The 61,399-nt window shown below is 40.7% G+C and overlaps 6 protein-coding genes across 8 annotated transcripts; 2 read left to right on the top strand and 4 right to left on the bottom strand.

Moving 5' to 3' along the window:
* Window positions 1-3,106: 3,106 nt before the first annotated feature.
* tp53 (tumor protein p53) lies at window positions 3,107-9,270 on the bottom strand. The gene is made up of 10 exons (XM_058068177.2): window positions 9,106-9,270; window positions 8,421-8,523; window positions 7,741-8,032; window positions 5,998-6,172; window positions 5,814-5,926; window positions 5,087-5,196; window positions 4,884-5,008; window positions 4,336-4,448; window positions 4,186-4,256; window positions 3,107-3,487 (listed from the first exon to the last, which is right to left on the bottom strand). The coding sequence occupies exons 2-10, from the start codon at window positions 8,501-8,503 to the stop codon at window positions 3,391-3,393; spliced, it is 1,179 nt and encodes a 392-aa protein (XP_057924160.2). The 5' UTR covers window positions 8,504-8,523; window positions 9,106-9,270; the 3' UTR covers window positions 3,107-3,390.
* A 1,477-nt stretch (window positions 9,271-10,747) lies between these two features.
* On the top strand, window positions 10,748-27,871 carry LOC131126037 (solute carrier family 2, facilitated glucose transporter member 4-like). The gene is made up of 11 exons (XM_058068176.2): window positions 10,748-10,972; window positions 15,629-15,724; window positions 16,174-16,334; window positions 18,246-18,370; window positions 19,692-19,807; window positions 21,076-21,238; window positions 21,801-21,988; window positions 22,052-22,156; window positions 25,239-25,340; window positions 25,415-25,618; window positions 26,735-27,871. The coding sequence occupies exons 1-11, from the start codon at window positions 10,940-10,942 to the stop codon at window positions 26,957-26,959; spliced, it is 1,518 nt and encodes a 505-aa protein (XP_057924159.1). The 5' UTR covers window positions 10,748-10,939; the 3' UTR covers window positions 26,960-27,871.
* Window positions 27,872-29,071: 1,200 nt separating this feature from the next.
* LOC131126040 (Y-box-binding protein 2-A-like) lies at window positions 29,072-35,671 on the bottom strand. The gene is made up of 10 exons (XM_058068180.2): window positions 35,504-35,671; window positions 34,783-34,846; window positions 34,671-34,704; window positions 34,515-34,604; window positions 33,028-33,276; window positions 31,109-31,188; window positions 30,875-31,046; window positions 30,704-30,817; window positions 30,556-30,633; window positions 29,072-29,517 (listed from the first exon to the last, which is right to left on the bottom strand). Exons 1-9 carry the CDS (start codon window positions 35,604-35,606, stop codon window positions 30,592-30,594), a joined length of 948 nt encoding a protein of 315 aa, XP_057924163.2. The 5' UTR covers window positions 35,607-35,671; the 3' UTR covers window positions 29,072-29,517; window positions 30,556-30,591.
* A 1,487-nt stretch (window positions 35,672-37,158) lies between these two features.
* On the top strand, window positions 37,159-49,029 carry LOC131126047 (eukaryotic translation initiation factor 5A-1). 2 transcript variants are annotated; one of them, XM_058068187.2, is made up of 6 exons: window positions 37,159-37,465; window positions 44,308-44,477; window positions 44,549-44,653; window positions 47,098-47,229; window positions 48,313-48,389; window positions 48,670-49,029. In XM_058068187.2, exons 2-5 carry the CDS (start codon window positions 44,310-44,312, stop codon window positions 48,373-48,375), a joined length of 468 nt encoding a protein of 155 aa, XP_057924170.1. In that variant the 5' UTR covers window positions 37,159-37,465; window positions 44,308-44,309; the 3' UTR covers window positions 48,376-48,389; window positions 48,670-49,029. The 2 variants fall into 2 exon arrangements, with proteins under 2 accessions (XP_057924170.1, XP_057924171.1); XM_058068188.2 differs by having other exon boundaries at window positions 44,305-44,477.
* Window positions 49,030-49,917: 888 nt separating this feature from the next.
* gps2 (G protein pathway suppressor 2) lies at window positions 49,918-56,148 on the bottom strand. Of its 2 annotated transcripts, XM_058068178.2 has the most exons (11): window positions 55,992-56,148; window positions 55,161-55,278; window positions 54,969-55,078; window positions 52,147-52,259; window positions 51,987-52,066; window positions 51,827-51,906; window positions 51,580-51,751; window positions 50,982-51,065; window positions 50,758-50,834; window positions 50,577-50,672; window positions 49,921-50,500 (listed from the first exon to the last, which is right to left on the bottom strand). In XM_058068178.2, the coding sequence occupies exons 2-11, from the start codon at window positions 55,252-55,254 to the stop codon at window positions 50,408-50,410; spliced, it is 999 nt and encodes a 332-aa protein (XP_057924161.2). In that variant the 5' UTR covers window positions 55,255-55,278; window positions 55,992-56,148; the 3' UTR covers window positions 49,921-50,407. The 2 variants fall into 2 exon arrangements, with proteins under 2 accessions (XP_078653473.1, XP_057924161.2); XM_078797347.1 differs by lacking the exon at window positions 55,992-56,148 and having other exon boundaries at window positions 49,918-50,500; window positions 55,161-55,272.
* A 561-nt stretch (window positions 56,149-56,709) lies between these two features.
* On the bottom strand, window positions 56,710-61,163 carry gabarapb (GABA(A) receptor-associated protein b). The gene is made up of 4 exons (XM_058068189.2): window positions 60,924-61,163; window positions 60,372-60,450; window positions 57,352-57,470; window positions 56,710-57,277 (listed from the first exon to the last, which is right to left on the bottom strand). The coding sequence occupies exons 1-4, from the start codon at window positions 61,011-61,013 to the stop codon at window positions 57,191-57,193; spliced, it is 375 nt and encodes a 124-aa protein (XP_057924172.1). The 5' UTR covers window positions 61,014-61,163; the 3' UTR covers window positions 56,710-57,190.
* Window positions 61,164-61,399: the final 236 nt, after the last annotated feature.

The raw sequence follows: 61,399 nt of genomic DNA, 5'->3' as shown, positions 1-61,399 counted from the left end.
ATCTTCTACGTCTTATTTAAAGGGAATTTTTATTTCATAGAAATGATACATCCATTACACTTTTTCAAAATGTTATTTAATAATATGGAGAAGGAAGGGTCCTGAACTAACCCGCAGAGCATGGGGAGAGTTCAGACATTTGCAGTTTGTAGGCAACTTAATCCCCCCGCCCCCTAACAGCAGTGTAAAACACACAGCAACATATATTTAGAACACTATTTTAAATGCACATTCACACTCACACACTTGAGTCAGCTCTTTTCAGTCATTCAGTCCGTATCCAGCTTGGATAAGAGCGTATAATAACTAACTGGCATCTGAGATAACAGGGATAGCAGGGGGAGGGCAAAAGCTGTCAGTATGTGGTGTGCCCACCAAAAACACCGTATACGCTGATCCAGTGAGTATGCTGCCCGTGCAGGCACTGGGATGTTTTCACCTTCCAGGAATTGTGTACAAATTAGTGATACCGTATGTCAGGAGTCTCAAACTCAATTTACCTGGGGGCCAACCGGAGCTAGGTTCTGGGTGAAGCCGGCCGCATCAGGTTTTCAAAAAAACAACCAAAACGCATTTATTAAAAACTGGAAAAAAAATCTATAAAAAAAACTTCAATGCTTTAGCTTCTGCTATACCCGACACTTTTTCAGTACTTTGGTTCCGGTTTTCCACACCAAAATATCTGATAAAAAATTCCACTGTTCTCAAATATCTTAATTTTTATTTTTATATACACAAAATAAGATTAAAAAAATAAACAAATTAAGAATAAAGACAATAAATCAATCAATCAATCAGTAATAAATAAGTATAATAATAATAATAATAAAACAGCAAATAAGAAAAACGTAAGAAACCACATACAGTTGGTAGAGAAATTATTTTTTCCAGATTCAAATGTACAATATTAACAGTTATTTAACCTTTAACATGAACATGAATTAAACTTAATAATTTGACCCAATTAGCAAGTTAGCATCGTACTCAGTTCCATCTGGGAGCAGCGTCGTAACTTTAACAACATGTTTGATGAGATGCTTTATCTTGACGTGTATTTTCCGTTTGATTCCAAATCATTTCCTGCATTTATTTGTACCCAGCGTCATAAGCCTTTAGCTTCATTGCTAATCCAAAGCAAAACAGGGCGGGGTAACAGGGTAGGGTAACAGTATGGGCAGGGGGCAAAATCATGTTAATTGTGTCCGGTGTGCACACAGCTTTAAGCTGTCATTTCAACATTAAACTTTGGTATCAAGGTGGGGGCCTCAAACTAGCGTCTCGTGGCCGTGAGTTTGAGACCCCCGCCGTATGTAGTCAGGTGCATGATGAAGCGCTCACTCCTTTTTTGTTAAAACAGGTGGCTCATTACCATCAAGTAAGAAAATACAGTGGAACCTTGGTTAGCATCCGACTCTAACCAAACGGACGCCAACCAAATAATGTGATGTGCATAATTAGGCGATGTGCCATTATGTTTATCTAGATATTAGGATGCCGTCATTACACAATCCGTGCCAGAAACACGATCGGTTGCACGTCATACATTTACGTGAAAAGAGGCGGTCTAGTGGTTAGCGCGCAGACCTCACAGCTAGGAGACCAGGGTTCAGTTCCACCCTCGGCCATCTCTATGTGGAGTTTGCATGTTCTCCCCGTGTATGCATGGGTTTTCTCCGGGTACTCCGGTTTCCTCCCACATTCCAAAAACATGCTAGGTTAATTGGCCACTCCAAATTGTCCATAGGTATGAATGTGAGTGTGAATGGTTGTTTGTCTATATGTGCCCTGTGATTGGCTGGCCACCAGTCCAGGGTGTACCCCACCTCTCGCCTGAAGACAGCTGGGATAGGCTCCAGCACCGCGACCCTTGTGAGGATAAGCGGTAGAAAATGGATGGATGTTCATACTTGGCTGCACGGCGATCTAGTGGTTAGCCCGCCAATGCGATGTGCCATTTTGTTTATCTAGATATTAGGATGCCGTCATTACACAATCCGTGCCAGAAACACAATCGGTTGCACGTCATACATTTACGTGAAAAGAGTTGTAAATAGGCGGCACGGCGGTCTAGTGGTTAGCGCGCAGACCTCACAGCTAGGAGACCCGAGTTCAATCCCACACTCTGCCATCTTGGTGTGGGGTTTGCATGTTCTCCCCGTGCATGCATGGGTTTTCTCCGGGTATTCTGGTTTCCTCCCACATTCCAAAAACATGCTAGGTTAATTGGTGACTCCAAATTGTCCATAGGTATGAATGTAGTGTGAATGGTTGTTTGTCTATATGTGCCCTGTGATTGGCTGGCCACCAGTCCAGGGTGTACCCCGCCTCTCGCCCAAAGACAGCTGGGATAGGCTCCCGCGACCCTCGTGAGGAAAAAGCGGTAGAAAATGAATCAATGAGCTGTAAATAAAGCAGTACCTTTGCTCAAGGCCAACGGTCACTGAAGTCCCCCCTTTTCGAAGCTGTCTTGGGCAATGCCTGTTACGATGGTGCATTCAAATGAGATTGAGAAAGTCGTAAATTAACAAGAAAAAAAAACTTGTAATATTACAAGAATAAAGTCATAGATTTACACACAGTAACCATCAAATGAAAAGCAGTTCATGAATAAAGAGCCACCATCCACCAGTACCAGCCTGGACTTTCTTTTTCAGAGAACAAATACACACATTAGCACTCAAAGTCACCCAATCTTACCTTAATGCATTCCCACATTGCAGCAGCATTTGGGAGCAAATATGAGGTGAAAGAACAAGGCTACAAATACAGCGTAGTAGTAAGGCTGGGACAATGGTGCATTCAAGGACTGTCCGAGTGTTTACCAGAGATTACCAGTTACTGAAAAAAGTAACTGCAATTTTAAATGCCATCATCATCACAGTAACATTCTATCATGTTGTGCATAAAGTATTTGCAGAGATGTGAATACTGTACTCGCGTTCTTTCTACATTTTAGGCCAAATAAATGATTAGAAAATATAAGCATGTAAAAATAAGTATGTTTAGCAGTTGCCATTTTACGAAGCCACACATGTGGAAGCGTTAACCGTCTTACTTAGCTTGACTTGTCCCTTCACTTCTCATTGGCATTCAACAACATCAACACTTGAATAACAAAGACCCTTTTTATTGGGGGATGTCACGATACAAAAACATGTCAAGTGGTTAAAAAAAAAAAAAAGCATGTACTGTAATACTACATGCAGTACAACACTTTCGCAGGAGGGCAATGGTGTGTTAACAGGAAATCATAAAGTAAAGCAAAAAATGTAATTGGTTAAAAAAAGGAATGTACATTTGACTTAACACATGATTTGGTCAACAAAAATATATCAAAAATAACATCTCGACTTTTTGTGTGTGCTGAATTTAGCCCAACGGTTATTTTTGCTAGTCTGTGTCGCTACGTGGTTCTTTCAGCAAGAGGCGTTTCCCGACGGAAGGCAGCGGAACTTCACTTTTCACTGCCACAGGTGACTTGGTTTTGCTGCAGGTGTAAAAAAAACAAAAAGGTAAAATACATAAAATAACAGCTAAACTATTATTTTGTGTTTTCCCCCCAGAAACAATACAAGCAGTTGATGTTTGCTAAATACAAGTATGAAGAGTCTTCAACCAGTCATGATGTGCTATATATATCACTACATTGACATTATGGTTACTATGGTACCCATTATGTCATTGTATGATCATATCACCTCGTACTTCGGTATGTGACAAAAAATGTAAACATAAAAATTAATAAATAAATAAAAACTTTAATTAGATTAGGAAAGCAGGAAGTGAACAAATGTAACAGTTACTGATTGTAAAAGTACCAGATGGAGGGGTAGGATTTAATAAGCTTTGCTTCTTCCTACTCCTTTTGGACATGTGGAACTGTGAACTGATTATGTGATGCACTCAATTGTAATCTGATGCATGTTCAAATGAAAAAAAAAACATTACAATAAATAAATATATTGTCACTCCCACTTCTTCTGGTAAAAATGTGTATTGAATGTGAGTGAGTGTGAGGTATTCCCAACTGTCATCATCTCCTGATGACAAAGGCAACAAAGCTTTCTCTCTTTGAACATGGTGGGATGGTTGAGCTCCATAAGCGAGGCCTCCAGCAGCACCGTTGCTGCTGAGCTTGGACGCAGTAGGACCATCATTTCTAAATGATGTACATTGTAAGCTTACCTTTGCTTGTCCAACAGCTCCAGGCCGTCGTTGACTTTCTTCAAAAATTCGTAACGCTCACGTCCACGAATCTGCGTGACAAATGCAACATCAACGGTGATTAGTGGCATTCCAATGAGGTCCCCCACCCACTCGCTTCTACCAACTTACTTCGAGATGATATATTTCTCTGTCCTCCTCATCAGCACTGGAGGCAGCCCTGGGCTTCTTCAGGGGGGCGGCAGTGGTAGCAGCTGCGGGGGCAGCAGGGCCTGAGGCGCTCTCTGTGCACACAGACAGGGACAAGCATGGGTAACCCGTGGACCGCCATTCTAGCTTCAATGCCGAGACCCCCTTTGGGCAGCACCGACACACACACACAATCCATATTGCCACTTCACCGTCCCTTTCCTTAGACCCGCTTCACATCCTCATTCAGGTATCCGCCCACACAAGGGGTTGTGAACCCCCCCAACCCCCATCCATGTGCCACCGCTGAGTGGCATGTCCTGACATGGGATGCAGCCCAAGCCTCCCTGTGCAGTCATCTTCTACTTTGTCCAATCCTCCCAACTTTTCCTGTACATTCCTATAAATCAGTGACTTCCACCAATGGTAGTGTAACTTACGCTAGCTATGTTCCACAAGCGTCCCACTTTCATTCATGTCTGCGTTCCCAAGACTCCATGGGTGTTCATGTTTTGGTTAGTGAAACCTACTTCGTTTTTTGGTTTCTTTGGTCCCGTTCTCCATCTTGGCAGCATTCTCCTCTTCAGTTTTGCGGTCACGGCCGGGACACGCACAAACGCGCACCTCAAAGCACCTCCGGCCCAAAACAAGCCCACTGGGGACATGACGAAAACCGGTTAGTCGGGGAGGTCCCAAGACAATGACATTCAAAGCTGAGAAATGAGGCACCCACTCTGGGGTCTCCAGGGTCAGGATGGTAAGGATGGGTCTGCGGTTCATGCCCCCCATGCAGGAGCTGTTGCACATGAAGCTCAGCAGGATGGTGGTCATCTCGGACCCCAGCTAAAGGGGTGGGGGGCGGGGGCAACCAAAATAAACAACAGATACTCGATTAATCTCCAAGAGAAATTCACTTTTCCAGGAGCTCTGCAAAAATATCAATGAACTTAATGACAAAAAAATAATAGCCAATGGAAGACATGAGCCATGGGAAAATAGTATTTGTATCTATATATCACATCAAATTTGTAGAGCAGTATTATGTAATAATAATACATAAAGGTAATAAGTTGGAGTGGGACGGCGATAGTAATCTGCCAGTCTTTCAGTGGAGCGGGGCGGCGATAGTAATCTGCCAGTCTTTCAGTGGAGCGGGACGGCGATAGTAATCTGCCAGTCTTTCAGTGGAGCGGGACGGCGATAGTAATCTGCCAGTCTTTCAGTGGAGCGGGACGGCGATAGTAATCTGCCAGTCTTTCAGTGGAGCGGGACGGCGATAGTAATCTGCCAGCCTTTCAGTGGAGCGGGACGGCGATAGTAATCTGCCAGTCTTTCAGCGAACTGAGATGGTGCGTGATAAACCAAGGTCTGGCATATCACATGCGATGGTAGCCCTACACATAGTATACGTATATGCTTTACATTTATTTAAAAAAAGAACTGAAGGAGCAACGTCTTACCTGGGGCTGTTCATACGGGACGGTGACGCTGTGTCTCTTGGTGTGGGGGTCCTCGAAATACAGCGCCCTCTGGCTGCCTTCCACTCTAATCAAATGGCTGCGATGCTCTGTGGCTACATGAAAAACAAACCCTGTGATGATACAAGTATGTATAGTTGTACCTCTTAAGTCCTAGCATATTTACCATCCTGGTTCTGGTGGTGCGGACATCTGCGTACCACGTCAGCCACGTGCTCCGTCTTCTTGTAGACAGCCGTGGCCCTGAGGACGGCCCCCGCTGGCGGCGCCTTGGTCACCAGCACCTCCACGGGGGTGGTCTTGGCCAGCTGGCAGTACAGCTTGTTCAGCACCTCGGAAAACTGCACGGCAACAGAAGAATTTCATAAACACCTTGAATTGATTTGTAATGACATTCCCTGAGTTCATGTTGACTTTTAACCCTTTGGGGGCTGCGGGAACATGTCCCGTCATGTTAAGCAGCAGTCGGGGAGAAGGTGGAGGGACCTCAGCGGAAGGCGGCCAATCAGAGCGAGCAGAAGGGCGGGTCATTGCACACCATTGGCTATACGTGACGCACTCTGAGGCCAAAAAGAATGAATGAGTCTACAAGCACGGCCGCAAGTCAACGGAAAACTAAGGGGACGTCTATGAACCAGGTAAGATTTGACGGTTTTTGCGTGTTTTGGTTTGAATGTTGATGTTAGAAAGTAACAATAACAAAGCAAAGCCACTTTATTCTCACAGCATATATTTTAACTCCAGTTTTGGACAGCAGAGAGAAACTTCCCCATCATTTCATTTTCAATATCAAATATTCTTTAAAATAATGTCTGAATACAAAAAGGTACAGTAGCATTTTAATATGGACAGCTTTGCAGCATTTATCCTCTCATCCCATTAATAAATGTACTTTGGTATGACTATACATATACAAAAACTAACAACAGAACGAGCAATTTTCCCCCAAAAGGAATAGTAATTATTATGCTATAATGCCGTGGTCCCTGGCCAGTGATGTGGCAACTGGAATATGGCTCACTCAATCTATGGAGGCTTTTCAAAACCGTGACATGGTTGACCAACAGAGGGAGGTCATACTGTACGTAGTATGCTGTATATAGTATGCTGTATATAGTATGATGATGGTCATTGATGTTACATTTAGTCAGCCATGACCTGCAACTTTTGTTTGTTTCTTTTGGCTTTTTCCTGATTACAGAGTCGCCACAGCGGATCTTTTCAATCCGCATACAGATTTTTGGCTTGAGCCCTTTAAACACGATAAGAGAAAAAAAGTTATCCTCCCATTCTGTGTGGAAGTGGTGCGTTTTCTTCCTTTGTCTTACTTCTCCACTCTGAAAGACTTTTAGAAAGTTTAGAATCTTTGAGATGAAGGCTAATAGCATGCCGTGTTTAACGCAATAGTGTCTCCTGTGCTGCGCAAGGTGGTGTAAACAAAGAATGAAATATGGTGTCATTTCATGTCTTTAGGGCTTGAATAATAATAATAATAATTCCGTTCTAAATGTATTTTCCCCCCAAAATATAACAATTTAAGTTTGACTCTAGAACAGACTTCGACTATACTGAAAAACTATGTGACTGGGTGGGAAAAAAATTGCAACCATATACTGTAGAAAAAAAAAAATGAAAAAAACTTAAATGTAAAAAGCATACCGTAATGCATTTTTTTAAATAAATGATAAATTTTGTAATAAAAAAATTTAAAAAGTTAAAGAAAAACTATTTCATGTTGACTCTAGAAGAGAAAATAAACTAGATAAAAATGTGACTGAGGGCGCAGGGGGCACCTTGCATATACTATAGGAAAAAATCTATTAAAATCCTTCAAAAATGTATTAAAAAGTAATTACAAAAATACCAAATTTGTATTCATAAAAAAATTCAAAAGAAAAAAAAAACTTACTGTGGAGGTGACCGACTTGGCAGTGCCTGATTTCTGGAAACGAAGCTGGAAGTCGTAATCACCGGGACAGTCGGTGGTGACTGGGACGGTGGGGCCGGTGGAGGGTGCCGCCGCTGCCGCCGGAGTTGGTGGTGGGAGTAGGGGCAGCGGTATCTCAAAGATCTTTTCATCAAAATTGTCAGAGAGGGCTCCGTCATCGAGGAGTTGGGTCAACGGGATGTCCGTTTCGGTCTTCCACATGAAGCCAGGGGGGTTGTCCACATTGTGAATGCTGGAAATGGACGGCGCTTTCCTGGGGAGATACACCGCATATGTAAATTAGAGTTCTACATGGAGCGGCTGGCCCCACGGCTGGCCGGACTCCTCAGCTAACAGGGCGGGCTGAAGAAATCTCAAGAACATGGCCGTTCAGCACCATGGTCGATAGTTCTTCACAAATGTCTTAGTTGGTGTCAACACTAATGTCTCCTTATATCATCTTTTTCACACAATTTATACTATCTTGAGCTGAAAAGAGGTAATTTAATTTTTGCGCTTGTTTGGCCGGCTGACGGCTGGCCGCTCAAATCTCACCATGGCTGTGGACGGCCACGGCTGTGGGGCGGCCAAGGAAAAACAGCTGTGTAGACCTCTAATGTAAATCCATATTTATATAAATCCATATTTTAAGTGTGACTTACACACTGTCCCACAACTGCTGGAAGGACTCCTGGCTCATCTGGATCGTGGGGCTCAGAGAAGGGTCCAAAGATGAGTCCTCCATCTTGATGAGGCGGAGGAACGCTGAAAAAAACAAAAAAAAACAGGAAGTGAGTGCTAACACTACAAAAAGTAAATATAAAATATATAAAACATAAAGCATCTCTTAAGTACAACAGCTAAATCGCAAAAATAAAATAGACCTTATGGAAGTGTAAAATAGTCGACATTTAAATAGGTAAGGACTAATGAAAATTCGTTCAAACATAAATGAGTTAATTATTGATTACAAATAGGATGAAAAAGATGAAAATGAGTCCATAAAATGACATGACCGAAATGAATCGTTGTAGCATTGAGAGCAAGTTGTGTTTACTGCCGCAACCTAAATACAACCATGGGCCTTCAAACTAGGCAGACGCTGTGTAAACGTGAAATACATATAAATCACGGCCAATACTGTAAATATGAATACTAACTAAACGTGTTCAAGTGTTAAGCTGAGTTGAGTTAAGTTAAGTAGTTGTTGCCACAATAAACTAGCAGACGTAAATTAGCAAACTAGCATTAGCATTGAACTAGCGCTGCTAGCTTTCAAGCGCGTTTAGCATAGGCGAAAAACGTCATTATTGCAAAATCGATTGCAGGAATTCCGCTGCGCTTTACCTACTGCTCCACGCAGAGTGCGTTAATGATGTGAAGGTGTGGCTTTTAGTCGATACAAATGGCAAAAAACGCCAAAATATTTGGAGAGAAAAAGTTGCACGCGATGTTATTAATGGGGGAATCCCACAATAGTCAAAACATGGAAGACAGGCGCTCACTTCCGGTACGGACTATTTATCCAATCACATGTGACTTTACTGGCACACAGCTGCTGAGTGTGAAATCATCGTGATGCATTCATCAAGCATCGGGATTTCCGCAACTAAACAGGAATAAATAACTTTGGACACTTTTAATGATAATGAATGACTGTAGTCTGACTTCTTTTGTACTTCTTTTGTACCCTTTCTCCCCTTTACGGCACCCATGTATGTAAGTATAAACAGTTCTGGTGTGTTCAAGGACTTTCATAAGTATATAGTAGTTCATTTTAGCTGACATGAAATCAGATAAAGGTGTCCAAAGTGTAGGCCGGGGTGGGGGGGGGGGGGTATTTTTTTAAAAATTCAAATTCATTAAAAATCTAATTTCACATTTTTTTTTACAAAAACAGTAGCAAAAAGTGAGAAAATCTGAAGCAGTTTTACAATAATAAAGTGAAACTATTGAGAAAAAAAAGTTACAACTTAAGTCAACAGAATAACATGGTAATATGATGAGGAAAAAAATGTGATTTAAAATGTTACTAAAATCTGATTTTATAACATAAAGTTTAAATATTAAAAAAAAACTATTATCTAAAAAAAATAGTAATACTGTATTTTTAGGGGAAAGTGCTATGAGAATAAAGTAAATATATAATGACACTAAAATCTTAGTTACAAAATGAAAAAGAAAACAAAACATTGGTTAGCGTGCAGGCCACACAGCTAGAAGACCCAAGTTCGATTCCACCCTTGGCCATTTCTGTGTGGAGTTTGCATGTTCACCCCATGCATGCGTGGGTTTTCTCCGGGTACTCTGGTTTCCTCCCACATTCCAAAAACATGCTAGGTTAATTGGTGACTCCAAATAGTCCATAGGTATGAATGTGAGTGTGAATGGTTGTTTGTCTATATGTGCCCTGTGATTGGCTGGTGACCAGTCCGGGGTGTACCCCGCCTCTCGCCCGAAGACAGCTGGGATAGGCTCCAGCACCCCCGCGACCCTCGTGAGGAAAAAGAGGTAGAAAATGAATAATAATAATAATAATAATAATAATAATAACAATAATAATAATAATAATAATAATAATAATAATAATAATAATAATAATAATAATAATAATAATAATAATAATAATAATAATAATAATAATAATATGTACATGTATGGTGGCCCCCGGTTGGTGGCGGGCTTGTCCAAGTTGATGAACTAAGAGATCTGATGCCATAATAGATCCCAAATAAAGGTACCACCTGTTTCCCGGCTCTTAAGTGCACTGTTGTGTGCAATGGCAGGGGGGGGCCCCAAGGGGGCTGGGCAGGGGGTGTGGGGTGAGACCATTTGGCATGTCCCCTCAAAAATAGAAACAATGGCACGTGGTTGGTTAAGGTCAAGAGAGTCTTCCACAACTGCTTGACGTCCTCTGTCGCAGGACATCAAGATCAGGGATCATGGGAAATCCGCCCACCCAGCCCTCCACCCCCCACCCCGCCTCCCAGTCTGTTGAATAGTGTTTGGTCTCTCCGCCAACTGGACAGATCTTCAAAATCAGACATACACGCTGTTGGAATTCCTCCTTTTTTGTTGAAGTTTTTGGGTTCTTTTTTTTTGTCCGGCGTAAGAGTTTTCAGAGGGGTGGGGGTCTCACGTGTCTCCGCTTGTGTCACCAAGTGGGGGGGCAGCCAAAGTCATGCCGGCCGGGTTTCAGCAACTGGGAGGAGAGGTTAGTGTTTGTTGTTTATTTTAATGTGGACGTGTAATAGAAGAAGTAGCCAAAAGGTACCGCAGAAAGGTTTGTTTTTATGTCCTTTAAGGTTTGACCTTGACTGTTAAGTCAGCGACTGCTTTGACTGCTTCACCCTTCTAAGCTAGCGCCCGCATAAACAATTGCTGTTTTTAATATAAAATGCTTGTCAAGGATCCTCAGTATGACAGAAGTTCTCTGCCAAAGGGTGTTTGCTGTTCTTAAGGACCTACTGCAAAAAATATTTTTGAAAAACTCCTGTCAAAGATCCTTTATATGCCAGAAGTGCTGCTTTTACTGAATGCACCAAAGATCTGCTTTATAACAAGAGCTCTCAGTTAAAACTAAAAGGGTGGTCAAAGATCCTCAACACAAGAAGAACTGAACTCGCTACTGTTTTTAAGGACTGTACCGCAAAAGAAGGCTTGTCAAAGATCCTCTAAATGACAGACGCACTCTGCTGTTTTTACTGAAAAAAAAAAACACCACAGGAGCACTCTGCTGTTTTTAAGGACCTAGTGTAAAAATGCAAGTCGGAGATCCTTTCGGAAAGGAGAAGTTTGCTGTCTTTAAGGACCTACTGCAAAACCATGCGTCAAAAACCCTTCAAAAGGCTTCATTGTTTTTAAGGATCTCAAAGATCTTCTATACGACAGAAACACTGCTGTGTTTATAGAAAAAATGATGATAGGCACACACTGTTGTTTTTAAGGACCTACTGCAAAACATACGTCAAAGATATGCCCTATAACAGTAGTGGTCTGTTGTTTTTAAACAAAAATAATGGTTAAAGATCCTCAACATGTGAGGAAGGCTCTACTGTTTTTAAGGACTACTGCAATAGAAGGCTTGTCAAAGAGTCTCTACGTATATGACAGGAGCACGCTGCTGTTTTTAAGGACCTACTGCAAAACCACTAGTCAAAGATCCTCTATATAACTGGCACACTCTGGTGTTTTTAAGGACCTACTGCCAAAAAAAACCCAAAACACGTCAAAGATCCTTTATATGTCGGAAGTGCTCTGCTGTTTAGGGTCTCTGCTGCAAAGGAATATGGCTTGTCAAAGATTATGTATATGACAGAAACAGTTTGCTGTTTTTAAGGACGTACTGTAAAAATGCTAGTCAGAGATCCTCTATGTGACCGGAAGACTCTGTTGTTTTTTTAACTAAAGTGGTGGTCAAAGATCCTCAACATGAGAGGAACTTTCTACTGTTTTTAAAAACCTGCTCCAAAAGAATGGGAGTGAAAGATCCTGTATATGACGGGAGTGCTTTGCTGTTTTTAAGGACGTACTGCAAAACCACTAGTCAAAGATCCTCTATATAACTGCCACACTCTGCTGTTTTTAAGGACCTACTGCCAAAAAAAAAACCCCAAACCTGTCAAAGATCCTTTATATGCCGGAAGTGCTCTGCTGTTTAGGGTTTCTGCTGCAAAGGAATATGGCTTGTCAAAGATTCTGTATATGACAGAAACAGTTTGCTGTTTTTAAGGACCTACTGTTAAAATGCTTGTCATAGATCCTCTATATGACCGGAAGGCTCTGTTGTTTTTTAACTAAAGTGGTGGTCAAAGATCCTCAACATGAGAGGAACTTTCTACTGTTTTTAAAAACCTGCTGCAAAAAGAATGGGAGTCAAAGATCTTGTATATGACGGGAGTGCTTTGCTGTTTTTAAAGGACCTACTGCAAAACCACTAGTCAAAGATCCTCTATATAACTGGCACACGCTGCTGTTTTTAAGGACCTACTGCAAAACATACGTCAAAGATATGCCCTATAACAGTAGTGGTCTGTTGTTTTTAAATAAAAATAATGGTTAAAGATCCTCAACATGTGAGGAAGGCTCTACTGTTTTTAAGGACTCTACTGCAACAGAAGGCTTGTCAAAGAGTCTCTACGTATATGAGAGGAGCACGCTGCTGTTTTTAAGGACCTACTGCAAAACCACTAGTCAAAGATCCTCTATATAACTGGCACACTCTGGTGTTTTTAAAGACCTACTGCCAAAAAAAACCCCAAACACGTCAAAGATCCTTTATATGTCGGAAGTGCTCTGCTGTTTAGGGTCTCTGCTGCAAAGGAATATGGCTTGTCAAAGATTATGTATATGACAGAAACAGTTTGCTGTTTTTAAGGACGTACTGTAAAAATGCTAGTCAGAGATCCTCTATGTGACCGGAAGACTCTGTTGTTTTTTTAACTAAAGTGGTGGTCAAAGATCCTCAACATGAGAGGAACTTTCTACTGTTTTTAAAAACCTGCTCCAAAAGAATGGGAGTGAAAGATCCTGTATATGACAGGAGTGCTTTGCTGTTTTTAAGGACGTACTGCAGAACCACTAGTCAAAGATCCTCTATATAACTGCCACACTCTGCTGTTTTTAAGGACCTACTGCCAAAAAACCCCCCAAACCTGTCAAAGATCCTTTATATGCCGGAAGTGCTCTGCTGTTTAGGGTTTCTGCTGCAAAGGAATATGGCTTGTCAAAGATTCTGTATATGACAGAAACAGTTTGCTGTTTTTAAGGACCTACTGTTAAAATGCTTGTCATAAATCCTCTATATGACTGGAAGGCTCTGTTGTTTTTTAACTAAAGTGGCGGTCAAAGATCCTCAACATGAGAGGAACTTTCTACTGTTTTTAAAAACCTGCTGCAAAAGAATGGGAGTCAAAGATCTTGTATATGACAGGGGTGCTTTGCTGTTTTTCGGGATGTACTGCAAAACCACTAGTCTGCTGACACTTTGTTGATTTAATCTTATTTACCCTTATTAGTCTTGATTCTGGTTTTCGTGACTTTATTTTGTAGTACTTCCTGTTGCGCAGTTCTGTTTTCCATGCACCTCCTGCTAATTTGTGTTGTGATTATTTGGTTCAGCCTTTGGCATGTGTCCTTTGTTGGAGCATTGCTTTGTCGTCATGATCGATGGTTGTTCATTTTTGTTTGCCACATGTCTGTTGCCTGCCTGCATCCCTTCTGCAAGTTTCCCTGCTTTTGTTTCGCTGTTGGGGATTCAATGAAAGACTTTTTAGCTGCACTTGGGCCTCGTCTCTACATGCTGAGGTCGTCGCCAGTCCACCACCACGCCAGGCTGTGCCAGAAGGATGCCCAAATGTTGACCTTGCAGAGTTAGATGATTGGACCCAGCTGTTCCTCAGGGCAGTGGAGGAGGAATGGACAAGGTTCATGCCAGAGGAATTGGAGACAATGGTTTGGGGGCCAGACTGCAGGTGGGTCCACATGGAGTCGGTGTATCCGGGGCGCACAGGTGCAGCCTTCCCTCCCTCCTTCCTCTTCACGGCATGCTGAGGTGCAGAAGCCACACTTTGTTCTTGAGTGCCAGCCCACGGCTCAGCCTACGACGCCCTCCAGTTGCCATCCGCACCAGTTTTATCTCCAGTACAACATCAACAGGAGGTTATTTAACCCCCCACTCCTGCACCCCGGCTCACAGAGATCCCAACACTCCCGGAATCTGCACCACATCAGCTCCTAAACGCTCCTGGAGCCGACACCATATCAGTACCAGCACCACGCTGTCTCAAACTTCAGACTCCCCCAGTCCCTGTTGTCTCAAACCAGTACCGGCACCACGTCTGAAGTCCCCATTAGTTTTGGCCGAGGGAGCATCTCTCCGTCCATACCTGGTTTTGGCAGAGGAGCCCTGGAAGTCCCTTTGGAGCTAGGGGGGCTAATGTACACCTCGCTCCCATTGCTCCTGCTTTGCCGTCACATCAGGCGGATGAGAAGTTCTCTGCTTTGCCGTCACATCAGGCAAACGAGACGCTTCCTGCTTTGCCTTCCAGCTCTGTGGACCTGCTGCTTCTTTCTGCACTTTACTTTGTCTTCAGTTCCTGTCCTGTTCCTCAGCCTATGCGTCAGCCGCAGTCTTCGGTTCTTGTCCCTATGCCGTCCATGCGGCAGCTGCCTTCAGTTCCAGGATCCAGGGCCCCCTCTTGGTCAGTCGCCACGGGGTCTCTCAACGATATGCCCGTATCCTGGAGTGGTCCTGTCGGTTTCTCTGGGCTTGCATGCTCTCCTGGCCATCATCGGGATACTTTTTTTTCCGGTCCCAGTCGGGACTCAACAACGGTCCTACCGCCACTCACCAATTTTGACTCTGGATGTATGGGACCCGTCCTCAAGGGGGGTACTATCACGCCCTGTGTGTTATATAGTTTGTTTATTTTGTAGTACTTCCTGTTTTGCTCTGTTCTGTTTCCAGCTGCATTTACGTTCCTGATTATACGCACCTGCTGCTAATTTGTGTTGTGATGATTTAATTCAGCCTTTGGCATCTGTCCTTTGTTGAAGCGTTGCTTTGTGTTTGGTGTCGTCATGATCGATGGTTGTTCATTTTCGTTTGCCTGCCTGCATCTCGTTACATATCTTCTACAAGCTTCCTTACTTTCTGTTTTGCGGTTGTGGATTCAATTTAAGACTTTTTAGATGCACTTGGGCCCCGTCTCCACGCAACGTTGGGACATTCACAGCATCCCGATATGACGCTGTAAGGATGCAATCACATGACATCAAACCAGGAAGTGTGGAGTCTCATTGAAAACAATTAGTTTGGCCCTTGTTGACTTTATTCACAATTCAACCAACAAAAACGTGTGCCTTGCAGACGGTGACTGGAACCCTCGCGCTGTCCGTCTTCACTGCTGTACTGGGATCACTGGAGTTTGGATACAACATCGGTGTCATTAATGCACCCCAGAAGGTAGTACCAACTTTAAAAATGTCGCAAATGCTGTACAGTAGAGCAACATGCTAGCTAGGTTGATGCTAACACTGTAAAAGTTGCATTGATGAAATCAATATATATCAGCATATATTGCATAATATATGTCAATTATAAATGATTGTACTAAAATATATTTTTTAATTGTAAAACTGGAATTATGCACATCAATAATATATATTATATAATATAATTCTACCAAATCTAAATAAAAATAGGAATATGTAAAATATTGAAAGATTATTTAGAGTCAGGTGACTTTTTCCAGGGACGTCTCACCTTGACCCTCGTGCAAACGTCAGCTGATGCTAACACCAAAATAGAGGCTGACATGTTTATGCCAGACACACACACACACACGCAACCTTTAGCGTTGACGTCATCAGATGAGTTAGAACACGTGTCTTTTGTGCTGGTTTGTCTTTTAGATCATTGAAAAGGACTACAACGCGACGTGGGTGCATCGCTATGGACAGTCCATCCCAACCGGGACGCTTACGTCCTTGTGGTCTCTGTCTGTGGCCATCTTCTCTATTGGGGGCATGCTGTCCTCTTCCTGTGTCGGTTTTGTTTCTGAGTGGTTGGGAAGGTAAGAGCGTGTCACTTTAAGCACAAATGAGACCCAAACAAAAGTGTTTTCTGACTAAATTCAACATGTCTTCGACACTGATGATCAAACTTCGATCAAACTTGCATTCATTCATCTTGACGGGAATTGACAGGAAGCAATATGTTAAGCTAGGAAAACACACATCTGTAAGTTTATATATTGAGTGCGGAATACCCCAGGGGTCAATACCGGGACCAAAACTGTTCAGCTTGTACATCAATGATATTTGCAAAGTCACGAAAGACTTAAAGCTGGCATTATTTGCAGATGATACCACTGCTTTTTGTTGCGGAGTAGCACAGAAGAAATAATTTGAAAGGTCAGAGATGAAATGGTCATATTAAAAAGAAAGAAGAAAGAAGTTTGATAATAATAGATTGTCCTTGAACCTAAGTCAAACTAAAATCATGCTGTTTGGTAGCAGCAGAAAGGACACGCACCAGCAAATACAAATAGACATTGAAAGGGTGGGCCATGAGAGGTCATTAAAATTATTCATTTTTGCAAATATTATTTTTTAAGTTATTTGTATTGTAAAATATTTATTGCACGATAAAAAAATATTTATAAGCCTAAGTAATAACATATTGAGTGTTATTGACTTGTCACAATATTTTAGGAACCTTACTACAGTTTATGATTGGAACGTAGCTCTCTGGTTATTATGCCAGTCGTGAATGTAGTTATGAAAAATATGAGAATTAATTCCGTCTTGTGTGTATGCCACAGGCTAAAAGTTTGGGCTTCCTTTATCCCCCTGCTTTCATTTCAATCCTTTTAAAAATCAAAATCTTATTATTATTATTAATATATTATAATGATATATAATATAATAATTATTATTATTTATTATTTTTCATTAATAAATGATAATAGTAATAATAGTAATTATTATTATTGTTATTATTATTATTATTATTCATCTATTACAGGGGTTGCCAAACTCAGGGCCCACTTGAAAATCTAAAAAATGGAGGTACTGCAAAATGTCTTATAAACAGTACAAAGCCAAAATGCTGTGTTCTCAGAGCACTTAACTTAATGATAATAATATTAATAATAATTATTATTATTTTTAAAAAGATCAGTAAGGATAATCCATAATGTCGCCTATAGAGAACATACTAACTCCTTATTTCTAAAAGTCACAAATACTAAAACTTACTGATATACACTACCGCTCAAAAGTTTGGGATCACTTGGAAATTTTTTTGGCCAGTCTTGAGATATGGCTTTTTCTTGGCAATCCTGCCATGAAGTCCAGCATCCTGAAGTCACCACTTCACTGTTGATACTGACACTGGTGTTTGACGGGTACTATTTAGTGCAGCTGCCAGGTGACGACATGAGGCGTCTTTGTCTTAAACTACACACGCTCAGATATTTGTCTTCTTGCACAGTTGTTCTGTGCGGTTTTTCTGTCCTTGTTAGACCCAGTTTGTGCTGCTCTCTGAAGGGAGTAGTTAACAGCATGGTAAGAGATTTTAGTTTTAGTTTAGATTTTTAGATGGGTTCGCAAGTGATCCCAAACCTTTGAGCGGTAGTGTCAAGCTAACAATAACCTATTAGCTGCAGGGAAGAACTAAATATGAAACACTTATATGCTAGCACTACGTTAAAAAGCCACAGCATTTCAGTATGTGGAATCAAACTGGAATGGAACGGATTGTACAAGATTGCAGTTGATGTTTGCTAAATACAAGGATGAAGAGTCTTGAACCAGTCATGATGTGCTATATATATCACTATATTGACACTTACTATGGTACCCATTATGTCATTGTATAGTGACATCACCTTATACTTCAGTATATTTCAATTTTGTCAGATGTCCTGACTGCATGGCCGACATGCTAAAAAAATGATATGATGCAAAGTGTCGTTCGCCAGGAGGAAGGCCATGCTCATCAACAACCTGTTTGCCTTCATGGGCGGTAGCCTGATGGGAATGTCCAAACTCTGTCGCTCCTTCGAGATGATGATTCTTGGACGCTTCATCATCGGCGCCTACTGTGGTAATGCCATTTTCATTGCGTGTTACTGCTCTTGTTTTTTTCTATTTTTTGATACGTTCTAATGTGCTTTTACTGAGAATTATGTCTGTTATGATGGCAATTTGCATGTACAGTACCGGACCAAAGTCTTGTCGTTTACGACAATAAATCATAACTTTTAGAATCAGAAATAGCTGATATCAAAGGCAAAAGCCTCTAGATGATGCTTGTTATAGCAAAATAAGGTCTTGTACCATGATCAGGTCAGATTGGGCTAACAAAAACATGCAAATTCTGACAAACTCCCAAGCATTGGTCATGCAAGAATGCGCAGTCATCGGTCAGGATGCCGCCCACAAGTCAGTGGACGGCATGCCGCGCCAAATGGAAAACACCACAGTATGAGGGCCACAATGAACAAAAATACATCGGAGATTTACAGAAAAAAAGGTTGGAAAATTCATTCAAAAAAAGTAATATATTTACAAGATTAAAGTGGTAAATTTCGAAGAAAAATTTGGAAGAATAAAGTTGGAAATTCATGAGAAAAACATTGTCATTTTACAAGTAAACAGCTTTGAATTTATCACTCAAACAAGTCATATATTTATGAGAAAGTAGTTGGATATTTACATGAATGAAGTCTGAAATTTATGACAAAAAACTTTGACATTCATGAGAAAATAAGTCAGACATTTATGAGTAAAAAAATAAATGCAAAAAAAGAAAAAACTAAATGTACAAAAATAAAGTCATAAATTTATGAGGAAAAAATAAACACATTCTTGTAAATGTACAAGTTTTTTTTTTATCCCAAATGAATTTATTCTTGTAAATTTGTGACTTTTATTCTTGTAAATGTATGACTTATTCTTGTAAATTTATGACTCTTTATTCTTGTTAATTTATGATTTTATTCTGGTGAATTTATGCCTTTTGATCTAAACTTGTGTCGTTGTCAAACATTTGGTCATGACTGTACAATAAAGTTACAGTATACAGCGTAGAGTATACAGTCGTCCCTCATAGTATCACACTTCAATGATTGCTCTTTCGTATTTCTCAGAAATTAATGAATGAATAAATGAGTGTTTGGCGGTAGGTTCTTGTCTATGATTAGAAACAGAAATACAAGTAATATGTACTATTGTGGCCACTGGGCAGCAGTAATGACACAAAACTTTATCACAACATTACATAACATTGAATCCTGTATAGTGGAAATTCATTTATCACTGTCAGGTTTGGAAGGAATTCACTGCCATAAACGAGGGATGACTGCACAGACAACTAATCATGTCGCCGTCACAACACAGAAGCCTAATTCAGGCTTTAATTGCAGGGCTGGCGTCAGGCTTGACCCCCATGTACGTGGGTGAAATTGCACCGACCAGCCTGCGGGGGGCGCTGGGTACGCTGCACCAACTGGCCATCGTTACTGGGATTCTCATTGCTCAGGTAATACTTCCACATTGGAACATTCTACATTGGGATTAGGGCTGTTAAATTAATTATAAACTATTATTAATAATATAATATATCATATAAAATATTATTAATATTCAAATTAATTACAGTTTGTCTATATGTGCCCTGTGATTGGCTGGCGTCCAGTCCAGGGTGTACCCTGCCTCTCGCCCAAAGACAGCTGGGATAGGCTCCAGCACCCCCGCGACCCTTGTGAGGATAAGGAATGGATTAATCATGATTAATCACCATTTGCAACTAATTGTGAAATAGATGAGTTGAGGTCAGAATAAAGGCTCCGAGTGACTACATCGTGCTGTGTCTGCCGTCATAACAAAGAGGTGTGGCTCGATAAAAAATGATGCAATGTTTTCATAATTTGTTACTGCCATGTAAATAAACAATACAATCAAATTCAATCCTAGGCATGCTAGCATGTTAGCATTGCTTGTGTGGATCATATCAGGCAGGGGCGTCACTCGGTTCTGAGTACAAGGGGGGGGGGGGTTTAGCTCCCTGGAGATGCACAGGATATGAATGAATGTAGTAGACATAAAAAAAAAAAAAAAAAACAAATAAGGAACAAGAACCGGGATATAACTTTCCCACTTTTGGACAGATTTAGTAGAGATACTCAATTGTTTTAGGCCACCATTAAATTTACACAAGTACACACAATCTACACTGCAAAACCGCTGCTCAAGCTCTGCAACCATTCTGTCCAGTGATCAATGATATAATAATCATTATTATATTATTAATTAGCCTATTATTATTACTATCATCATTATTCTTCTTCTGATTATTACTACTACTACTACTAGTAGTAGTTTTAGCCTGCTTATGGGCTTGCTTATTAGCCTGCTTTTGCCCTATTATATAAAATTTGTCAGATTTTTTTTGTAAAAAAAAATCAATAAAAAGATTTTTTAAAAATCAATAAAAATATCAAATGATTTAGGCGGCATAAGAACATTTCAAATAAATAAAATAATGGAATAAAAAAAAAAAAATTAATAAAGTAAGATAAAGTCAAAGATCAGAAGGAACCCAAGAGGCCTACAGTGGTGCCGAGTGAAGCCACGAGACCAAGACTGCGAACACAAAGTTAGCCAAAACTATCTTAATCGCTACGGTGATGAACAGACTCCGGATGTTTCTCGGCGCTCCACTCAGGAAAAGAGCTAAAACAGCAACAAAAAAAAATAACAACATAAATCTTTTTCATGCCTACTGTGTTTGTTTTTTTAACCGGACAGATTCTGGGCCTGGAGTCGCTACTAGGCAGCGAGGACTTGTGGCCCGTTCTGTTGGGGCTGACGGTGGTGCCGACCGTCCTCCAAATGGGGCTGCTGCCTTTCTGCCCCGAGAGCCCTCGCTTCCTCTACATTGTACGCTGTCAGGAACACCATGCCAAGCGTGGTTAGTAGGATTTTTACTTCTTTGGAACCTTACATTTCCTGGTGCAGTGAAACCAAGTTTAGCAGGTTAATGTCGAAAAGTTTTGCCTCGTTTTGCGTTCATTATTCGGTACGTTCGTACGATATGGCGTACGTCTTGTTGTGTTGTGAGTCCATCTGTATTCTTTGTATGAATGTATTTTTTTTAAAATCATAAAACATCCTTCCTTGTTAGCATCCTATTAGCTAGCCAACAAAATGGCTGGCCCGTGACCCGGAAGTCACATACATCAGCAGTTGACTCTCAAAACACCTATTCACAGTTTTCTAATTATAGGTTTACATGCATAAAACAATTGTAAATTAACTTTTCTACTTTATTCGCCTAAATGTACAACTTTATTCCAGTAAATTTTCAACTTCTTTCTCGTAAATTTACCACTTAATTGTCTTAAATTCCCAATTTTATTCTCGTCAATTATCATCAACGTTTATAACGACTATTGGCAACTTTATTATCATAATATTGCGACTTTATTATCGTAATATTACACACTGATAAACGTTGAACCACTTTTCACCAGGCCTGAGGAGGCTGACTGGCCGACAGGAAGTGGGCGACCTGCTCGCCGAGATGAAGGAGGAAAAGAGGAGGATGGACATGGAGCGCAAAGTGTCCATTTTGGAGCTCTTCCGATCACCCGTGTACCGCCAACCCATCGTCATTTCTATCCTGTTGCAACTTTCCCAGCAGCTATCTGGCATCAACGCCGTACGTAGACAGTTGTAATTCAATTAAAAGACAGGAATGAAGTAACTTTTGTTGTTGTTTCAGATTTTCTACTACTCCACCAGTATCTTCACCAAGGCCGGAGTCCAAAGTCCAGTTTACGCCACAATAGGAGCCGGCATCGTCAACTGTGCTTTCACTGTCGTGTCGGTCAGTAGGAACACTTGATAATACGCTGGTCTCATGTCACATCGCAGTTACTATTCCACGGCTTCACTCGATCATGGTGTGTCCAAAATACTCAAAGTTGCTCAAAAGTTTGGGATCACTTGGAAATTTTTCTTGGCAGTCCTGCCATGAAGTCCAGCATCCTGAAGTCGTCGCTTCACTGTTGATACTGATACTGGTGTTTGATGGGTACTATTTAGTGCAGCTGCCAGGTCTTCGTCTTAAACTACACACTCTCGGATATTTGTCTTCTTGCACAGTTGTGCATCGTTTTTCTGTCCTTGTTAGACCCAGTTTGTGATGCTCTCTGAAGGAAGTAGTGGTAAGAGATTCTAGTTTTAGTTTAGATTTTTAGATGGGTTTTCTAATAATCTATTAGCCTTATAAAATGATGAACTTGGATTAGCATACCAGGAGATTGATGCAGAGGACTGACAGTTGTTGATAGTAGGCCTCTATGCAAAAATGGAGATCCTTTGAAAATTGTCTGATTCATTTTAATTGTTTGTGAAATGAGACCCAAGTTCAATTCCACCCTTGGCAATCTGTGTGTAGAGTGTGCATGTTCTTCCCGTGCATGTGTGGGTTTTCTCCGGTTATTACGGTTTCCTCCCACATTCCAAAAACATGCTAGGTTAATTGGAGACTCCAAATTGTCCATAGGTATGAATGTGAGTGTGAATGGTTGTTTGTCTATATGTGCCCTGTGATTGGCTGGCCACCAGTCCAGGGTGTACCCCGCCTCTTGCCCGAAGACAGCTGGGATAGGCTCCATGCAAAATGTAGATCCTTCTTTGAAAATCATCTGATTCATTTTAATTGTTTGTGAAATGGATAAAATTGTTTGTGAAATGCAGGAAAATTTGTTTTTTTTTTGGAAAACAAAGCCATAGGAAGGCAGGAAGTGAACAAATGTAACAGTTACTGATTGTAAAAGTACCAGATGGAGGGGTAGGATTTAATAAGCTTTGCTTCTTCCTACTCCTTTTGGACATGTGGAACTGTGAACTGATTATGTGATGCATTCAATTGTAATCTGATGCATGTTCAAATGAAATAAAACCATTACCTTTACATTTGCAAGTGATCCCAAACTTATGAGCGGTAGTGTATATTAATTCACAATCAAGCTGTCGCATGCTTACATCAGCATTTCCAATCATAAAAATGGCTACATGAAGTAAAATACAAATACAAGGCCTTCAGGTAATAACATGGACTAATGTTGCGATTGAAATCCAGTCACTTGGAGAAGGTATTCAACTGTGTTCCTCTGGGAATTCTGTGGGGAGTACTCCGGTAATATGGGGTATTGGAACAGCTAATTCAGGCGGTTTGTTGCCTGTATGACCGGTGTCAGAGTTTGGTTTGCAATGCCGGCAATAAATCTGACCCATTTTCCACTGAGGGTTGGACTCCGCCCCGGCTCACCCATTGTAGTCATTACTTTTATGGACAGAATCCCTAAGCTGGGTTCTGGTTTGGTGCTTCATTGAGCCGTGACCTTCAAATTTCACTGGATTGGCACCTTTGGCACCTCCAAGTCTGAGTCCATGGTTCTCGCCCAGAAAAGGGTCGAGTTCCATCTCTAGGTGGAGGATGAGATCCCGCCCCAAATTGAGGCGTTTAAGTGCCTCTCGGTCTTCATGAGTGAGTGAAGAATGGAACAAGATATCGACAGGCGAATTGGTGTGGCATCTGCAGTGATGCGGACTCTACATCGGTCTGCTGAGGTGAAGAAAGAGTTAAGTTATCAGTTTAATAATAATAATATATTTTATTTAAAAGCGCCTTTCAGGACACCCAAGGTCGCTGTACAGAAGATAAAAAACGGCAATATAAAATACAAAATAAAAGACAACATACAATAAATAGGGGGAGGGGGGACCATGTGAAGCAGTTAAAGAGAATAGGCAAGTTTGAACAGATGAGTTTTGAGTTTGGATTTGAAGATGGGAAGGGTGGTAGAGTTACGGAGGTCTGGTGGCAATGAGTTCCAGAGTTGGGGAGCTGAAATCGCTGCTCCCCATAGTGCTAAGACGTGCAGAGTGTACAGTGAGATGGAGGGACGCGGAAGATCTGAGGGAACGGGATGGCTTGAGAATGTGGATGAGGTCAGAGAGATAAGGGGGGGGGCAAGGTTATGGATAGACTTGTAGGTGAACAGAAGGATTTTGTAGGTGATTCTTTGGGTCACTGGGAGCCAGTGGAGTTGCTGCAGGATGGGGGTGATGTAGTGGAATGAGGGGGTTCTGGTGATGATCCGGGAAGCAGAGTTCTGAACCAGTTGTAGTTTATGGAGGGATTTTTGAGGGTAGCGGTAGATCTACGTTCCTACACTCACCTATGGTCATGAGCTTTGGGTAGTGACCGAAAGGACAAGATCACGGGTGCAAGGAGCTGAAATGAGTTTCGGCAGGGTGGCTGGGCTCTCCTTAATAGACAAGGGGAGAAGCACTGTATCTGGAAGAGACTCAGAGTGGAACCCCCACATTGAGAGGAGCCAGGTGAGCATCTGGTCAAGGTGCCTCCCGGATGCCTCCCTGGGACGGTGTTCAGGCACGTCCGACCGGTAGAAGACCTGAGGAAGACCCAGGACATGACCAACTGGCCTGGGAACGCCTCGGGATCCACTGGGAGGAGCTGGATGAAATGGCAGAGGAGAGGGAAGTAAGGCCTCCCTTGCTTGGGCGGCTGCCCCTGCGACCCGACCTTGGATAAGCGGTAGAAGATGGATGGACGAATGGGTCTTGTGAATTTTCTTGTAATGATGACTTTATTACCGTAATATTTTGACTTTATTCTTGTAATATCAAACAAGTTTTTCTGCAACCTTATTTCCTAAAACTTACTTGTTTTGTTTGTTTTTCATATTATGACATCTTATGACATCCCCAGGCTGCATTTTGGACACCCATGATGTGAAAGGAAAGTGGACATTTTCGGGTTAAGGGTGATTTATGAATATATACAGGAGTCCTTCAAAGACCAAGTTCTCAAGCTAAACTGTGAATTGCCGGACTGACCATAAAAAAGCGGTTGTTCTAACGAGTGTTCTTGACAGCTCTTCCTGGTTGAGAGAATGGGTCGGAGGACGCTACACATGCTAGGACTCAGCGGCATGTGCATCTGTGCAGTGATCATGACTGTAGCGCTCAGCTTACTGGTCAGTATCCCAGCAATTAGCCTGTACCGGTTTCTGGCTATTTCCTGACGTGTGTCCTGTTGTAAACCCCGCAGGACAGTGTTCCATTCATGAGCTACATTAGCATGCTGTCCATTTTCGGCTTTGTGGCTTTCTTCGAGGTGGGCCCGGGTCCCATCCCATGGTTCTTTGTGGCCGAACTGTTCTCCCAGGGTCCCAGACCGGCCGCCATGGCTGTGGCGGGCTGCTCCAACTGGACCGCTAACTTCATCGTTGGCATGTGCTTCCAGTATGTTGCTGTAAGTATTCTCGTAACATTACAACTTTTTTTCTGGTGAATTTACAACTTTATTATTGTAACATTCTAACTTTTTTCTCGCCAATTCATGCCTTTTTGTCTTGTCAATTTACGACTTTATTTTCATAACATTAAAACTTTGCCCCCAAATAGAAGACTTTTTGTAAATGTACAACTTTATTTTCATAAGTGGATGACTTTATTCTAGTAAATTGACTACTTTATTGTGGTGATATTTTTTCATTCATTCATTCATTTTCTACCGCTTTTCCTCACGAGGGTCACGGGGGTGCTGGAGCCTATCCCAGCTGTCTTCGGGCGAGAGGCGGGGTACACCCTGGACTGGTGGCCAGCCAATCACAGGGCACATATAGACAAACAACCATTCACACTCACATTCATACCTATGGACAATTTGGAGTCACCAATTAACCTAGCATGTTTTTGGAATGTGGGAGGAAACCGGAGTACCCGGAGAAAACCCACGCATGCACGGGGAGAACATGCAAACTCCACACAGAGATGGCCGAGGGTGGAATTGATCCCTGGTCTCTTAGCTGTGAGGTCTGCACACTAACCACTCGATCGCCGTGCCGCCGTGATATTTCTTTTTTGTCATAATTTTTTTTTTTTGTAAATTTCTGACTTTATTCTCACCATGGTATAACTTTTTTCTCATAACTACGTCCTAGTAAATTCAGGACATTTTTCTTGTGAATTTGTTATGTTTTTACACATAAATGTATGATGTGTCTTAATTGTTGTGAATTCACAACTTTTTTTCTGGTAAATTTACGACTTCATTCTAATAATATTAAAATTTCCACCCATCCATATATCATCCATCAACTACATATAATGGGTCATAGGAGTGTAAAGGTGACTATTGGGGTGTTAGTTCATGTCTAGAGGGCTCTAATAATGTTAAAACATATTGAGAAGGAGGAATCCTACTACAAGGGAATTCACTTATCAGAGTTGGGTCTGGAATCAATTAACTGCGCTACATTTATTAGGGATTAGTGTATAACATTTCATCTTAGTGTATACGAGTAGAATTCCCTATGCAAATTCCACAGAGGCTAATTCTGCATTAAGTATAATATTTCTGTTTTAGGATCTTTGTGGTCCGTATGTCTTCCTGATCTTCGCCGGTCTGCTGCTTTTCTTCCTGGTATTCACGTTCTTCCGTGTTCCTGAGACGCGGGGCAAAACCTTTGACCAGATTGCGGCAAACTTCCTGCAGCACTCGGCTGACGGCATGATGGACATGAACCTGGACCTAACCACGGACAAGACCAGTACAGAACTAGACTATTTAGGGGAGGAAATCATGGACTGAGAGAAAGCGAGAGAGACTCCCGGTGGTGAAAATGTGCTTTGCATTGTGTTGTTTCTAATGCTGTGTGCTGTTCTCCAAATACTTCAATACTCTTGAATTCCACATACGGGATTTCCTGCACTTTATCGCCACATGCGGCAACTTTTTCATGCTATCTATGCGCGTCTGCTTGTCCCTCCGGATTGCCTTCCGTATAACAACATACCAGTCCTACTCAAGCAGCACTGGCATGGAAACAAGAGTTCAGAACATTAAAATATTTGAGTCCCCTTTTTTTGGCTTCACTGTCGAACTAATGTCCGTTTTTGTAAATCCATCCCAAATGTTCTCCATTGGATCTAGATGAGGGGAAGCCCCGGGATGGGTCCTCTGGTAGACGTCCTTTGTCATCACCACACAGACCAGGGCCTTCAGTCATGAGGGATGCCCCCCTGCAAAATCTCACATAGCCGGCTTGTCGCCCCCTGCATGCCCTGAAGCGCCATCGTTCCATTGAAGGATGGTGGAAAACATCAAGTGGGATCTTCTTGGACGCCAGGACACCATCAAGGGAGAAGAAAACCTATCACCTTTCAATGTCCCATGTTTGGAGGCGTTCTCCTGCTCATTCCGGGCTTTTTTCTTCTGATGGTTATGGGACTGCCCTCAGCACCAGTACAAACCTTCATTTGGGCCCAGGATGGTCCGTGTCTTGACCAGCCAATGGGATCCTCCGGCTCATTTTGTGTTTGTTTTATGGTCTACCCTCAACAATTCCACCTTGTTCAAAGAGAGAAAGCTTTTCTGCCTTTGCCACCAAGAGATGACTACCTGACAATCACTTCAATACACATTTTGCCTTTTAAAAGGCTGTGCTGTGATGAACAGCCTATTTCACTTGAATGCTTCTTTGCAATAAATTGCTAACTGGTATTTTTGTTTCTCTCCCATTTCCTTTTTTGCATTTTGAAGCTAAACTGAAACGCTTTTTTATTATCTAAAACATTTAGAGTGATCTCATAAATATAAATAATTGGTTATTTATATTATATATAATTTATTCCCATTGACATTTTAGCCCTGCTTTTAGTCCCTTTTTGATCTTATTATTGCATGTTTGACAAATGTTTCAGATAAAAGTTTTTGTCAATAACACAAAACAGTTCAACTTTCAGGGAGAAAAAAAATAATCCAAATATAAATGCGCCCCCCGCTTGTTAAAACATAACTGAAATAAAGCAATTTCTAAAGATTTGGGACTCCAGCCAAACACAATGAGAGCCATTAGCCACAAATGGCCAAAACAATGGCGAACTTCCCCAGGAGTGGCCACCAACCAAAATTACACAAGAGGTCACAAAAGACCCCACAACATCATCCACAGATGCCTCAGTTAAGGTCAGTGTTCATGACTTGGGTGTGGTCACCAATATTTCATCTGAAAATTTAAGTGACAAGACATGGGGGGGGGTGCAACACTTCACAGTATAGTGTACATTCACAAGTTTATAAAGATGTAAACATCTTTTAAAAAAATAAAAATGCTGGCATCAGCAACTGCTGGGAGAAATTCTGTCCCAGTGCAGGCCCAGGTAGCAAAGGCACCACTGAAAAAGGGCTGCGTTCTAGAAGTAAGTCCTAGCATAAGACTAAAGTGGTGTAGGTGTAGCTCTATGCTACCGCTACCAAATAGCAATCTTTGTTAAAAGGGATGTGAAACCTTCATTTGTCATTTTCATGCGTTTCAAATTGCTTCCTGCATGCAAATCTTTGTCATTGTAATAAAATTGGAAAAAAAACCTCACCTGGGTTTGCATTATGATTTGGTTAAGAGAATGTTTTGGTTTGAGTCAGAGCTGAGAGAATACATGATGCTAACTGAGGGTTCACAGTCATTTAAAACAGCAGTATTCATATGCCATCTATCACTTATGTGGGTGGTGGGGGGGGGGGGGGGGGGGGTGTTTAGGACAGCGGGCCAAGCAGAAAAAGCCCACACTTCACCCACCCAAGCCCCTACCCGCCCGGCATGCTGCATCCCGAGGTGTTCCTGGGCCGGCAACAATATTTACCAAACTAAAATATTCCAAATCCCCAAGTTTGCCAAAGAAAAAGCAAAATGGTGACAATTGCAAACATTTATTCACATTGTTCAGTCATTGCACATAATCCCCTCCATATAAAGAAAAAAAAATACCCACAAATAAGTAAAAAAGTAAATAGTCGGGCGGTGGTAAGAACTAAGCCAAGCCCTTTAAATGCACCTGCTCTGTCCCTTGCCCCCACAGGGTTTTTTTTTTTTAAACAAAATTTAAAAAGTGAAATAAAAATCAAGCCTCTAGTTGCTACTTGATGCATTGAAGGAAATGAATATTTAAATAGGGGGACAGGAACAAGCATCTGTTTGGTGCATGTGATTTTCTTTCCCTTTTAAAGATTTTCTATGTAAATGCACACCCGCCCCACCCGTGTCGCCTGGAAACTCAACAGGGGGTGGTGGGGTTGAGGATGGGGGAGTGCAAGGAGGGGAGACATGTGCCGTGTTCTCAAAATAAGGCCAGCCCCTTCAACCCTGGAACCTATGGGCCAGTGGGGAAAAAAAAAATATCCATCAATTTGCATTTTAAAGTACCTCTTGACACTTTTCTATTGGGTTTACTATGATATTTTAACAGGAAAACTTATACCATACTACAAAAAACTATAAAGAATTTTCATTTCTAGATAAAATGCTCAATGAATATATTTTGTTATATCAAGTACTTTTATTTTGACAAAAATGGCCGAATTAAATACTAAAAAAACGCAACAAGCCAGCATGTCATTACCCAGGGTGCTAGCATAGCACTTTGGCGTACCGGTGTGGTGATTGCGCTAGTCTTGTAAGATATTAAAAAGGACTCAACAAGGCAAGGTAAAATAACTGTATGCTAGCATAGCATGAGGCCAAAATGGCGCCAAGCGCCAACTCAGGGCCGCCCAAATTTACACACAGACGGGCCACTGATAGTATTTGACATTTTATAAACCAAGCCATGTACGCATTTGCTAAGGAGTCTTAGATTTAAAATAAAACCGTCGCCATTTGAAGCTTTGAGTTGCGCCCGGATCCAAAAATATTTTCATTCTCGTACTTTAAAATTTTGCCCAAATTAACGCCATTTGTGTCCCCATTACAACTTTTGCAAGTCTTTATACTTAATATGACTACGCACTAAAAATTGCCATTATCCTAATGGTTCGGTATTCTTATATTACCCCCATTTTTACTGTTTTAGTTATGTTGTACTGTACTTCTACAAAGTGCCAAGGGTCTAAAAACAAAACAACCCTGCAACAACTTTCATGGTCATTTCATGAACCGCTTGCATGGGAACCCATAGCAAATCGACGTAAATGCAGAAATTGGTAATGCTAACACCACAGCCAGTACGCCAACTTGTAGCTTGCTAGCAACTGGCTAATGAACGGGTGCGTTTAACAGACAGGTGCTCAACATGCTATCAACAGTACGCTAGCCCAAGTTGCAACAAATGTGCGATTTCAGGTAGCATTTCAAAACTCATTAACAACTGGTATGCTAACATACAGCAAGGTCGTAGCATGCAAATGCGCACCTCTTCCCATGGGTCACATGATCCCGCTTGGGATCATCACTCCGTCGGTGCCGGAACAGTTGCGGTGGTAGTGGCTGCCTGTTTGAGAGTTAAGATTTTAAACCTTGGCTAGGAGTTAGCTTACAAAAAAGTGGCTTCAGCGCCTTACTTCTGGTGATTTTGGCGTTTTGGGAGATCGTTTCGGGGATTTCAACTTCAATTCGGCTGACTTTGATATCTGCGGGGGGGTGCCGGGGTCTGAAGGCAACTTTTCGGTACCGTTCTAGGAGGACAGAGTTTAAATAAAGCCAACTTCCTGTCCAGGTTCTTATTGACTTACTTTAGAAGCTGAAGACTCAGAGTTCCTTAGCCGACGGCGTCTCGTTTGACGACGATCTTTGGCGTCTTCGTCGTTCGTCTGGGAAGATTCCGCATGCTCATCCGATGTCGCCGGAGGAGGCGGAGTCGTAGGGACATCTGTCTGTTCCAACACGGGACGTGCACGGAACGGTCTGAAAACGGCAATAGTTAGCAATTCTTGAAAATTGGGGGAAAAAAAAAATCTCCAAGTTACCGTCGATATGGCCGCCAGAATCGACGCCGCTGGGGTCTTTGCGTTTGTTCGCCTTCAATTTTTGTTTCACCCGCTTCCCCCTGCAAGCAAACATCAATCACCACCATCGCTTAGCTCGAAAGTGCAGAAGTCATCTGCAGTGCCAACACTACGACAGATTTCCACCAACTGCACCACTAACGTTAGTCTTTCCATTCGTATCATGCTAACTAGCGTAGCAAGCACATGAAATTCTACAACATTGCAAATTTAATTTTACTTCTCAAAAGAGTACATCCCTTCCGAAGACCCCAATGGTTTGGTCTTTACCATCTAAAGCGCAACGGCCATCAGCTCAGACCACAAACTGATAAAAAGGTCAAATGACAAGTCATTATGCAAAAGGAAAGTCAAAATTAGGAGCCGAAAAGTACATTCTAAGAGTCAAATACAGATAGGAAAGTCAGATTAAAATGGCTAAAATAGATTTAAAAAAAAAAAAAAAAAAAAGTTAAAAATGACCAGAAAGTATTCTGGGAAAAAAGTTAAAATTCTGAGAAATTTAAATTGCGAAGTGTAAAATTAAAAATAAAAAAATGGAAAGGTTGAAACTGAAAAACGGTTGAAATGGGGAAAAGCTGAAAAATTCCCAAAGTCCCAAAATGATGAGAATTGTGTTTGTGAAAATTCCTTTTACCTTCACTGAAGGCTGGACTGTCCCCAAAGATGCCATGTGGCAGCCACATCAACCACCACCACCTTAACCAAAATGGAGGTAGAAAAGTTGCAAATGGCGACATTTTGATTAAACCACCATTGAACTCAATAATTAACTTGTGGCAAAAACAGGAAGATGGCGTCCGTGTGGTTGATCTGGCTGCCACATGGCGTCTTTGGAAAGTCTTCAGTACGCTTGTATCCCTTTCATCCATCATTGATATGCATGTCGATTGATGCTAGCTGTCGTTATAAGTTAGTTATACCCTACTCGAGGTCAAATTACGAGGGAAAAATAAAGGTTGAAATTATGAAATAATCTATTACAAGAAAGTGAATTGTGAACAAAAGTGGAAATACACTACTGCTTAAAAGTTTGGGATCACAGTCAGATATGGCTTTTTCTTGGCAGTCCTGAAGTTTCTGCTTCACTGTTGATACTGACACTGGTGTTTTATGGGTACTATTTAGTGCAGCTGCCAGGTGACGACCTGATATTTGTTTTGTACAGTTGTGCATAGTTTTTCTGTCCTTGTTAGACCCAGTTTGTGCTGCTCTCTGAAGGGAGTAGTGAACAGCATGGTAAGAGATTTTAGTTTAAGTTTAGATTTTTAGATGGGTTTTTTAATAATTTATTAGCCTTATAAAATGATTAACTTGGATTAGCATACCAGGAGATTGATACAGAGGACTGACAGTTGTTGATAGTAGGCCTCTATGCAAAAATGGAGATCCTTTGAAAATCATCTGATTCATTTTAATTGTTTGTGAAATGAGACCCGAGTTCAATTCCACCCTTGACAATCTCTGTGTGGAGTTTGCATGTTCTCCCCGTGCATGCATGGGTTTTCACCAAATGTGATCTCTTCTATTGTGGAGTTGCATCATCACATTTTTGTGCTTCGTGGACAAAAAAAATGTAAGACATTCACGCATTGGGAGTGAACAGTCGGGTTGGGAGAAAAAAACCCCAAAACAAAACAAGATGCGTACCATATTGTATGCCAACTGGAGAACCCAAGCAAAATTGTGGCGTAAATTTGGCTTTAACCAAAAACTTGCTAACCGAGGTTCCACTGTACAAGGAAGAAATGGCAACTTTGTCACTGAGTTCTTAATGTTCTTGCAGTGCATTTTTCTTCCACTATTCTGCAACCTGTGGTACGTATATATAGCATGCTAATTACGTAGCATTGAAAACAAAAGGCGAAGTTTCTGCTTACATTTTGTGCTTCTGGGAGTGGTCGACGAGGTCTGCGACGTTGCGGTCGAGGTCTTCCGTTCTCCCCTGATCCTGCCTCCTCGTCCTCACCGCCGCCTGGAGGGGCCTGGCCATCCACCACCTTGGCCTGGTCACCGGGCCAGGGGCTGCGGGGGAAGAACCGCCGGCGGAAGCGACGTTTGTTGGGAGCATAGCGGCTGCCCTTGACCGGCACGCCACCGGGACCAGTCACGTTGGCTGCTTCTGAACCCTGCAGAGGGACGAGATGCACTTCATAGCAAACATTGTTGGAAAAAAAACATTAAAACGTGAACTTAGACGATCAATTTCACACATTCTAAGTCTTCTAGATGTGCATTACATTCTTATTTTTAAGCAGGACACAAAAGCCAAGTGTCACTTAAAGACAGACATTTATAAAATGTAGTTTAATAGTTTGTCATCTTATGAAATTTGACATGTCCAAAGTGCATTTTATCATTCCAAGAACAAAGTGCACACAGACAAAAATTTAAAATATCCAAATTGCACTCAAGACCACAAAAATCTAATCTAGCTGAACCTTGGTTAGCGTCAATTCCTACCCACCAAATCAATTTGCTGATTAATTATGTAAACCCAATTCATCTGCGCCAAGAAAGGCAAAAATGTAAATTCCGAGCTACCATGGACCGCGGCTCTGGTCCGGTAAACGCAGCAACGAGCTAGCTCTGCTGCAGAGACGCCTTGAGCATCTGCGGCGTCCCAAAAGTTAGTTCTCTTGTGCCGTATGGCCGCCGGAGTAGCAATGCTCAGACTTAATGAGCCTCCAACGGGGATTTCCGTGTGATTCCAGGGTAACAAAGCATTCCAATGCTAGCTTGGCATGCTTGTAAATTATTACAGGATCCGTGAACATTTAAGGTTACTTTCACCTTCACTAAAGACGTGATTGACGGGAGTGAAAACAGGAAGGTGGTGGTTGATCTCGCTGCCACATGCCGTCTTTGGGAACAGTTATGTCTTCAGCCAAGGTCAAAGTAACCTTCAATCTGGGGTGTCCAACGTGCAAGCTGGGGCCATTTATACACCAAAGTCATTCATTGACTAAAAATAATAACTCCATATTCTACCCAAACCAAGGTAAATTTGTGGAGTGAATTTTAAAAATTAACAAAAAAACATGCCAACCAGGGTTGATGGCAACCATCAAGTCTAAACGTAGATTTTTTCACAGCTCAAAAAAACAAAAATAGGTCAAATATGACCAAGAGAACCCAAAGTCAGACTTAGAGGCCAATTTGGGCTCCTAATTGGGAAGTGTGACACCTTGTCCTTTAACTCATTCATTCGCTACACCGCTTGTCCTTACTAGGGTGCCGGGACTATGCTGGAGCCTACTCCAACTGCCTTCACGGGAGAGGCAGGCTGGTCCCCGGCAAATATCAGGGCACATGGACAACTTTGAGCCACCAAACCTTCAGCATTAACGTCAAACATTTAGCTTACCTTTGTCGCCTCAATGACGTCAAACTCCACCACTTCTCCATCTCCCACACTGCGTAGAAACTTCCGAGGGTTGTTCTTCTTGATAGCGGTCTGGGGGGTGGTAGGGACAAAATTGATCATACAAATCTTATATCAAATGTTATACATTTGCTTTACCTGATGGACAAACACATCTTCTTTCGTGTCATTCCTTAAAAAAACAAAAAAACAAAACGCAGCGTATATCATAGTTGATCTATATACTGTACTCCTATAGATAGTGAATTACCTGTTGATGAAGCCGTAACCGTTACGCACGTTGAACCACTTCACCGTGCCCTGCACCAAAGTGGCTGGGGCAGGAGAGGTCATGTGACCGCGGAGGAAGCGGAAGAGGACAAGAAGGTGCGTGTCAATGATTAACAAAGACTTTGAAACCAGGGGTCACAAGGGCAACAAAACAGATGCTAAATTTCACAAATAAAAACACAACCAGCTACAGTAGGATTAATTTCTTATTTGAAAAATAATCCTCTAAAAAAAGTAGAATTTGGGAAAAATAACATTGGAAAGTCCTTACAAATCTTGTTTACTCTTTACCATTGATTATTTTTACTACTGCAGAATTATAACAAGTTCAACTTAACGCTTTTTTGATTAATAATAATTAAAAAGCTTAAAGCATGACCAATTTTTGTTTTACTTTTACTGGTTTCCAAAACAATTCCATATATTTTTATTAAACATTTTTTTAGATGCGAAAGATGTTAATGAGGTGGAGCGTTGCACCTGAGCCTATGGACACGCCCCACTCCACTAGCACACTGGAAAAGTAGGTCAAAACACACCTAACAGTGTTTCATGTGCGTTTGTAAACTAGAAAGACTTCATATCTAGATGGCATATAGCTATGCTATCAAGAACACCAGCCGTCGTTAATGCGGTGATTAGTCATTCATTAGCGGAGACTTTAAAACAATAAAACAACAACGAGACGAGGTTGAGTTTACCAAGGACTTTTCTCTCAGTGAGCGGCTTGTCTTCTGCCAATGGAACCGAGGATGGCGGTGCCGGTGACGGCGGAGGGGGGCTGTGCGCCTCGGAGTCTGTCATGCTCTCTGTACCCTCCTTCCTCTGCTTCTTGATAGTGTTTTCTCCTCCGCGCCGCCGACTTTTTATGCCTCGAAAGCAGCGCGGTGATTGGTGGAAAGGAGCCGGAAGTGGACGGGGTTTGATTGACTGGGGCCCGGATTGCCCAATGGAAACAATGGTGACAGGAACAGTAGTTCCAGGGTCAGAAGTCAGGTTTAAACATACTTGAGCTGTCACACAAGTGTAAAATCAAGTTAATCATTATCAATATCAATGTTTTGTTGATGATATCTTTACCTTTTTTTGGGGGGGCACCTTGTGTCTTAAAACACAAAACCCCAAAGAAAAGTGTTTCATATTACCAATAATAATAATAATCCATCCATTTTCTACACCCTGGACTGGTGGCCAGCCAATCACAGGGCACATATAGACAAACAACCATTCACACCCACATTCATACCGATGAACAATTTTGAGTGGCCAATGAAGCTAACATGTACAATAATAATAATAATAATAATAATAATAATAATAATAATAATAATAATAATAATAATAATAATAATAATAATAATAATAATAATAATAATAATAATAAATATTGCCTAGTAGCGGTTAGCTCGCAAATCTGTTTTAAAAGCTTTATTCTTGTAGTATTCTCTGTAAATATTACATTTCTCTAGTAAATTTGACTTTCTTGCAATTTTACGACTTTATTTTCATAATATAAAGACTTTAAAAACATGATAACTGCGTGCACACAAATAATGCATAAAGTAAAATTAAATATTAAAAAAGACCACAAAATCAGATATGTGAATACTAACCGTCATATGCAATGGGAATATAGCCTGTAAGAAGGAAGCTAAGTCGTTTATGAGCCTGAGTGTAATGAGTAGTCATTTAATGAGGATTAAGATTAGAAACATCGACATTTCAGATCTCTCTCCCCGTGGCATCGCGCCTCGCGGATGCGTGATTCATGGTTGTGAAGCGCGACTCTGCTCTCAGTGTGCAGCCGGAGCTGACGGATTGTGCACTGGCGGGTTGCGACCGCTTTGTGGCGCGGCGCACCCGCTGCTGTTCAGTTCTGAACACAAACTGCAGAACTAGAGTTCTTTGACTTTTAAATCCCCAAATACCAGAAACTGCCCCAACGCCACAAGCAAAAGACGTTAAATTTGCAGCTAGTGCTTTAGAGAGGGGTGGGAATGTCGCCAGATTTAGCGCCAAAGTGGCCAAGTTGGCAATACTGACGAAACATAATGTATAAACCGCGCATGCGCACAGGCAGCCATCAAGCCGCAATCAAGCCATGTTTTACCACAACAAGACCGGATATGGTACACCTTCAAAATAAAATTAAAATTACATTGACTTCATACTTGCACTGTCTTTGTGTTAAATATAAGTATGTTCAATGTTATTATATTGACTTTTGAATGCACTCTAATTAATGTAACGTGTGCTAACATGCCAAATACATTGCGACACGTGACTAATAGTGGTTTTATTTTGATAGTTATAACCGAAAGAGGAGTATTTGCTCCGTCACAGTCCGGCTGGATGAGAGAGAGGGCGGGGTGTGGGGAGTTGAAGCCGCTGACGACACTCGAATAACGGGACCGAAGAGGCTGCCTTTTTCTGTCCGGGCCGGTGGTGGCAGCGGCAGACTTTCACGCTTAAACAGCCTTGGGTTGATTAAAAAAACAATTGAGAGTGCCATGAAAAAAGAAGAATAACGACGAATACAATTAACTACTCGCAATAACGGAAGAGCGACGAAGAGCCTAGCTTAAACGGCTCGGGCCAAAACAGAAAGGGGAGTGAAAGAGAGTGAAAAGTGAAGCAAGAGCGAGGAGTTATTATCTCTAAAGGTGAGTTTTTAAATCAGTAAATCCACAAAATGATGCCGTTTAAGTCAAGTATATGCTGAGAAGAACAACCTGAGTTTAAGCTCCTTAAAACATCGATCTCGTGTGCGTACAACAACAATCTAGCTAGGTTGATTCCCTCCTCAGAGCACGTTGCATTATTTACAATCGTAACATTCCACTAAATATGGAATGATTCTGTTGATACAACAAAGTTGTTCGTTCGGTTAAAAATAAGTGTCAGCTGGTGCACGGCACCGCAGCGTTCCAATTCCCAAGTAATGGCTTAGTCATTATAGTTAGCTAGCCGCTATTATACTAGCTACATCAGCGGACCTGGATTCAAACAATAATACAAAAACAGGCAGGATATTGAGACACTTTTGTTGTGGTTTTGTTTAAAATATGGTTCTCCGTAGTCTTAGTTGAATGTGTTGTGTGGAATCAGGGAGCACTGGATGGATGCAGCCAAGCGGGACCGCCCTGCTAGGCCGCAAGCATCATCACTATTATTACCAGCAACTTCCTGCTAGTACCTCACTACTAACCCAATTGACACGTTTTATACCTTTTTATTGACTGCTTCATTCATTTTTATATATTAGATATGTTGTTAATAGGCCAGTCTGCCACCTCGTGTCTCTGAAGTGTGTTATTCTATTAAAAATGGCTGATTCATCCGTTACAGGGTCAAGCTATGTCCATCACACAACCCCTATGAACGGTTTGAGTAAAACAAATGCAGATCCACAGAGCAAAAGTGCTTTTGGTGACAGAAGTGTAGAAAAACCTACATGTCCTAAAGTATAAAGAAGTGAACTACACACATTTCCTGAAAAAAAAAGTATTTTTTCAGTCGCTTTTCCATATTGCTGTTGTGTTTCTAGCTGTAACTTGTGTGTATTATTCTCCAATGCAGGAAATTACATAAATGTTATAAATAAACATAAATGTTGGGGGACCCAGCAATTTTCCATCTTCCGAGGTAACTTAATTAACTTATCCTATTTTGTTGTCGCTGTCGGGTCAGGGTTTTGTACGTCACACGAGATGCTAACATCGTGTCATAATGCCATGCCACAGGCATGTAGGGCCCCATGAAATCCAGTTTTTCTGTTTACACTAGGGATGGACCGATATGGATTTTTTTCGGGCTGATACCGATACGATTTTTTTCCCATCACCCTTAGCCGATGGCTGATTATGGACTGCCGATTTTTCTTGGGCCGATGTTTGTGGCCGATACTGCTTTTGCTCCCTCAATTTACATGAAAAAATGACAATGATAACAAATATTACAGGTCTCAAGTTTAAACAAACATTTATTGAAATGTAAACACTGAACACAGAGCTTTCTTAAACACACATTCAAGTAAAAAAGTGTTTCGTGCTTTTAATTATTCAAGTGATGTCCATTGAAATAAAATAAAGCAAATATTTTAACTGAAGTATAAATAAAACAACACCAACTTAACCACACGTACTTTAAAATAAAAAAATATTTGGTGCTTCTAATTATTCAAGTATGTTGATGAAATAAAAAAATATATTTAAGCATAATGAAAACAACTGAGGTATTGCACACAGTAGTAACAATCACACACTCACGCCAGCTGAGCAGACGCTGACTGATTTACGATATATAAAACATTTATCTCATCATTAAAGTTCGTGTTGTGCACGCTAAAGACGTCTGATAGCAGACACGGCTGCTCCAATCTGCTCTGTGTGTGTGCGTGCGTGCTCAGAGAGAGCGCACACACATAACACGACACGCATTTAACCCCTAAACTAAGTTTAACTGTTAGAGGCTAATTAAAAGTTTCAAACTTAGCCTTGTTGTGGGTAATGCTGCTTTCACCACCCGCAGTGTGGGAGGGGTAGCGCATCTGCATGTGCTGCAGGGTCTTCCGGCAACACAAAGTTGCCCATGGATGCCTGTCTGTAAATCATGCAGATTTGCGATATCATGCGATACAGAGCCAAGTAAAGAACGCAAATATCGGCCGATGTATTGGTCGATCCTTAGTTTACACTATTTAGAATTCAGTTTTTTTAACCTATTACACATCTTTTACCAGCATAGACTGTGTCCTTTTTGGTTTTGTGAATAAAATGTTGGTTAACTCATTAAATCTCAACCATTTCAACCACTTTTCAAAAGACAATCTCTTCAGTGGTGGCCATTTCACACCATTTTGGCAGATCTTTTAAGGCACACATGTATAAACATGTCGGTGTATAAACATGGAACCTACCAAAAGAAAGACTAGACTCTCGTCTTTCATCAGAAAAAAGTTTGTCTCTACATATTCCTGCTCTCCTTAGTAATCAGCAGTAGAACAGTTTCAGGAAAATATCAGTTCCCAACTAAAAAAGAGAGAAAGCATCTTTTTGAGAAAAGATACATTTCAAGCATAACTTTCACTTTGACACAAATGTAGCCATAGATAATAACAATTTTAATTAATAAAATAAAGTTAAAAAAAACAAACAAATTATGTTAGGAAAGAAGGAAGTGAACAAATGTATTATGTATTAAGATTATGACATCTTTGTATGAATTACAGATATGTACATGAGCATGTACAACGAAATAAAAAAAAAAATCTCAAATCTGTAGAAATGCCTTCTTGTTGCTATTAGGGAGGTTTAGAAACCAAACGATAAACGTAAACGCAAACGATAATGACGTCACAGGCTATTGACAAGTCGGCAAGTTCCCATACATTTCAATAGCATGTGACGTCATTATCGTTTGCACTTACGTTTATCGTTTGGTTTCTAAACCTCCCTAATAGCAACAAGAAGGCATTTCTACAGATTTTAGATTTTTTTTTTTTTTTTCGTTGTACATGCTCATGTACATGTCTGTAATTCATACAAAGATGTTATAATCTTCAGCTTTGGCTGTGAACATGGATCAAAGATGGATCAAAGGCCACGATGCGGCCATCCGATATATGCGAGGGAAATTGGAACGGGACTGGAGATTTTGTCCGAAATAGGCGAAATCCATTATAAAAAATCCGATATATGCAATGAATTTTTATTGGAAATGCATTACAGAAAAATGGGTTCTTTTTTATCTGTCCGTTGTGAGCGAATTTCCGATATATCCGAGTCCGATATATCCGAGGTTTACTGTAATTACTTCCTCAACGAACAGTCCTTCTCCTCACCATGACATCATTTCATTCACATAATGTCCCTTTCCACGAGATTCCCCATTTAACAGTAAATTTGGTTTTTATTGACCAGTTCCACAATTCTGTTGACGCAGGGTCCGAGTTGTGGCAATAAACTGTTTCTTTTGGGTTCTGTGTAAAAGGCGTAAGTGGATATGTGCTGGATCTACTGTTATGGCTCTGATTAGGGCTGCCACCACTTATCGTGATTATGTCGTCGACTATTAAAATAGTCATTGTTGTAATCTTGTTTTTCTCGCAAAAACTTTGACAACCTGCCAGGCAGATCCCACTTGGACTAGTGTTAGATGCCAAAAACAAGTTAAGGAAAGAAAAAAAACTACAAAAATAAAATAAAGCTGAAGTATTTATTTTTGTATTGTTTAGGGAGGTGCCTTAGCCTAATTTTACTCAGCTGTTTGAGCTTTATGTTACACAGTTAAACAAGTGTTTGTTGCTACAAGCAAAATTTAATCTATTAGCACATACATATGTTGAACATTTCAAAATGATGCTTCTATAAGCAGCTCCATGCTGGTGCCATAAGTTGTATGTTTGACATTCTATTTACCCATGATAGATGGATACTTCATTTATCTGTAAGCAATTCACCTTTCCAGTCTCCAGAATGTCATAATAAACTGAACCCATTTGCTCCTAAAGACCACCTGGCTATAGAAGGGACCACCTTTGATGCAGTTTTAAATGGAAAAACAGCCGCAGAAGTGCGTTTTCTAAGAACTCGGCCTGCAACCATAGAAATACACCTGCACAGCAAATAGTTGACAGTGTTATATTTATAAATAATTTTCATGTAAAACAACTGTTTTTTGTGTTGTTTATGCTGTCATAGTTGTTTTCATATTTTGCCTCAATAAATATGGCTGCATTTGTGTTATGCTTGAAATGCGTCTTTTCACAAAAAGCTGTTTTTCCTCCTGTGTTTTGTTTAGAAGTGATATTTTACTGAAACTTAGCTCTGTTCTACTGCTGATTACTAAGAGTCTAATCTTTCTTTTGGGATCATCGGCAAACCCAGGGGTGAGCAACCCACGGCTCCGGAGCCTCATGTGACTCTTCAGCCTCTTTGTTGTGGCTCCCTTTGCAATGCTTAAGTATTTTTTAACACCCGAATGGGGAAAATATGCATCTTTGAAATGAGTTTTTAAAAAAAACGCCTTCCTTATGTTTAGAACTACAAATAGACTCCATTCTTAGTTTGTTCATTGAAGATTGACCATCCCTTCATCATCAAATTAAAATCATTTGACAATTTTATCCCAGCTCGCGCCTGGCCAAGTCAAGATGGCGTCATAATTGCATCTGGACTGGTTTCCAGCCACCACGTGTTATCGGGTAGTTTGGACGGAAACTCCCCCAACAATGTCGATTTTCTGTATCATTAGCCATGTTTACATGAGGAGTTTTTCTCTTTCCGAATGGAATCTTTCTGAATGACCTTTCCAAAAACAATGGTATGCATGGAAAGGAATATTCCAATCTCCCGTCTACATGCGCCGTTATAATCAAACAGAATAGTCAATGGGGCATGCCTAGTAAAACGTAAACATCAACATCACATGATACCGGCTTCCCCTAGTTTTTCTTCCACTTGTTGGAATAACTCCATATTGCCAGTTTTTCGTTTGTCCAGTCTTGAAATTCAGTTTGGATCAAAAACAAACTTTCCGCAGCAGTCCAGTGCCGATTGCTCGCCTCCATTTTTAAAACTGAAGAACGTCTGGAGCTGCATGTTACGTCATATCTGAGCATGCGCTGAAAGAACTTAAACAGGAAAAGATCAAATTCAATCTCGCTAATATTTTATAATTAAACTCGGGACATGTTTTATATAGATATATATATATTTTTTTAATTAAACTGGACTTGTGAATAAAGTATAGAAGTGTCCACAGATAGCGCTAATGCACACGAAAGCTCCTTACCAACCCCCAATAAACAACAGAAGAAGAAAAACACCACGTAGAAGAACACACCCTGACAACTTTCCGGGTACAAGATACCTCAATCGGATTGGGGAAAGGAATATTCCACCCCCGTGAATACGATTATATATTCATTCGGATTGTCACTTTTCTTTCGGAATGAGGTGTATACAAAGGTTCAATTCATTCCCTTTGAGCAAATAAACCGAATGCAATTGGAATATTTGCGTCCATGTATGCGTGGCTACAGTTCTGTATAAACAGCACCAACGCTAAATATGGGGTATGAAGTCAACCTGGGAATATTCGACAGTTTGAGGTAGTATCAGAGCTGTAACATAGACGGGACGGCACTAATAGGCCTTAAGCACTGTCTGTAACGTCCCTGTTCTGTGTGAAAAGCACCAACCGTAATGCAGTATGTAGTCCGCCTTTCAATTGTCGCCTAATCAATTAGGAATTTTCCACCTTTTTCCAGGGATTGTTGGTGGAAGTGTGAAAAACATGACGCTAAAAGCTTTGTTATGCTCCAGCTTCACAGCGACACCGACTGGCTCCGCCACCGTGCTCTCAAATGCCTGAAAACGTGACTCCTAAAAATTCCAACGTTATATCCACGGTGACGCAGGCTGCAGAGCTGTGATTGGTCGGCTTTGTTTGAGCACACATTTTCCGCTGTTTTGCCCCCTGCGAAAGCGCTCTGCCAAGTGTTTGGTGCATCATAGACAATGAAAGCGCAATGGTTCCAGCTCCAAAAACAACCTGGATGTTGCTTTAAATGTTGTTTACTAGCACTACACAGGAAGCTGGAGAGTTGTTTGCTCACTCTTAGTGAAACACTGCCCCTAGAGCAGGGGTCGGGAACCTTTTTGGCTAAGAGAGCCATGAAGGCCAGATATTTTAAAATGTGTATCTGTGAGAGCCATATACATTTTTTTAAACATTGAATGCAATAAAATGTGTGCATTTTTATGTAAGACCAACAGTTTTAGATATAATGGGCTCTAATTACATAGACCAGGCACACTACCCCACGCCAATGGGGTGTGGCCAGCACACTTTCGTGAGCAGCGCAGTGTCTAATAATAAATCAAATACTTGTTGCCATTAATACAACTTCTGCTGCTGCATAGTTTTGCACCGTATTCCGTAGACGTATTTCATTCTTTTGGCCATCTTCGTCAGAAGGCTAGGTTCTGCAGCTTTAGCTATTTGACTAAAGGAGGAAAGTTTACATGTTTTTTTTGACATCTCAATGACCGAGGTAGACTACCGCATTACCCAGTAATAATCAAGTTTTGGTGTTTGACCTGGAAAATATCATCAGGAAAGATAGATATGGTTGGCCGTATTGCAGCAGAATATAGATGGACGAATTAAAATGCATAAGAACGTTGTTGATTTTGAATATTATTTTTAACAGTAATTTCTGTGATGGTTTACTTTAAAATGTTAGCAAAAATACATTTTTATTGTGGTAAGAAATGCTTGAGAGCCAGATAAAGTCATCAAAAGAGCCCTACCTGGCTCCCGAGCCATAGGTTCCCTACCTCTGCCCTAGAGTATTGGAAGACAAGTGACATTACTCTGGATGTTGCCATTTCATGACTGAGTTTTGCTTTTGCAGCGCCAGCCGGCTCAGCTGGGGGTTCTGTATGAAACAGATGGAAAAACGGCAGCTCTAACCTGAACTGTGCTTCTCCATAAGCAGACATGGCAGATGCAGAGCTGGATTTCCAGACAGGCGATGCCGGAGCGTCTGCCACCTACCCCATGCAGTGCTCGGCCCTGCGCAAGAACGGCCACGTCGTGCTTAAAGGACGACCCTGCAAGATCGTTGAGATGTCCACGTCCAAGACGGGCAAACACGGCCACGCCAAGGTTTGGGGGGGAAAAATGTATACATATCACAAAACTGGAGCACACTGACCTCGGTTCCTCTTCCTGTGCAGGTCCACCTGGTAGGCATCGACATTTTTTCCGGCAAGAAGTATGAAGACATCTGTCCTTCCACCCACAACATGGATGTGCCAAACATCAAGAGAATGGACTACCAAGTAAGGCCTTTTTAATCAAGACAGTGCATGATATGCTGCTATGTCTCAACGGGATAGTTGGGATTTTTTGACATGAAGTTGGATGACATCCCCGCCAGTAGGGACTACAGAGCTGAGTTCTGGTCAGGTGTTGGTGTTAAAGAAAGTAGTAGTAGAGAGTCCTTTGTAATCACCAACATCACCTGTTCCACGATGTTTACATCAGGGGTGTCCTGGGGAGAAATGAAAGGATGAAAGGGCTGCTTTGATATTTTTGAGAAAAAAAAAGCATTTCAGCTTTGTGATATAGGTGGGAAAAGCCTTAGATGGAAACTTCACTTTTGGCTCATTTTTACAACATTTTTGATGTTTTTTATTGTCGTAATATTTCAACAATTACCCTTTTCCCATAATACTATAACTTTCCCCAACCAAATTCTTTCAAAAATGACAACCTTACAGTAATTCATAAATGATTGCAGTTTCATGGTTGAATACCATATTTACTGGAGTATAAGTCGCTCCGGAGTATAAGTCGCACAAGGCCAAAAATGTATAATTAGGTCGAAAAAAAATCCATAAATCGCACTGGAGTATAAGTTGCATTTTTTGCGGGTAATTTATTTTACAAACTACTTGACCAAAACAGACATTACATCATCTTGGAAGGCAAGTTCTAACAATAAAAGAATAGAGAACAGGCTGAATAGGTGTAAGATATGCTAACACAATGGTTATTCAGCTACACAAAAAATAAACATGAACAGAAAAGGTGTCCAGTGTTGATGTAACATAAACAGCTTTTTCATTTATGAGTCGCAACTTTATAGGTTGGCTTTTTCTGCGACTTATACTCCAGAGCGACTTATAAATGAAAAAACTGTTTATGTTTGTATGTTACCCCGGTTTCCTCCCACATTCCAAAAACATGCGAGGTTAATTGGCCACTCCAAATTGTCCATAGGTATGAATGTGAATGGTTGGTTGTCTATATGTGCCCTGTGATTGGCTGACTCGCCCGAATAATGCTTGTTAGTCTATATGTGCCCTGTGATTGGCTGGCCACCAGTCCTGCTGGGACAGGCTCCAGCACCCCCACAATCCCCTTGAGGATAAGCGCCATTTCTTTAACAATGACAGAATGTTGTTGTACCTCACCATAGTGAATCCCACCTGTTGGACAAAGCCAGCTGGAGCAGACGCCATCATAGCTAATGCTAACAAGCAGCACACAAAGTGTTTGTTTGTCACATGTTGATCAGAAGGGAAGTAAGATGACTAGAAGAGAACACATATGTAAATACACACATTGCATTGAATTACAATTATTTGGCGCACCCTACGACCACCCCAATGCTGGTGAGTTTGTAAGTTGCACACCTCAGCTGGTATAGTGCTTGGTTCCTCACCCAGAGCGTGTTGGTTCAATTCCAGAGTTGAGAGCTAACTGCACTTACTTCCATTCCCTGCTTTAGCATATTTCCACAGCATTTCAGTCCAGCATCAGCTGCTAAATGGCTCCTAAACTGTGCCGTTTTCCAAGCATTCCGGTTTTGCTTCAGCTTTTCGGAATTCACACGGAATGTCTTGCATCATCCAGTTAATAAAGCCATTGAAGTGCAGCCTAAACACAAACAGTATTCTACACCGGTCACTCGGTGCTAGTAATGCTACACTGATGAGACAATAGCCATAGCATGCTAACGTGTGAGTCTTATTTAAGCCTAAGATAGACATAGACTTTCTTTATTGTCATTGAACAATAACACAGCAGTAAAATTGCCAACGAAATGTTGTGTTTATTATGTTTATATGTTATATTTTGTTTATATTATGTTTACTATATTGGGTATCCTTTATATTAATCCTTGTTTTTAGTAGTAGTTTTTAGTAGTAGTTGTTCATTATTTGTTGTTTAATGGTTCACTTTGTCTGTTTCCACAAAGTCTGTGCTGCATGTTGGCTCATTTGCATACTAACAGTGATTGGATGGTTACTGAGGGGAGGGCAGGGAGGGACGATCTGGGCTATGAAAAAGCCTACAGCACAACCACAGCGATGAGTGGATCTGTCCTGCACTGGACCAAATTACCACTGTGTGGGGTGCACCCACGCTCCGCCACGCTCCGCCAACCCTACGCCACGAAATTAGAGTCCAAATTAGTGTTTAAAAGCCACAGCAGCACAAGTGTTTGTATGTATGTATGCTATGATATTCCCTCAGATATCCGAGTTCGTGTCTGACATATTGAATCAAATGTGCAAAGACTGAGCTGATGGGTCACTTGAAAGGATGAGAGGCGCCATCCCGTCTCTGATATGAATGCAGTCTATTTCTACGTGTGTTACCTTCTAACCTGGGATGGTGTCACCTTGCAAAGGCAAACAATGCATGATATGCTTCACGCTGGATGGAACAAATATTTTACCTCACCTGCACCCTTGCTATGCTTCTCTGTCTCCAGCTGATTGGTATCCAAGATGGCTACCTGTCCCTGCTCCAGGACAGCGGGGAGGTGAGAGAGGACCTGAAGATCCCTGAGGGGGACCTGGGCAAAGAGATAGAGAACAAACATGATGCCGGGGAGGAGATCCAGGTCAGGATTACTATTGCTACTACTACTACTACGACTACTACAATATATTTATACTTTACATTATCTTCCATACAATCATTTCTATTATTTCACACTTTCATTTATGTAATTTATTTATTATTATTATTTATTTATGTAATATGATAATTATTACGGTAATAATAATTATTATTATAAAATACAATTATACTATATAATAATAATTATTATTGTAATAATTATTTGTACACTTTTATTTATCCATCCATTCAGCCAATTACAGGGCACATATAGACAAACAACCATTCCCACCCACATTCACACCAGGATTACTATTGCTACTACTACTACTACTACAACTACTACAATATATTTATACTTTACAATATATACCATACAATCATTTTTAATATTTCACACTTTTATTTATGTAATTATTATAATGTTATGATAATTATAATATTTATTATTATTATTATTATCATTATTATCAAATGATGAATATATTATATAATAATAATGTTATTATAATTATCGTAATTATGATTATTTCTACACTTTTATTCATCCATCCATTCAGCCAATCACAGGGCACATATAGACAAACAACCATTCACACTCACATTCATACCTATGGACAATTAACCTAGCATGTTTTTGGAATGTGGGAGGAAACCGGAGTACCCGGAGAAAACCCACGCATGCACGTGGAGAACATGCAAACTCCACACAGAAATCGCTGATCTGGGAATCGAACACTTTTATTCAAGTCATTTTAATAATGTTTTAATAATATTTTAAACTTTGTTTAAGTCAGTATCTTTTAGACATTTTTTTACACTATTATTTCGGGGTGCAACAATTATTTGAATAATTTGAGTACCTTGATGACAAAAAGTGTATTTTTTCTCCCAGTGTTTGAACCACTAGATGTCACTAAAGTATAGTGTATGGTGTATCTGTGTGTGCTACAATAGCTTGGCAGAGTCGTGTGTTTCTTATTGTATGTTTTTGCAATGTAGCCAGCAACAGCGTCGTTGACGTAAGCTGAAAAAGAATGGTACGAATGCTAGCTTATTTAGACATTTGGTCTGGTCTTTTCAGGTGACTGTTCTCAATGCGATGGACGAAGAAGCCGCCATCGGCATCAAAGCCTTGGGTAAATAAGCTGGCCACTGCAGGTAAATAAGCACTACACCACATCCGAGGCTGTGTCGGCAAGGCCTGCTTACTTAGCTTTTTTGATGTTAAACATTGCATACTGGGATGAAACATACTGGAAGGCATGGTGTACCTAAGAACTGAACTGGGAACAGCAAATAATGACATGCTAACGCTAGAATTGTATCATACAGCTAGCAAGCCGTATTTGCTGTTATTTTATGACATATAACCCACACATGTTTTCTTCTCTTCTCTTCTGGGCGTCCCGTCCCGCTTGGTCTTGTACCCGTCCTTCAGGGGCTTGCACTGGACACCCGTGGGGGGAAAAGAAGGGAGGGAACTCCATACTGTCCTCTCCGTCTTTTTCTTCTCTTCCTTTTTCCACACTTCTGGCTATTTTGCTAGACATGTATTCATGAGAAATCATCGCAAGGCCAACGAGGTCCAGCATCTCCGTTGAGAGCAAAGGTTTTGGTTTTATGTTCCATCATAAGGGCTTCACCCGAAGATTTGCTCACTTTATTTTTTAGCAATTATTTTCCTTTGTCTTTATTTGGCCATTTATCTCAAGTAAGCCCTTACCACTTCCTCCTTCTTTGATTTTCTGCAACATTAATAATCGCCTGGAAATTAAAATGGAACATTACCAACATGGTAGAAACAGCGTCCTTCTGTCTCAACCTTCACAATAAAGTGTGGCATTTTTACAATTGTAAACAAAAGGATACTAGGAAATAAGATACTGGTGTATTTTCTGAAAATTATTTTATTTCAAAAATGATTTTATTAAATAGATTCAATGTCTATAGAAAATATGTAATGTATATTTATAAATATTCAATATTTACAAAATATTTTTTGATAGAAATACTTAATATTTGCCTGTTAAAATTTGGCAATTATTCATCCATTTTCTACCGCTTATCCTCACGGGAGTTTCGGGGGTGCTGGAGCCTATCCCAGCTGTCTTCGGTCGAGAGGCGGGGTACACCCTGGACTGGTGGCCAGCCAATCACAGGGCACATATAGACAAACAACCATTCACACTCACATTCATACCTATGGACAATTTGGAGTCACCAATTAACCTAGCATGTTTTTGGAATGGGAGAGGAAAGCGGAGTACCCGGAGAAAACCCACGCATGCCAACTCCACACAGATGGCAAAATGGAGAATTCAACCCAGATCTTCCCATCGCCTGACTGTGTGGCCTACATGCTAACCACTCATACACCCGATTTGGAAATCTGTCCTGTATCCCCCACCAAAAAAGATCATCCTGGATGAGTTCCTCACCATCTAGTCTTAGAGCACGTCCAGTCCCCGGCGAAGGAACTTCTTCCGCTTGTATCAGTGATCTTGCTCTTTTGGTAGGTGAAGGAACGGAGATAGACAGGTGAATCTGCTTCATCTATGGAAGTGAGAGGGGGAGGGGCCTCCAAGTGTTCCTTCCAGCGTCTGATTCTATCACCCAGGAGAGGTGAGCAGGCCCCCGTACCCGATGGAAACATTGTGGACACGGCACTGCCTCCCGATTGTTATTTTAAAAATAACAATTAACTTGCCTGTGAATTTTCTTCCTCCCCAATTAAAATTAACAATTTGATTTTGAAGCTTCAAAAAAAAAAAGGTATTTGTCTGAGAATACTTTTGACTATTTTTCTTGTGGCCAATTCAAAGGAATATTAAAATGTCGTTTTGCCTGTTTTATTTTTTAAAATACCATTTGATAAATCCATCAATCGCTCCATAGACAATTCAAATCTCCAAATATTTCATAAATGTCATATTTGATACATTTTCAAAGAATAAGAAGGGTGGAGTTGCTGAGCATTTTAATAAGCAAGGGAGAATAAAGTTGTGATATTATCCCTAGAGAAGCAGATAATATAATAATAATAATAATAATCCATGATTATGTTAGCCGAGGCTAGTTTGTTGTGTTGTGTTACTTTTTTAATTCAAAGAACTAGATTGTAAACACTGGAAGATGGACTTGGTGAAAAGAAATACAAATATGGAGACATGGAAGAATCACTTGGCGTGGTGATAGAACCTCTGACTACTCGGCGCGTGAGGGAGGAAGCCGTGGCGAGGGGTGGCTTGCGGCGAGCTCTGGAATGAAGCCTGGGCGACACAAAAAGGAGTAGTTTCCAATATTTAATTTTTAGACGTTTTCGATGTCAAATCACGACATAAATACCTTGGCAGTGGGAATCTGGACAGCCATGGAGGGCGTCGGGAGCAAGCCTTGGGCCGAGGGGTGAATGGTAGAGGGGTGCATGGGCCTCAGAGCACCCTGGAAAGACGGAAAGAGCAAGGAGTTGAGGATTTTCCATCAATAAGGGGGGGGGGGGGGGGGGGGCAATCAAACAAACACGTACTGCGTCGGTAAAGCCAGACTGCTGGTTGGCGTGTTCCAACTGCTTCTGGAGAGGGATTCCTGCTCCTGGGATGTAGCCTGACGTATAGTAAGTCACATCATTTTCAATTCAGTTGCAATAAAAGTGCAAAAATAGCATTAAATTCTAGTCATATACTGCCCGTCAGAACAGACAGTGTCTATTTCACGCTAACATATCCTGACTGGAGGGAAGAAGTCACTGACCGGGCTGAGATGTGAAGTGACTGTGGACAGGGTAGCCAGGCTGCTGGTGGGGAAGATACTGCATCGCCTGGAATGCGGATGCTCCTGAAATCATACAATAGTCCAAGTTACATGCGGCGCACCCGTTAACTGTATTGCTTTTTAGGAAGGTGCTCTCATCTTGAGTTCAGGCGCACCACATCTCGGCGTCACAACCATGATTGTCATACTGTGGTGCATCCCAAATGTATCTTGATGCATGCCAAGGTCCATACGGCCCAGCCCTACTCTGGAGGTTTCACCAGTGATCCGAAAAGGATGTCAGATATGTTTGTTGTCCCTTTTGAATATCAGAACAAGTAGTAGGGTTGCCACCAGGAAGTCTGGGTGACCAATATTTTAGGGCCCCTCGGCAGTCAAATTACAAAATGTACACGTTATGTGATGGGTGTCATCTGATTTCAGTCCAGGATGATGATGATGATGATGAGTCCGCAGCATAACAGCCTGCAGTGTGTCCACTATAGTCCAGTATAGTCTATGCTAATGAGCATGTGTGCCGGCATGTGGGATGTCAAGTAGTAACCATGAAGCGTACAAGGAAGTGCGGATTTCATACCCCTGATCTGAGAGTTGTTGGCAAAGCTGACGGGTACAGACGGTCCGGGGGCATAGGTGGCGGGATGCTGGGCCTGTGTCACCCCGTAGGGCTCATGGACCCCCTGGGCCCCGCTGAACTGCCCGTGCTCCGCCGAGCCGGAACTGAAGGCGGGTGTTTGATAGTGGCGAGTCTTTAAAAAAAAAAAAAATCATAATTTGTTAGTGTGCTCATGAGGAATGATTCAAAGTAATTGGCTGTTACTTACGGGAAGAACGGCGGTTGGGAAAAGTTGTTTACTCCGTTCTCCGAGCAGCGCACCGGGTCGACTATGGCTGACTGGACTGCCTGGAAGATGAAAGCTAACATATCTAGCATATCTATAACATATCTGACTGGTCACAGCAGTACTACACGTGAATGCTGACCCTGGATGCTGAGGAGATGCTGGCCGGCGTGCATGGGGAGACTGGCTTGGTAGCTGGCTGATGTCAACGTGGTGATGTCGCTGACAACAGGAAGCAGGAAATGAGCTGTGTTATACACAGTACATCAAAAGGTGGCCATGCTTGTTGTAGTCCTACCAACCTCTGCTCCTTCCTGCGTCTCTTCTCCTCCTCGTGGAGAACCTTCTTCAGTTGTAGGAACAGCTGATGTTTCTCTTCTTGGAGACCCTGAAGCTTCTCGCCCATCTTCATCACCTTCATTGTTACAGTAGCATGTTTTGCTCCTGAATTACTGCATTTTTATACAATACCGTTGTACAGCGGCAAGAAAAAGTATGTGAACCCTTTGGGATTTCTGCATATATTTGGCATAATGTGGCCTCATCTTCATGTAAGTCACCACAATAGATAAACAACTGCTGTTGTAACTACCGTATCTTCTGGACTATAAGTCACACTTTTTTATAGGTTGGCCGTTCCTGCGACTTATAAATTAAAAAACAATTTCACAGACAGCCACAAGAGGGCACTCTACCCTACTCCTTAACAGTGGACGTTAGCTTACAAAGACAACCGAGAACGGCGGAACACAAATGCCCCCCAAAAGAAAATCATATTCTGCAGACTACAAGCAGCAAGTAATGAAATTTGCAGCTGAAAACAGCAATACAGCAGCACAAAGTTAGGGGCTGCTCGTTCAGGGTGCTGCCGAGTGATGCTGTCGTCTCCGGGTCAACATCAGGTGACCAATGTCCTGAACCGCCTGCATGCAGGATTGGAACTGCGGCTTCCAGTGACATCCTCCACCTGCCGTTTTGTGGCGTTGTGAATGTGGGCATGTTCTTCGAGCCTGCGCCATGGAGTTTTAAGGTGGAGTACAGTGTGCGCAGTCCTGGCCCCACCCTTTATACCCGGGGTTCATCTGTCATGGCCTACCAGCTGGCACGTTGACAGCGAGGTCCTCGAGTCGTAGGTTTTACATCAGACTGTCCTTGTCCTAGATGAATGGCCTGTCAAGGCTATCAAGTTTCATCTACCCTGGTTTGGTTTTGCTGGATAGCCGCTGTTGGCTTACCTGAGCCAGCGCCATTGTAGATGTTTTTCGTTCCATCAGGGTGTCCAGCCACCCTCCACACCAATCCCCAGAAGGGGATAGTGTGGGAGACGGTTTAGTCACCATCAACCCGACCTTGAAACAGGTAGTACTGGATTACAGGTTACCAGTGGTAGGGAACTTGCAGGCCTCCTGACCTGACATACAAAATTCACAGTACAGGGTGGAAAAAGTATGTGAAGCCCTTGGTCACTGACTTCTACAAGAGCTCATTTGAGTCAGGTGTCATCCAACATGGAGTTCAATTTGTGTGACGAGTTTGCAGGAGTCGTATCAAACTGCCCTGCCCTTTAAAAACTCACACTAGTTTTGAAATGACTTCTCAGAAGAAGCATTGATGGGATCTGATGGGAACAATGCCCCACACCAAAGCGCTCTCTGAATTGTTGAGCAATGTAAGGCTGGTAGGGGATACAAAAGTATCTCTAAAAGCCTTGAGGTCCATGTCTCAACAGTTAGACAGATCATCTCCAAATGGAGGGAGTTCAAGACACTTGAAGCCACTCTCTCCAAGCGTGGTTGTCCTGCAAAGATGACCGCAAGAGCACATGAAATCCTTGAACAAGAATGGAGTTCATGGGAGGACACCACGGAGGAAACCTCTGCTGACAAAAAAACAGAACATTGCTGCACATCTAAAGTTTGCAAAAGGCCACCTTGATGTTCCCCAGCAGTTCTGGGACAACATTGTTTGGACGGATGAAACAAAAATTGAGTTATTTGGAAAAATGACACAGCACACCAGCATCAGAACATCATCCCAACTGGGAAATATGGTGGAGGGAGCATCATGGGCCTGGACGGATTACTGTCATCAATGGAAAAATGAATTCCAAAATGTACCGAGACATTTTCCAGGAGAACTTAAGACCATCGGTACACCAGCTGAAGCTCAAACAAGGATGGGTGATGCAGCAAGACAACGACCCCAAACATACGAGTAAATCAACAAAAGAATGGATCATACAGAAGAAATGACGCCTTCTGGAGTGGCCAAGTCAGAGTCCGGACCTCAACCCCATTGAGAGCCATACACACCAGACAACCCAAAAATATTGTTGAACTGAAACAATTCTGTGAAGAGGAATGGTCCAAAATTCCTTCTGGTCGTTGTGCAGGTCTGATCCGCAACTCTAGGAAACGTTTGGTTGAGGTTATTTCTGCCGAAGGGGGGTCAACCAGTTATGAAATGTTAAGGTTCACATACTTTTTTTGTGGAGTATTACTTCAGGAGAATGTACGATTTGTATTGATGTGACTTAAATTCATTCATTCATTCATTTTCATGAATGAACATCACGGGAGTGAACAGCAAAAAAGACGGTATAAAGGTGGCTAATAAAGACGGCATCAACCGTGTTTACCATCTGTCGTCATGGGGAACGTGAGTTATATTATATATATATTTTTTACAGTATATTTTCATACAATTTTAATTTAGCATTTTACATAAATTATAATAAAATTTATATGCTTCTTTGCTTTATTTAAATGAAAAAAAATTATACAATTTATATAAACTACAATATAATGTTTTATATAAATTATAATTTTATTTTATAATATATTACAGTATATTTTAATTTTTAAAGATAAATACAATAAACAAGATAATGTATTCTTCTATTTCAGCAGTATAGTTCTATAATATTGTTTACATTGTAATAAAACTTTGCATGCATATTTGGCTTTAACCTTAGTCTAAACTCTGTGGGAAATAAAATGGGGATCTACATTGTACATCAATATTGAGCCAAAATATATCGGGACATGAGTTTTGGTGCATATCGCCCAGCCCCAACTGTATTGATGTATTTCTGTCGCAGAAATGGTGATGCTTGTATCTTAACCTGTTCTTTGGTCTCCTCCAAGGACATCCGCTCCTCAATTTCTTTGGTCCTCTTCCTCTCCTCCTCCTCCTTCATCTTCTGCTCCATCATCTTGTCCACTTCTTCCTCCTCTGGACAAAATGGCGTCGATAGTAATGAAGAAATGACCCGTCGTGTAATGTGCACCTCCTCACACATATGGCTACCGAGTACCTTGTCTTTTACGTTCCCTTTCCCTCATGATGTGCTTGTGGAGGGCTCGTGCCATCGCGTTGGACAGCTTTGGTCTCTCCAGCAGGGCAGGCATGGTGACGGGTAGTGGCGGGGCCAGCTAAAAACAATATTAGGCATTTTACTGTAATACTTAGCTCAATCATGCACAACGTCCATCAGTCTTTGTCCAACCACTGGTTGGTTAAGGCTTGAATTTTGGGAGGGGGGTGCGTGAGGGGTCATACCTCATGATGGGCCCATCCCCAAAATTAAGGACATTGGTGCACGCTTACTTCTCACGGGGCAATTTCAAACCAGTATACAGTGGTGTTAAAAGTGAACCGAATCCTAACGGGGGTGGGACCACTCAGGAATGTGATGTCCAGCTGATCTTTAAGTTGAATGACCTTTGTCACACACTTAACTCATTCGTGTAAATATGAAAGTCCAATGTTCAACTTTAAGGCGAAGAGCCCAAAGTTCAAAGGTTTGTTTTTTTCCCCCACCCATTAATTCACTACAAATCCTCTGCCTTGCCAATAACACGTTTGACCGCAAGAGGCCTAGATAGACGAGCTAGCTGCTAGGCTAGGCTAACGTTAGCATTCGTCCATTAAGCTTTTGTTCCATGTACTACGCCACAGCGGCAACACCAAATGACACTTAATAAGACCAAAATTAACATAGCTTTCCACAACATTACGGCGACAAACTAATTGAATACTTGAAGAAAGGCAGCGACAGTAGTTAGCTTGAGGCAGCTAGCTAGCAACACTACTACTACAAATACGACGACTAAAGCTGTGCGAAAAAAAGCCCAAAATGACTTACTTTTGATGCTGTCTGTGTCCTTTAAAGTGACGTTAATCCCACAACTGTTAGGATTTAAACACCCCGACCAACTCGAATGTGGCTGTTCGGACTAACAAACGGTAAATATTTACAGGCGACGATGGCGTTGATTCGCTTCCGGTAGATAGCAGCTTTCTTCGCAGGTGCATTATGGGTAGTGTACTTGTACACACCAATACTGTATACACCGTAGTGCATTTATTTAAAAAGTTTAGTACCTAAAATAAATATAATGACTTTAAATTCCTTAAAATAATATAAGGCATTATTGACAAAAATATGAATTATAATACAGAAATATATATTTTCAATGTCATATGAATTCAACAAAATATTAACCAATCAATACCTTTAATTAAGATTACTTTGCATCAATTCTACAAGTTACTATTCAAAATTTAAATGATAATCGATGTATATTTTAAAACCCCAAAATGTAGCAACTATTTTAGTGCCAAATATATCCAAAACAGTATTTCACAAATAAAAAAAACAGTAAAAATTATTCATATGAAATTGTCGAAACACCTGAACTATTAAGACTAAAATTTGTAAACATTAAAAACAATAGTATATGAAATGTGACTCAAATATTGAAATACTGTAACTAAATCCAAGAGTGAAACAATGGCAATATTAAAAAGCATGGAAGAAAATACAGTATGGAAAAATTCTACATGCAGCGTGTTTAAAAAAGGCAGTGAGACAAATGTTTTTTCATCACATTTCATTTTATCACGTAAGCATGAGTGGAGACAAAGCGGCAGTAAAGCAGCTCTATACAGAGTTCTTTCAAATCAAAACAAAGGAAAAGAACAGAAAAAAAGACATTTCAACAAGAACAAAAATTGCACTGCGTTTTACAAGACTGTAAATAAAGCTAAACCTAAAAAGAAACAATAACCACTGACAATAATAATAGAACAGCTCCACCACTCAAAGTACAATTCATTGTTGTGTTAACGCTGAGCATTCTTCTCATTGATTTATTGGTATTTGTGTATGAATATTGTATTTTGGATTATGATGCTTAGAAACTGGCCATCAAATTAGAGCAGGGAGAAGTGGAAGGCGACATGAACTCTACAGCTGCTGAGCTAAGCTTGAATATTTAAATGAATGTATGTATGTATAGGTTGGGGGGGTCAGGTGGGGGCGTGAGTGGGGCTTCCGTGGGATCATATTTCCCTTTGGCTGTAGTTATTGCCATACACGCTCTCGTCACTGTAGGCGATGTAGAGGAAGAAGTCCTCTTCGTGATGCTCCTGGAAGACACCAAGATTTCAAGACAACCAAGGACATTTGAAGAATGGGCGTGGCGAATATTGTGGCCGGGTACCTGGTACAAGAGCCCCATGGTGGCCGAGGTGGGGGGAATGACGTTGTTTACGAAGAAGAAGAGCGCGTCCTCGGCTCGCAAATGGATTCGTTTCCGGATGAGGAAATAAAACTGGCCCACTGGATTTATGAGAGGAAAAAAAGTATTATAAAAGTATTCATTTTTTACACTTTCATTGCTTCCATAAATCCACCATGGTCAATAATGTGGCTTTTTTTAACACAAAAATGTATCAGAAAAAACTCTTTCATGTCAAAGTGCAAACAGATTTCTACAAAGTAAGGATAAACGGTACAGAAAATGGATATTGAAAATGTTCATATATATCATATACACACAAAACCGCTCAAAGGTTTGGGATCACTTGCATATTACTTTGTTCCCCCCCCCCAAAAAAACACATTTTCCTGCATTTCACAAACAATTTTTTTCCATTTCACAAACATTTTTATCCATTTCACAAACAATTAAAATGAATCAGATGATTTTCAAAGAAGGATCTCCATTTTTGCATAGAGGCCTACTATCAACAACTGTCAGCCCTCTGCATCAATCTCCTGGTATGCTAATCCAAGTTCATCATTTTATAAGGCTAATAGATTATTAGAAAACCCATCTAAAAATCTAAACTAAAACTAAAATCTCTTACCATGCTGTTAACTACTCCCTTCAGAGAGCAGCACAAACTGGGTCTAACAAGGACAGAAAAACGATGCAGGTCATCACCTGGCAGCTGCACTAAATAGTACCCGTCAAACACCAGTGTCAGTATCAACAGTGAAGCGACGACTTCAGGACTTCAGACTTTATGGCAGCTTTGCCAAGAAAAAGCCGAATCTCAGACTGCCCAAAAAAAAAAAAATCCAAGTGATCCCAAACTTTTGAGCGGTAGTATATGTGTATCAAACACCAGCGTCTGAAGGGTCCAGAGACTGGTTCTGCCGTATTCCCGGCTACCACTACAGCAGGGGTGTCAAACTCATGCCACAGAGGGCCGAGACACTACAGGTTTTCTTTCCAGCCGGTCACTAAAGCAGGTGATTTTAATGATAAACCCTCCTTTGGTTGGAGGGCAGGAGCTCTCAATTAAATCACCTGCTGGAGAAACTTGGTTGGAAAGAAAACCTGCAGTGCTTCGGCCGTCTGTCAACACGTGGGCTACACCATGAAGACAGAAGAACACTCGAAAAAAACCCAGGGGAAGGGTTAATGAGAAGTACAATTCAGGGGATGGATGGAAAAATATTTCCAAGGGATTGAACATTCAGTGAATTCAGTGAAATCAATCATCAAGAATGGAAGGAATATGGCACTGGTGTGATTCGGAATCTGCCTAGATCAGACGCCCTCGTAAACTGAGGGATGGTGCAAGTAGGAGACTAGTGAGAGAAGCCACCAAGACCCCAACAACTTTTCTGATAAGTACATTAATTTTATTTATATTTTAACATTTTGAAGTAATATTTTAAATATTTAAACTTATTTTTAACTCAAACTTATTTTATTATGAAGAAAAAAAATTGTAAAGCTAAAAAAACATGCTTAGGTACATGAAATAATTTGATTCATATTTTAACAGTGTCAACTAACATTTTAAATATTGGTAACCGTTTATTTCATTATTAAAATGTTTAATAAAGTAATAAAAAAGAATGTACTTTTTATATTTTAAGAGTTTTAACTAAAATTTGTATTTTTTTAAGTCTATTTTATTTTAACAAATTAATTAAAACAATTATATATTTAAGTACATTAATTTAATTTATATTTTAACAGTTTGAAGTAATATTTTAAATATTTCTAATTATTTTATTATGAAGAAAAAAAATTGTAAAGTTAAAAAAATGCTTACGTAAATGAAATAATTTGATTTATATTTTAACAGTGTCAACTAACATTTTAAATATTTATATATTAAAATGTTTAACTTAAAAAAAAGTATGTACTTTTGACATTTTAAGAGTTTGAACTAAATTTTCATTTTTAAGTCTATTTTATGATAACAAATTAGTTAAAAACAATTATATACTTAAGTACATTCATTTTGTTTATATTAACAGTTGAAGTAATACTTTAAATATTTCTACTTATTTTATTATGAAGAAAAAAATTGTAAAGTTAAAAACATATGCTTGGGTAAGATTTAGATTTTAAGTGTCAACTAACATTTTAAATATTTGTAACTGTTTTTCAATAGTAAAATGTTTAATAAAGTAAAAAAAAGTATATACTTTTTATATTTTAAGAGTTTGAACTAAAATTTTATTTTTTGAAGTCTATTTTACTATAACAATTAGTTAAAAACAATTATATACTTAAGTACATTAATCTTGTTTATATTTTAACCGTTCGAAGTAATATTTTAAATATTTCTACTTATTTTATTAAGAAGAAAAAAATTGTAAAGCTAAAAAACATATGCTTAGGTACATTAAATAATTTGATTTATATTTTAACAGTGTCAACTAACTTAAGATAAGATATGCCTTTATTCGTCCCTCAGTGGGGAAATGCAAATTTCTTTATAAATACTTTAAGTATTTATTTCATTTTTTTTTTCATGAGTAAAGTAAAAAAAACAATTATACTTAAGCACATTAAATATTTTAGTCATATTTGAAGAGTTGGAAGTCTATATACTATAAATACTATATACTGAAGTACATCAAATAATTTAATGTCCATGTTTTAACAGTTACAACTAACATTTTAAATATTTTTAAGTAGTTATTTTATTATGAAAAAAAATCACTATTATTTACAATACATTCATTAACAATATTTATTGTTCATCTAAAATGTGTATTGTCGTTTGCCGTGTTACCTCAACTACATTTTTATTTCAATGCAATTGTTTACATGATATAAAAACATGATTAACTGTACTTTTATTACTTCGAAAAGAGATATCACATAAATTGCAAATAATAACTTGAATTAATCTGGTTTGCACTCTTTAATGAAGAGAGACAATGAATGTACACTGTGTGTATTGTAAAGTGCATGACATGTTTCATCACCTGTCAAGTCGGAGGGGACAAGATATTTCTTCTTATCCAGGTCGCCTATTCTGGCTTTGGGCGCCTTTTCCACAATAACCTACCAGGAAAATCATATGAAAATAACCAACAGCAACAATATGAAAAACACATGTGGCGATAACGTAATCTACAGTTCGTATTTCATCGCGTCAAACGTGACAAGAATGTCAACTTTTAAAAGCACGAAGCGACAAACGTCCTAATCGTGTAGAAATGACAGGCTCGTTAGGAGTTTAATGACCACTTTAAGATGAACTTGAACAGTATTACGACAATATCTCTACTCTTGTTATTGTTGCTAACAATAAACGCCCAAATGCGGAAGCTTATGCTGCTCAGAGCTAGCTGACCCCAAGTCTGTGGTGTTTATCAGCTCGGTTAAAACATAACACTTTAATTACAAGCACGTTAATAAGAATCATGTAAATAAATGCCTGTGTTAATGCAATAAAAGCTAAATGAAACATTTGCTGTGATAGCTGAGCTCAGTTAGCTGCGAGATTGCTAACAACATCGAGCTTAGCTACTTACAGGAACCCTATCCGGGTACTTCTTCCTTATTTTCTCTCCTTCGGACCGCCTTTTCTCAAAAGGATGCTCTTCTTTGTATTGGAACTTCATGTTTAGATACGATGACAAGACGAAAAGTCGTTTTTTTATCACGTCGAGAAATCGCTGACACACACGCGACAACAAGGACTAGCTAACAACTAGCTAGCTTTAGCATGCCGCAGCTGTTTTTCCCCTGTACAACTCGACGGCGGCGGAGGGATACAATAACAACGTGACGTTCGTAACACCCACGTCACTCTGTTACGAAAACGTGCTATGTTAGACGCCTTCCATGAACGGTTACAAGATTCCCTTTCATTTAAAATCGCTTAAACCCAAGTATGTTGTTGGTGTTGGTGTGGAACTACTTTATTTTTGTCATCCGCTGCGGCGAATGACGTCAGAGGAAAGCGGTGATTCGGCATCTGTCCTTGTCATATGACCGAGGCCCATAA

The sequence above is a fragment of the Doryrhamphus excisus genome, linkage group LG2, assembly GCF_037039965.1.
Source record: "Doryrhamphus excisus strain RoL-2023G ecotype Guam linkage group LG2, RoL_Dexc_Guam_v1.1, whole genome shotgun sequence".
Lineage (NCBI taxonomy): Eukaryota > Metazoa > Chordata > Actinopteri > Syngnathiformes > Syngnathidae > Doryrhamphus > Doryrhamphus excisus.
Note: the sequence above shows the minus strand (reverse complement) of the source record. Positions and strands in the feature narration are given on the sequence as shown.

Excerpts from the sequence above, each read along its gene's own strand:
- LOC131126037 (XM_058068176.2), top strand. The coding sequence starts at position 10,940 with ATGCCGGCCGGGTTTCAGCAACTGGGAGGAGAG. Across the intron at positions 10,973-15,628 it reads TTCAGCAACTGGGAGGAGAG|ACGGTGACTGGAACCCTCGC; the intron begins GTTAGTGTTTGT and ends TGTGCCTTGCAG. Across the intron at positions 16,335-18,245 it reads GTTTCTGAGTGGTTGGGAAG|GAGGAAGGCCATGCTCATCA; the intron begins GTAAGAGCGTGT and ends GTCGTTCGCCAG.
- gps2 (XM_058068178.2), bottom strand. The coding sequence starts at position 55,254 with ATGCCTGCCCTGCTGGAGAGACCAAAGCTGTCCAACGCGATGGCACGA. Across the intron at positions 55,079-55,160 it reads AAGGGAACGTAAAAGACAAG|AGGAGGAAGAAGTGGACAAG; the intron begins GTACTCGGTAGC and ends CATTTTGTCCAG. Across the intron at positions 50,673-50,757 it reads AGTCTGGCTTTACCGACGCA|GGTGCTCTGAGGCCCATGCA; the intron begins GTACGTGTTTGT and ends CCGTCTTTCCAG.
- LOC131126047 (XM_058068187.2), top strand. The coding sequence starts at position 44,310 with ATGGCAGATGCAGAGCTGGATTTCCAGACAGGCGATGCCGGAGCGTCT. Across the intron at positions 44,478-44,548 it reads GCAAACACGGCCACGCCAAG|GTCCACCTGGTAGGCATCGA; the intron begins GTTTGGGGGGGA and ends CTTCCTGTGCAG. Across the intron at positions 47,230-48,312 it reads ATGCCGGGGAGGAGATCCAG|GTGACTGTTCTCAATGCGAT; the intron begins GTCAGGATTACT and ends TGGTCTTTTCAG.
- LOC131126040 (XM_058068180.2), bottom strand. The coding sequence starts at position 35,606 with ATGACAGACTCCGAGGCGCACAGCCCCCCTCCGCCGTCACCGGCACCG. Across the intron at positions 34,705-34,782 it reads GGTTACGGCTTCATCAACAG|GAATGACACGAAAGAAGATG; the intron begins GTAATTCACTAT and ends TGTTTTTTTAAG. Across the intron at positions 31,189-33,027 it reads CACTCCCAGAAGCACAAAAT|GGGGAAGCGGGTGAAACAAA; the intron begins GTAAGCAGAAAC and ends GTTTGCTTGCAG.
- tp53 (XM_058068177.2), bottom strand. The coding sequence starts at position 8,503 with ATGGAGGACTCATCTTTGGACCCTTCTCTGAGCCCCACGATCCAGATG. Across the intron at positions 5,927-5,997 it reads GCACCACCAGAACCAGGATG|CCACAGAGCATCGCAGCCAT; the intron begins GTAAATATGCTA and ends TTTTTCATGTAG. Across the intron at positions 4,449-4,883 it reads CAAAGAAACCAAAAAACGAA|AGAGCGCCTCAGGCCCTGCT; the intron begins GTAGGTTTCACT and ends CTGTGTGCACAG.
- gabarapb (XM_058068189.2), bottom strand. The coding sequence starts at position 61,013 with ATGAAGTTCCAATACAAAGAAGAGCATCCTTTTGAGAAAAGGCGGTCC. Across the intron at positions 60,451-60,923 it reads AGTACCCGGATAGGGTTCCT|GTTATTGTGGAAAAGGCGCC; the intron begins GTAAGTAGCTAA and ends TTTTCCTGGTAG. Across the intron at positions 57,278-57,351 it reads CCATGGGGCTCTTGTACCAG|GAGCATCACGAAGAGGACTT; the intron begins GTACCCGGCCAC and ends GGTGTCTTCCAG.